Source organism: Argentina silus, assembly GCF_951799395.1.
Source record: "Argentina silus genome assembly, chromosome: X".
Lineage (NCBI taxonomy): Eukaryota > Metazoa > Chordata > Actinopteri > Argentiniformes > Argentinidae > Argentina > Argentina silus.
In genome coordinates this window covers 959,352-1,031,440 of record NC_139653.1, presented here as the reverse complement: position 1 = coordinate 1,031,440, position 72,089 = coordinate 959,352, and the positions used below count along the sequence as shown (strand labels likewise).

Here is a 72,089-nt window from a genome sequence, read left to right as displayed (position 1 = left end):
CTCGTCTGGTGTTCAATCTCCCCAAATTCTCCCATGTCACGCCCCTCCTCCACACCCTCCACTAGCTCCCAGTAGCAGCTCGCATCAAATTCAAGACCCTGGTGCTTGCCTACCGGGCGGCAAAGGGAACAGCCCCTCCCTACTTGCAAGCAATGGTTAGCCCCCAAACCCCTGCAAGATCACTCCGCTCGTCCACCTCGGCTGCCCACCTGGCACCGCCGCCTCTACGTGGATGCAGTGGCCGCGCCACTCGGTCACAGCTTTTCACTGTCCTGGAGCCCCGCTGGGGAATGAGCTTCCCACAACGCAGTCAGGACTGCAGAGTCACTTCAGATCTTCCGCCGTAGATTGAAAACCCATCTCTTCAAGCTACATCTTAACAGTCCCTCCTAAAGGCCGCTTCACCCTCACTATCCCCCCTATACTAACCGTAACCCCGAGACCTATTCTCCCCTGCTACCCCACCGTACAAGTTCTCTCCTGCTAATAAAATATATTAAAAAAATTAAATAATGCCTATGCCCCCTGGTGTGAGCATTGATTACTTTGTCTTATGATGACTGTTGGATAGATGATTCACTTACTTAAACAAATGTATTTGTTGCACGTCGCTTTGGATAAAGGCGTCTGCTAAATGCCATGAATGTAAATGTAAAAAGACTGAATAGGATGTGTAGCTTTGTTGCTTATTGTGACTGGCTATGAAAGATGGAGAGATGTAGTTGAAGCGCACGTTGTGGGATTTTCCTTTTGTGTGTTTTCTGACTGGAAGATCGCTCTCTCTGTCTCTGATATGACTTATTCATTGATAGCATTGTTTTCTGTTTCAGTTGATCAAAGTTTTCTCCCTGTGAGAGAGATACAGATGGATACGTTGGATACTGTCTCCCCAAATGGAATGAATGAATTATTGAATCTCATGTTACCTATGATATATATACATATATATGTGTCTTACACATCCTCTACCTTTTCATCCTCTACATTTTTGAGTCATTGCACCACACATTTGAATACCTATTGAACAAAGCTTGCATTCTATTTTTGGCCACTCCTTTTATTCAAAGTAGTATGTGAAATTCATATAGTATTTGAAATGATTTAGTTCTATTTGAGACAGGTCTCCTTCACCTCCTCCATTCGATCTACATTGATTCAGACAAGGAAATAAGGACAAAACTATATTTTCCTGAATGATTAAACTAAATTAAAATGATTGAGCTCCTCCATCTCTTATCGTTGAATATTCATTTTGTTTCACATTGAGAGAATAATTACACATTGATTACCCATGCCTTAACATCCCGATCGTTACTGTGGAGAGAGAAGGAAGGAAACACTGTGTGGTGTATGCTACTCAGAGGACAATTATACATCCCCAAGGGGAATAGGATGTAGAGTGTGTTAGACATTAGGGTGTGTTATACAAGTGTCATAATGGTAGTAATTGAAGGAAATTATAAAAGATATGCAGGTGGTTGTAGCAGTGTTGTACTGAACCTCAAAATGATTCAAGATTCAAGATTCTTTATTTGTCACGTGCAAGTATACAGTGAAATGCAAAAGTGACAGTGCCACAGAGTAGTGCAACAATAAGTTTTAAAATAGAATAAAATAAAATAAAATAGAAGTACTAAAAAATATAAACAGTATGAACAGTATAAACAATATAAACAGTATAAGCAGTATAAACAGCGGTGAAGCAATGTACGCAATGGAATGGCAATATACAATGGCAATGACAGGTTGACAGTACAGATAATTACAGTGGAGGATGAGTCTGCAATGGATGATTGTGTGTGCATATGTGTTATGATGTCAATGAGTGTGTGAGTGACTTGAGGGGGGCACTGGTGGGGTCATCGTTGATGATCCTGATGGCATGGGGGAAGAAACTCAGTCTCCTCCAATGGGAGTATTATTATATACTCTGCAACTACTATTATGTGCTCTTTCTACCTCTCTAACATCATACAATGGCTAGTACAAATCTCTCGGTAGGATCCGGGAGCACGGTCAGATTTTTATCATGGAATGTTGGGGGAATAAACGGGCCGGTTAAAAGGTCTAGGGTCTTCTCCAATATTAAAAAGTTGAAAGGTGATGTCATATTCCTCCAAGAAACACACCTACAGTTGTGTTCAAAATAATAGCAGTGTGATTAAAAAAGTGAGTAAAGCTCAAAATCCTTATAATAGCTTTTATTTCCATACACGCAAATGCATTGGGAACACTGCACATTCTATTCCAAATCAAAACATGAAGAAAAATTTATCAAATTAGTTATTACTTTACAGAAAGTGAAGAAAAAGGAATATTAGGCTGTTCAAAAAAATAGCAGTGTCTGCATTTTTCTTTACAAACTCAAACGTTTACTGTATAAACTGAAAACTGCTTGAAGATTTAGCTTTCCTGTGAATCACTGAACTAATATTTAGTTGTATAACCTCTGTTTCTGAGAACTGCTGCACATCTGTGTTGCATGGAGTCGACCAACTTCTGCCACCTGTGAACAGGTATTCCAGCCCAGGACGATTGGACTACATTCCACAATTCCTCTGCATTTCTTGGTTTGCCTCAGAAACAGCATTTTTGATGTCACCCCACAAGTTTTCTATTGAATTAAGGTCCGGGGATTGGGCTGGCCACTCCATAACGTTAATCTTGTTGGTCTGGAACCAAGATGCTGCTCGCTTGCTGGTGTGTTTGGGGTTGTTGTCTTGTTGAAACACCCATTTCAAGGGCATTTCCTCTTCGGCATAAGGCGACATGACCTCTTCAAATATTTTGATGTATTCAAACTGATCCATGATCCCTGGTATGCGATAAATAGGCCCGACACCATAGTATGAGAAACATCCCCATATCATGATGCTTGCGCCACCATGCTTCACTGTCTTCACAGTGTACTGTGGCTTGAATTCAGTGTTTGGGGGTTGTCTGACAAACTGTCTGCGGCCCGTAGACCCAAACAGAACAATCTTGCTTTCATCAGTCCACAAAATGTTTCGCCATTTCTCTTTAGGCCAGTCAATGTGTTCTTTGGCAAATTGTAACCTCTTTAGCACGTTGTTTTTTCAACAGTGGGACTTTGCGGGGGCTTCTTGCCGATAGCTTGGCTTTACATAGGCGTCTTCTAATTGTCACAGTACTCACAGGTAACTTTAGACCTTCTTTGATCATCCTGGAAGCTGATCATTGGCTGAGTCTTTGCCATTTTGGCTATTCTTCGATCCATTCGAATGGTAGTTTTCCGTTTCCTTCCACGTCTTTCTGGTTTTGGTTGCCTTTTTAAAGCATTTGAGATTTTTTCCAATCAACTTTTTAATCAAAGTACGCTGTTCTTCTGAACAATGTCTGGAACGACCCATTTTACTCAGATTTTCAGAGAGAAATGCACTATAACCAGCATGTACAACATTTGCTGCCTTCGTCCTTAAATAAGGGCCACCTGTGTGTGTTACGACTCAGTTGTGTCTAGGGTAAAAGTGAAGTGCGTAACAGATTTGACCAACTGAAGGCAGGAATCTTGAGCGCGTTGGTGTGAAATAAAGGAGACCAGACAAGGATGGAGTGAACTCAAATAGTGGTATATTGTAAATAATGGGGGGGGGGGGGGGGGGTGTACGGGCAGTGTACACACAACACAACGGACACACACAACACTAGCAGCCCACAGGCCAAGGGGACTGTTGCCAAAGAAAAGAAACTAACAAAAATCTAGGAGAGTTAGGAGAGGCTACTAACTGACCCTAACTAAAAATCCACAACTCAAAGTACTGACTACCTAAACTACTCTAACCAAGGACATCAAAATGTACATGGTTGGCAACCACCCCTTTCCTAGTGTATCTAGACAATAGTTCCACCTACGTGTGAGAGTATAGAGGCCTCTGTCTTACCTGCCCCAGGGCCTGGACCATGCACACAACTACTACTACCACACACACACACACACACACACACACACAATCAAGGTAGGGGGAAACAAGTGTCAGTGGGGCTAACAACATCAAAAATGTCACAAATAGCATGAGCTCATGAAGAGAGCGACTGGCATGAAACACACAGCTTAAATACTAAAATGAAGGGAGTTGATTGGGGCCGGACTGGGATGGCAGGTGATTAGGACGATTGGCAGCAGGTGCAGCATATGGGAGTGGTGATGTCGCCCTATAAAGGAAGAGGGAAAACAGAAAACAGACAAACCTATGTGGAACGTAACAGTGTGACACCTGTTTTTTCACAGAATGAATGTTGGGTCTGTTGGTTTTCTATTACTCTATTACACCTACTAGTAAATTATTTGCCATGTAGAAATATAATTTCTACCAAAAACAGTGATTGATCTGGTTAGTGATGTTGGACTGCTATTATTTTGAACACAACTGTATATGCACCTAATTGGGATGATGTTAAGTTTATGAAAAATCTTTTGTCTTCGCTTCCTGATTTGAATACCCACCACTTGATACTGGGAGGAGTTATTAATTGTGTTATAGACCCCTACCTAGATAGATCTAGCACTAGGACTGCTGTACCCTCAAAGATGTCTCAAACCCTGTCCACTTTTATGAACAATAATGGTTACATTGAGCCGTGGAGATTTTTGCACCCTACAGAAAAACAGTTCTCTTTCTTCTCTCGGGTCCATCACTCCTACACACGCATAGATTACTTTTTCTTTGATAAGGCTCTATTACCGTCTCTGTCCTCAGCCAATTACTCTGCTATAACCATTTCAGATCATGCCCCTGTAATCTTTGAACGTATTTTTAAATCTAAACCCAAAGAAGCTCGCATCTGGAGACTAGACCCTACTTTGCTCACGTCTGCTGAATATTGCAATGTTGTATCTCAAGCGATTGACCTCTTTATTGAGACCAACAAAAATGACGAAACCTCACCCTCATTGTTATGGGAGACACTAAAGGCGAATGTGAGGGGCACAATTATCTCATATACTGCTCATGTTAACAAACAACGCCTCAGAAGGCAACATGAATTAGTGGCTTTGATCGCAGATCTCGACCGTCGCTATGCCATAGCTCCCACTCCGGAACTCTACAAAGATAGACTTGGTCTTCAGACAGAACAAAATCTTCTATCCACCAAAGATGCAGAGCGACTCTTGCTTAGGTCATGGGGCACTTTATATGAGCATGGGGACAAGGCAGGACGTCTTCTAGCCCAACAGTTGAAGAGCAGATCAGCCTCACAATTAATACCACAGATTCGCGATAGCTCAGATTCACTAACAACGGATCCGAAACGAATAAATGATGCATTTATATCATTCTACTCCCAACTCTATACCTCTGAGTCACCCAAAGACACCTCTGTAATGTCTGACTTCTTTTCAAACCAAATAATTCCCAAAATTTCCCTAGATGATCGTCATGACTTAGATCAGTCATTGAGCCTGAGTGAGGTTACAGCTGCTATTAAACAGATGCAGAGTGGGAAGTCTCCAGGCCCAGATGGCTACCCTGTAGAATTCTTTAAGAAATCTTCTAACCAATTAACCTCTTTATTGCTAGAAATGTTCGAGGACTCACTTCAAAGGGGTGCTTTACCACCTACTCTCACACAGGCCTCTATTTCTTTACTCCTTAAGAAGGTTAAGACCCCACAAACTGCTCCTCTTATCGCCCTGTATCACTGTTGAATGTGGACATTAAAATATTGGCTACGGTGCTGGAGTGTAGACTAGAGACTGTTCTCCCCACAGTGATATCTGAAGACCAGACAGGCTTTATAAAGAACCGCCACTCCTTCACCAATATCCGTAGATTGTTAAACATCATTGGCTTGCCGAGCTCCCAAACAAGCCCTGAGGTGGTAGTTTCCTTAGATTATTCCTTAGATAATAATATTAATATGCGGAAAAGGCTTTTGATAGAGTGGAGTGGGACTATCTGTTCTTTACATTGGAACAATTTGGATTTGGGGAGAAAGTTCTATCTTGGATACGTTTGCTGTACACCTCTCCACAGGCTTGTGTATCAACCAACAACTCTCGCTCTAAGTTCTTCCCCCTTACACGTGGGACATGCCAGGGATGCCCTTTGTCCCCTCTGCTTTTCGCTGCCGCCATTGAACCCCTGTCTACTGCACTCAAAACTGATACTTTGTTCTCTGGGGTCAGGAGGGGGGGCACTGAGCACAGGGTGTCCCTTTATGTGGATGATCTACTGCTATACATATATATCAGATCCAGTGGCCACGCATTCTATCTCTTCTCAATGTATTTGGAAGCTTTTCTGGTTACAAATTAAATCTACAGAAAAGTGAGTGCTTCCCAATCAATGATCAAGCCCGAAATATCTCCCAGTCCCTTCAGCCCTTCCATTTAACAAGCAATGGTTTTAAGTTCCTGGGTATTAACATCACCCAGTCTCTCTGTTCTCTACGCGACCACAACTTTGGTACATTAACAACAAAGGTGAAGGCTGATTTGCAGAGATGGAGTGGTCCATCAAAATGAATATATTGCCCAGATATTTATACCTATTCCAATGTCTCCCCTTATTTCTCCCCAAATCGTTTTTCCTTAAACTGGATAGTATAATTTCCTCATTTATCTGGGAGGGCAAAACCCCCCGAATTAAATTGTCCTTACTGCAGAGGGGCAGGGCGCAGGGAGGACTGGGCCTACCAAATTTTAGGTTTTACTACTGGGCCGCCAACATTCATAAAATTGTCCTCTGGATGAGTGAACTGGATAGTAGCTGGTGTCAATTAGAGGCCAGTTCTTGTTTGTCATCCTCTCTCGAGGCTTTAGCCTGCAGTGATATTCCATTCTCTCCGTCAAAACATAGCACAAATCCAATTGTTATCTCAACACTAAAGATCTGGGCCCAGGGAGGACCTCACTCTCCATGTCGGCGCCTATTTGTAATAATCACCTTTTTTGCTCAACTGGATTCTGGGTTTGCTGCGTGTAGTAGAGAGGGTCTAAACAACTTACGCGGTTTATATATAGATGGTCAATTTGCAGAGTTTGGTGACCTGTGTGATACCTATAGTATATGCCACTCTGACTGATTTAGGTACCTTCAGATTCGGCACTTTGTAAAGACCCATTCCCCTATGTTTCCACAGTTGCCTCCTCCCTCGGGTATTGAACGTTTCCTCCCCCCAGCAAGGATGGATAAGGGCCATGTTTCATATCTCTATGAGGCTATTCCTTGTGAGGACACAGCAATAAGTAGAGCCAGGACAGGTTGGGAAAGTGAACTGGGGATTACTTTTTCAGATGATTGGTGGGAGCAGGCTCTGGAAGGAGTTAACACCTCCTCCTCTTGTGCTAGGCTTAGTCTCATTCAGTTCAAAGTGCTTCACAGAATTCTACAGTAAAGCCAGACTGTCCAAAATCTATCCCAATCTGACTGACAACTGTAACAGATGTTCCCATTCACCAGGGGACCTGTCCCATATGTTCTGGTCTTGCCCCAAGCTGGCAACATTTTGGAAGTCCTTCTTTAATGCCATCTCTGAGGTACTGGAGATAACTATTTTACCTTGCCCTCAAATCGCCATTTTTGGGATCCCTGAGGAGGACGTGGTCTTAACCAAAAAACAGGCTAATGTGATATCCTTGACCTCATTGATTGCCCGCAGGAGGATACTATTACAATAGAAGGCAGAGCCACTCCCATCACCCATGTCATGGCTGAGCGACGTGCTGTCCTTTCTAAATTTGGAAAAAAAGTAATTTTCGTGGATCCTCTGATAAATTGTACACACATTGGCAACCATTAATTTAATATGTAGAAAAACTAGAATCATTGCCCCCCGATTGAGGCCATGTGGTGCGGGAGGTTTGTAGGAGGGGGACAGGGAATGTCCTGTTGTGTGGTTTTGGAGGTATTTTCATTTGTATAGGGTCATGCAGCCTTAGTCTCGAAATATGGTGTTCAAGTGCATTTTTATTTGTTTATTTATTTTATATACTGTCTGGGTTTCTTTAAAGAATATTGTTATTATTTTATTTAGATTTGTATTTATTTAGATTTGTATTATTACTCTGAAGTTGTACTTACTTTTCTATTGTTATTTTCATTATCTTTAAATGTCCATAGGGAGAACAGGGTTGGTTGGTGGTGGGGGGGGGGGGGGAGGCGAGTGGTGTTTGTTGTTTCAGGGGCGTAAAAAAAAAAGCCAAAGAGTCATCTATGATATGGTGTATATCACTCTGTCTGTTATCCTGTATTTGTACTGTTGGAATAAAAACTTTGTTTAAAAAAAAAAACGAAACCAGTTTGAGATGATGTGAGCTTTGTGACATGCTTTGTGAACCTGCTGGAAGAAGATGGGTACACTGTGGTCATAAAGGGAAGGACATGGTCAGCAACAATACTCAGGTAGGCTGTGGCATTTAAACTATGCTTAATTGGTACTAAGGGGCCCAAAGTAAATATCCCTCACACCATTACACCACCACCACCAACCTTTGAGTTACTGTTGCCTTTCTATCATCTCGAACCAGTCTGGCCATTCTCCTCTGACCTCTGGCATCAACAAGGCATTTTCGCCCAGAGAACTGCTGCTTACTGGATATTTTCTCTTTTTCGGACCATTCTCTGTAAACCCTAGAGATGGTTGTGCGTGAAAATCCCAGTAAATCAGCAGTTTTTGAAATACTCAGACCAGCCCATCAGGCACCAACAACCATGCCACGTTCAAAGTCACTTAAATCATCTTTCTTACCCATTCTGATGCTTGGTTTGAACTTCTGCAGGTCGTCTTGACCATGTCTACATGCCTAAATGCATTGAGTTGCTGCCATGTGATTGGCTGATTAGATATTTGCGTTAATAAGCAGTTGAACAGGTATACCTAATAAAGTGGCCGGTGAGTGTATATGTCTGCCTCATATTAAAAATCACAAATGGCTAATGGGAAAGATTAGTATAAATAGATAATATACCAGTTTCAAAAACACTGATCACTGCGCCATACAGGATACAAGATTACTGAGAACAGATTTTTTATGGTCTTATCCCATGGCATCAGGTTTGACTCATCACCTTGCTTTTTTCAATTGAAATTGCTGTATAAAATTATTGTAACCAAAAAAATGCTCACCATATAAGGAATTGAACAAACTGAAGCAATAGATCATCTGTTTTGGTATTGCCCTCAGGTGTCTGACTTTTGGTCTAAGGTTCAGGAATGGCTGGCAAAAAACATATTCATATTCATGTAAAAAATAACCCTACAAAAAGCACTATTGGGTGACTTAGTATCTGATGGACAATCAGTAATTAATATAATTATACTCTTAGCAAAAACATTAATTATTAGCTCAAAATCTGTGCAAGCTGTACGGGTTGAACATGTCAGGAACTACATGAGACATCACAGAACAATGGAAAAATATATGACATCAGGAAACCAAGAGCTGGGATCAGCTGAGGGGTGGAATTAAAAAGAAATCTCAAGAACTAGACCAATTAAAATAAAAAATATATTTGTATGTACACAAGAAATAATACCAAATATACCAAATTACCATGTTTAAAAAAAAAAAAAAAAAGTACCTAGTAGCTAAAATGTTATTCAAGGTTTAATAATGGCAAAATTGCTCTGACACGCTGAAAGGGCTGCTTTCAATGACGGTGTATGGTTGCGTGATCAGTGAAGTTGTCCCAAATATTTCTGTAATCTAGCTACATGACATAATTGTGTCTGCGGGTCTCATACTCTGTGTAGTAAACAGTAAACAACAATGTTAAAAATCTAAATTCATCCTACACGCATCCATAAATAATCTGTAATCTATGTTTTTCAATGCTAAGTGCAGTACCTCCAACTGATAATTTGTTTGATTCTTTCAGCATTTAGCTGGGCATAGATACAATTCATGTTATGATAACCGCTTTGTCATATCAAAAACGCAAAAGGTGCCAACTGATGAGTGTTCTATTCTTAGAAACCAGTACAATAAGTCAAATAGATAAAAAGAAGGAAGACATGGATAATTGCATGTACTCATAGTAGGCATCCACACTCCATAGCGTTTACAGGCATCAATCAAATGATTGTGTCATGATGACCTGTCATATTATCAATAGATACAATTTCAATATAAAATAAAGTGTGTGACCTTTGGATGATGGCATTACAACTACCCAAACTTTAATGCATTTGGACAATGAATATCAATATCATTGCATTAAAAAAAAAAAATAATTACAACTAATTACATTCATTAGTTGCAGCCCTACTGAGCACATCTGTATTGAGAGTCAGTATGGAGGAGGTGTTGCTGCCTATCCTCACCACCTGGGGTCTACCTGTCAGAAAGTCCAATATCCAATTATAGCGTTACAGAGGGAGGTGTTCAGACCCAGTGCCCTGAGCTTGGTAACGAGCTTGGAGATGGTGTTGAATGCTGAATTGTCGTCAATGAACAGCATTCTCACATACTGTATGTAGTGAATATGCAACGTCAATAATCCAGACTGTTAATCTTTCAACTATTCAATTAATTATCCTGACTTTTATTTTAGTTATTTACGTAGAGCCATATCCTGCAGTGAAAATGATCGCCTTCATCCAGAGATAAAATGAAGTGGTGAAGGTCAAATGGAAGGTTTATTCAGGACAGGATTCCTGAATTACTCTTATGTACTCTTACTCTGACATGATGAAGGTCAAACAGAAGGTTTATTCAGGAAATGTCTGTCATGCAGGTGGAAAATATTTCCCTCCCAAAAGGTCTCCTGGGCCCTTGGAGGAGTGGACATACTGCATAGCATCTCATTGGCTTTGCAGACCATGTCTTTCTCCAGTGATATTTCCACTGAGCTAAAGTGCAGTGTCACTGCGTGTGATGATGAGTAGTGTAAATGTCTCCACCAAAAACTGGTTTGTGTCAGATCCTTTATTTGAGCTCTTGACTGGTTCTCTACTGTAAGCAGGCTATGTACGACAAATGACAAGTTTATGATTGCTAATCAAATACTGTGCATGTATGCATGGGCGTGTTTGTTGTTTGTGTTGATTCCGTGTTGATTCCCTGTTCAACAGTGACATTAACTGATTCAATACTGCCCTCATTTGACAGATGTTAAGGACTGCAGTTTCAGATCATTTTAAGTCTGATATTATCGCTGTGTGTGTGTGTGTGTGTGTGTGTGTGTGTGTGTGTGTGTGTGTGTGTGTCTGCACGCTTTTGTGTCCTGGATGAGCTGAAATTAAACCAAATATCCTAGAATCAACTCCTGGTCAGTTGGACACAGTCACTGATTTTACTGAGACCTGAGTTTTTTTACAGAGGAGCCCTGTAGATAAAAACATCACCCAGACAGACAAAATTCCACAATATTTCAACAAAATAAAAGCAGAGGAGAGAAAAATGGAAACCTACAAAATAATTAATGGGGAAAAAAGAATAACATATAAATATAACATATAAAAAATATATTTTATAAAGATATAAACCCTTAATGCACTGCCAAAGAATCCCCCTAGAGTGCCAAGTGTTTCATGTGGTATTTAGATCACTAGGACAGAAAAAGTAGGCAATTTTATGTCTCTAAAATTGGAAGCCACGCCCCTCTCAAAATGCTGTTTTCCATTGTTGCGTAGTAAAAGGGAGACAAGTTAAAAAATCGTTGTTGAAATTCATTTGTAGCACAGTGCTCGTCATGAAAGATTGTCAATTTGTGTATTTATGCTGCTTGCTTGCATAAGGTTCCTGTCTGTCTAACTCCTGTCTGTCTAGACCACATATGTCAATATCAAGGCCCATGGGCCAGACACGGCCCTCCATGACTTTTAATCAGGCCCACCAGTAAATTCTGACTATCAATTTAATATGGCCTGTGCGCTGGTGTTTAAATTTACGTCCGTGACAATACAACATTGTTGTATGCCCCAACAAGAACCAGGTATTTGCGAATATTAGTCTCTCCAGAAATACTGTGGCTAGTCGCGTGGATGAGCTAGCCTCCGACTTACAGATCGAGCTAAAAACTAAAGCCAAGGAATTTGTTTTGTACAGTGGGGGAAATAATTATTTGATCCCCTGCTTATTTTGTTAGTTTGCCTGATTACAAAGAAATGAGCTGTCTATAATTTTTATGGTACTTTTATTTTAACAAATAGACACAGAATATCAACAAAAAAAGTCCAGAAAAACATATTATATAAAGTTATAAATTAATTTGCATTTGATCGAAGAAAATAAGTATTTGATCCCCAAGCAAAACATGACTTAGTACTTGGTGGAGAAACCCTTGTTGGCAAGCACAGAAGTCAGACGTTTCTTGTAGTTGGTCACCAGGTTTGCACACATCTCAGGAGGGATTTTGGTCCACTCCTCTTTACAGATCCTCTCCAAATCCTGAAGGTTTCAAGGCTTTTGCTTGGCAACTCGAAGCTTCAGCTCCCTCCACACATTTTCTATAGGATTAAGGTCTGGAGACTAGCTAGGCCACTCCATGACCTTAGTGTGCTTATTCTTGAGCCACTCCTTTGTTGCCATGGCCGTATGTTTTGGGTCATTGTCATGCTGGAAGACCCATCCACGACCCATCCTCAGTGCTCTGGCTGAGGGAAGGAGGTTCTTGTCCAAGATCTTACGGTACATGGCCCCGTCCATTGGCCCCTCAATGCAGTGAAGTCGTCCTGTACCCTTAGCAGAGAAACAACCCCAAAGCATAATGTTTCCACCTCCGTGTTTGACGGTGGGGATGGTGTTCTTGGGATTGTAGCATTCAGCATTTCTCACCCTCCAAACGCGAAGAGTCGAATTTATGCCAAAGAGTTCAATTTTGGTCTCATCTGACCACATCACCTTCTCCCAAGCCTTCTCTGAATCATTTAAGTGTTCATTGGCAAACTTCAGATGGGCCTGTACATGTGCCTTCTTGAGCAGGGGGACCTTGCGGGCACTGCAGGATTTCAATCCGTTACGGTGTAGTGTGTTACCAATGGTTTTCTTGGTGACTGTGGTCCCAGCTGCCTTGAGATCATTACCAAGCTCCTCCCGTGTAGTTCTGGGCTGATCCCTCACCCTTCTCATGATCATCCTTACCCCACGAGGCGAGATCTTGCATGGAGCTCCAGGCTGAGGGCGATTGATGGTTATTTTGTATTTCTTCCATTTTCTAATAATTGCACCAACAGTTGTCTCCTTCTCACCAAGCTTCTTGCTGATGGTCTTGTAGCCCATTCCAGTCTTGTGCAGGTCTACAACTCTTACCCTGATGTCCTTTGAATGTTCTTTGGTCTTGCCCATGGTGGTGGAGAGGTTGGAATGGAAGAGATTGATTCTATTGACAGGTGTCTTTTATACCCATAACAAGCAGAGATTAGGAGTACTTTCTTAAAGTGACAGGAGTAATCTGTGTGCCTCATGGGCATATAACCGGTCTGTATGAGCCAGAATTCTTGCTGGTTTGTAGGGGATCAAATACTTATTTCCTTCGATCAAATGTAAATGAATTTATAACTTTATATAATGTGTTTTTTCTGGACTTCTTTGTTAATATTCTGTCTCTATTTGTTAAAATAAAAGTACCATAAAAATTATAGACCGCTCATTTCTTTGTAATCGGGCAAACTAACAAAATCAGCAGGGGATCAAATAATTATTTCCCCCACTGTATTTGTTGGCTGCAGATGAGAATACAGACAGGACAGACACTACCCAGCTTTCCATATTCATCCGGGGGGTGGATGCTTGGTTTTTCATCACTGAGGAACTTTTGGATTTAAAAGCGATTCACGGTCAATTACTGGACAGGACATTTTCACACAAGTGGAGCGGTGCATTAACGAAACGGAATTGCAGTGGAATAAACTTGTTGGGGCTGACAACGGATGGTGCACCTGCGATGCGCGGGGAGGTCCATGGTTTGGTCGGTTTGGTTCGATAGAAGATGGGGCACACGGGAGAAAACTTGACAGCCTACCACTTCATCATCCACCCATCTAGCCCTCTGTGGAAAGGTGTTGGGCATGGGACAGGTAATGACAGTTGTAACCAAAACGGTGAACTTTATTAGTTTACGGGCCTTGAATCACCGGCAATTCAGGGCACTTTTAGAGGAGGAACACTCTGTGCACGAGGATGTGCCATACCACATGGAGGTGCGCTGGTTGAGTCGGGGGGGAAAGTGTTGCGAAGATTTTATGATACCCGCGTTGAGATCGCTCGTTTCATGGAAAGCAAACAAAAGGTCATCCCCGTCTATAGGAGGACCAGATGCGCCATTTGCCAGTCAGTTAGTGACACAGTCACCATCCCATTCCCGACCAAAGTGTATGCTGACAAACTGAACACACTCAAAGCGGAATTGATCTTTATCTGTTCGAAAATCCATTTGCTATGGATGTTGGCACTGCCCCTGAGCACTTCAGTTGGAACTCATTGAATTGCAATTTAACAGTGCTCTGAAGACCCAGTACCAGTCAGTTGGGGCTGCTGAGTTTGCACCTCTACTCCCCGAATCAATGCCACAGATTCTCCTTCACGCTGCATCATTTCTATGTTCGGAAGCACCAACTCGTGCGAACAGATGTTCTCCGTAATGAAACTGAACAAGACATCCCACAGATCCCACCTCACAGACCAGCATCTGGTCTCAGTATTAAAAGTGGCCATAGCAAAGAACATTAAGCCTAGAATAGACAAGATCATTTCTAAGAATTGAGTGTAAGGGCGCTCAGTGGCGTAGCACACTAAGGGGCATACCATATCATGGCAAGGTCCCTCGTTCAATTCCGGCCATCGACATATCCTGCATGTCATCCCATCTCTCTCTCACGCATCCTTCCTGTCAATCTCTACTATCTCTATCCCAATAAAGCAGAAATACCCTAAAAATATATGAAAAAAAATAAAATAATTAAGTGTGTTCAGTTTGTCAGCATACCCTTTGGTCGGGAATGGGATGTTGACTATGTCACTGACTGACTGGCAAGTGGCGCATCTGGTCCTCCCATAGACACAGTTTCATTTGAAACGCCTTTACTGAGTCTCGCTGTGGGGGAACATGCAGCGTTCGGCCTGTAGAGGGAGCTACAGGACCGTGGCCAGGGTTATGTCGGCGAGGCTCCGTTGCACACCTGTTGCAAATGAAGCCTCGTTGACTAAAGGCTTAAGATGTGTGTGCCTCTGTTTGTTCAGTAGGTGGGCTGGGAACGGCGGAGCAGGAGGAAGCAGCAGAGAAGGACGACTGGAAAGTCGGAGCGTTATATTACGAGTTTTGAAATAACAAGAATTGTCTTAATAAACGGGTTATTCCCTCACCCACACACTGCGTCTGCCTCTGACCAACGAACATTGTTACACTCGCATTTCAGTGATCAGCTGCTTTCGACCCTGGAGTTTTACATTCAGGGAATTGAGGTGCTCTGTTACGTCACACATAAATGTGACGTAAAGCCGCTCAGCCACTTTTCATCCTCCAGCTGGGGATGACCTTTTGTTTGCTTTCCATGAAACGATCAATCTTATGGTAAATTTCTATGGAAAATAAAGATTCCTAATTCCACAGAGGAAAGGTTGAGGTAGAGAGGGAATAAGAATGCCGATGGCCAGAGGTTGATTTGTGAGGAGAAGTGAAGAGGTTCTTAGAGGTTACATGGGGGGAGCAAAGCTTGGAGAAAGCAGATGACCAGGGCATGAGAAAACAGGATATAGTAAATAAGAAGTGAAGGAAGATATAAATGTAACCAGTTGTGGACATTCCATGTAGACAGGACAAAGAAGCTAAGAGTGTTACGGTTCCCCCTCCCAACCAACCCTCTGGCACCACCTCGAGGCCACAGCAGTCATCACTGGAGCGTCTTCCCAGTTGACAGTGCACCTGGACCCGATCTCCCATCAACGCACCTGCAACCCATCCCCAATCTACGACCTACTTAAACCCTGCCTGATCTTCACTCCAGTGCCAGATCGTACTGTGTCTATGGTAACCTTCCCAGTAACCCGCATTACGCTTCGAGCCTTTGATATCCTCTCGTGTTCCTTGTGTTTGTTTGTGTTTCACCGCATTCTCTTGTGCCCATCCAGATACCTCGTCCTCCCTGGTTTTCCCCTCATCGACCCTTCCACGGACCTAGCTCCTTTATCTATTACTGGACCTCCCTGCCTCCCGACCATCTGCCTGTCCGACTACCCATCTGCCTGCCCGACCGCCTGCCTGTCCGACTACCCATCTACCTGCCCGACCCCCCTGCCTGTTTGACTGCCCGCTCTCCTGCCGACCCCTGGACCGAACCTCGACCACTCTCATTTGGATTATCCTTCTCTCCCCTACCCTTTTCCCTTTTATTATTAAATATGCCTTCGGGCTTCATCTACCTCCATGTGTGCCGTCGTTTGATTCCTCAGACCTTCTGTGTAACAAAGAGTAGGTTATGGAAACCAGATACACATATTCCGTAAGAAAACAGGATAAGGGAGAGAGGGAGTGAAAATGTATGAAAACTAACACTGCAGTTGGTAGGTGAAGAAAAGGTCACCAAAACCAGGCACGAGGATCACAGTAATAAAGACATGAGCTCATCACCAATGTGAAGTAACGCGAGAACTTTCTTTAGGAATGGGAGGGGAAACCAGGCCATGATTAGGTATAGGAACCAAATGATATTGGTGGATATAGCCAGGAAGTGTGAATGATTTGCATATGAGAGAGGTAACCTAGATTTGAATGCTATAAAATGGGGGATTGAAATGATAACGGGAACTCCTTTGCAAACTGGTTTGGCTTTTATTACTTGTGAATAAAAGTCTCTGAATAACCCATCAGCTCTTCTCTTTGGCATTTTATTTCAAAGTTTTTTACCTTGGAATTCCACCACAATCTGACTGACTGGCAAGTGGCGCATCTGGTCCTCCCATAGACGGGGATGACCTTTTGTTTGCTCCGTGTGGTATGGCACATCCTAGAGTTTTTCTCCTCTAAAAGTGCCCTGTGAATTGTTGGTGATTCAAGGGCCGTGAACGAATAAAGTTCACCGTTTTGGTTACAACTGTCATTACATGTCCCATGCCCAACACCTTTCCACAGAGGGCTAGATGGGTGGATGATGAAGTGGTAGGCTGTCAAGTTTTCTCCCGTGTGCCCCATCTTCTATCGAACCAAACCGACCAAACCACGGACCTTCCCGCACATCGCAGGTGAACCATCCGTTGTCAGCCCAACAAGTTTATTCCACTGCAATTCATTAATGCACCGCTCCACTTGTGTGAAAATGTCCTTTCCAGTAGTTGTTCCGTGAATCGCTTTTAAATCCAAAAGTTCCTCCGTGGTGGAAAACTGAGCATCCACCCCCCGGATGATTATGGAAAGCTGGGCAGTGTCCATCCTGTCTGTATTCTCATCTGCAGCCAACGAATACAAAACAAATTCCTTGGCTTTAGTTTTTAGCTGGATCTGTAAGTCGGAGGCTAGCTCATCCACACGACTAGCCACGGTATTTCGGGAGAGGCTGATATTCGCAAATGCCTGCTTCTTGTCGGGGCATACAACATCACATACCCTTTCAATGCAATTTTTAATAAACTCTCCCTCTGTGAACGGCTTGCATGCTCTTGCTATTTCCTCTGCGACTAAACGTTCAACTCCTGGCTGGCTCAGGAACATCTCGCTCCAGTCACACTGGATTTTAGGTTTTAGTCTATGAATAGAAACCCGCCAAGTGAGATTTGTTGACACAGGTCTTTTTGCACAGTTGTCATAGAGAACTACCAGTCGGCTAAATCTTGATTTTCGTTAAAACATGGAACAAATAAAATAATGTAATGTAATCTTGTTTTGTTTACACATTATTTATAATGCCATTCCCTATTTGGGAGCACCAGCATAGAAAAAAATGGTTTTGGACATGCTCTGCTGTACCCCCCTCCCGTTCTCTCTCTCCTGCTCTTTTGCTTGATCGTGACTGTGTGAGCGAGTCCCCTCTCCCTCCTCCTACCATTGTAACTATACCTCAACTGCTCTGCTTTGATTGTTAATCTGAAACGATCAAGTAAGCGATTGCAAAAGGCTATCTTATTATGATGAGTACAACCTTCAAAAAAAAGTATTTTACACACATCACACGTGTCCAATACAATGTATGCACGAATCAGAAAGTAATTTGAGTCAGCAGTAATTGCTGAAAAACGTCACTGGTGATATTGTCCTGTGACATCGTCACACCAGTGGGGACTTTCTAAATTCCTTCATACTGTATTCTGTAGGCTACAGCTTTAAACTGGCATATTCCACTTTGTATAAAAAAAATAAGAAAATACATTGCATCTTTATATTTTAGCATTACATCTGTGAATTTACCACACAAATTCCCTTCTATTTATATTTCTTGTCCTTTTTATATATCCTTTTGTAACAGGTTCCGTGACACAGAGGCGGAGTCGAGGTTCAGTGATCTGGGAAATCCCGTTTATTTTATACAATGTTCGTAAATCCACAACACTCGGCGACTTTCCAGTCGCCCTCCTTCCTCCTCCAACGCAGAGGCACACACATCTTAAACCATCTAGTCAACGAGGCTTCATTTGCAACAGGTGTGCAACGGAGCCTCGCCGACGTCACCCTGGCCAGGGTCCTGTAGCTCCCTCTACAGGCCGAACGCTGCATGTCCCCTCACATACCCCCACCGCCCGACACAGGCCGGGGACACGACGGCCGACAACTTACTCCCCCCCCTGCACGGGAGAGGAAGTCTGCCACGACCATCTGCGCCCCCGGTCTGTGCACGACCGAAAAGTTGAAGGGCTGCAACGCGAGATACCACCGGGTGATCCTCGCGTTCACATCCTTCATGCGGTGGAGCCACTGGAGGGGAGCATGGTCGGAGTAGAGGGTGAAAACGCGACCCAGCAGATAGTAGCGGAGGGCGCCGACTGCCCACTTGATGGCCAGGCACTCCTTCTCCACCGTGGTGTACCGGCCCTCCCTCTCCGAAAGTTTGCGGCTCAGGTACAGCACCGGCCGGTCAGCCCCCTCCACGCACTGGGTCAGCACTGCTCCCAGCCCTCTATCCGACGCGTTCGTCTGTAGGGAGAAAGGGAGGTTAAAATCAGGCGCATACAGGACCGTTTCTCCACAAAGAGCTCCCTTAAGGGCCTCGAACGACCCCTGGCACTGGCCCGACCATTGGACCGGATCCGGGGCACCCTTCCGGGTGAGGTCCATCAAGGGACTGGCCGGCTCTGAAAACCCCGGCACGAACTGCCGGTAATAGCCAGCCCCAGGAAGGCCCTCACCTCCTTCTTCGTCTTGGGCCGCGGAGAGGCACCTCCCCCCGACCCAAGTGGTAACCCAGATACCGGATCTCCCTCCGCCCGATCACGCACTTCTTCGGGTTGGCCGTCAGCCCCGCCTGCCTCAGGGACCGCAGAACAGCAGCCACACTCTGCACATGCTGCGCCCAGGTGTCACTGTGAATGACAATGTCATCCAGGTAGGCCGCAGCATAGGCAGAGTGTGGCCGCAGAATGCGTTCCATGAGGCGCTGAAAAGTGGCTGGGGCTCCGAACAACCCGAAAGGGAGCACCGTGAACTGGAATAGCCCGAGCGGAGTGGAGAATGCAGTTTTCTCCCGGGATACCGGCGAGAGTGGAATCTGCCAGTATCCCTTCGTGCAATCCAACGTCGTGAAATACTTGGCCGTGCCAAGCCGGTCCAAGAGCTCGTCAACCCGGGGCATCGGGTAGGCATCGAACTTGGAGACTGCATTAACCCGTCTATAATCCACACAGAACCGTATAGCCCCATCCGGCTTGTTGACAAGCACGATGGGGCTACACCAGTCACTGCGGGACTCCTCGACCACACCCAGCTCCAGCATGGCTTCCAATTCCCTGCACACAATGTCTCGTTTGTGTACCGGCAACCTATAGGGACACGTGCGCACCGTTAAACCCGGCTGCGTTTGTATGTGGTGGTCGATAAGCGTAGTCCGACCGGGCAGGGGAGAGAACACGTCCGCGAACTTAGCTTGCAAATCTGCAATGTCCGTGGCCTGGCTAGCAGAGAGATGGTTATCAATACCAACCGGAGTGCTAACTTTTGATTTTGGGACTTCCGGACCGAACTCATCTCTCTCTGGAATGATTGTAGCCAGAGCAACAGTGACCACGTCGTTCCATTTTTTTTAGGAGATTTACGTGATACACCTGCAAGCTATCCCCCCGGTCCGAGCGTACTACCTCGTAATCCACGTCCCCCATGCGACGTGTGACCACAAACGGCCCTTGCCACTTCGCTAGTAATTTCGTGCTGGAGGTGGGTAACAGTACGAGGACCTTATCTCCTGGTGTAAATTCTCGTAGGGTAGTTCCCCTGTCGTACAGTCGATTTTGACACTCCTGGGCTTGCAGCAAATGCTTGCGTGAGATAACCCCTAGGGCGTGGAGCTTTGTGCGCAAGTCCAGGACGTATTGAATCTCATTCTTACTGTCGCTAGACCCTTCCTCCCAATTTTCTTTAAGAAGGTCTAGGACACCCCGGGCTTACGCCTGTAGAGTAATTCAAACGGGGAAAACCCGGTGGAAGCTTGGGGGACTTCCCGTACCGCAAACAACAGGGGATCTAGCCATTTATGCCAATTCCGACTATCCTCGTGTACAAACTTCCGGATCATTGACTTCAAGGTCCGATTGAACCTCTCACAAAGGCCATCAGTGGCCGGGTGGTAGACACTGGTTCGAACCGCCTTGATGTTCAACAAGTCATACAGTTCTTTGAGGGTGCGTGACATAAAATTAGTGCCCTGATCGGTGAGAATCTCTTTCGGGATTCCCACGCGGGAAATTACTTGAAACAATGCCTGCGCTACACTCCTGGCAGAGATATTGCGCAGCGGTATTGCCTCGGGGTATCGGGTTGCGTAATCTATCAAGACCAACACAAATCGATATCCCTGTGTACACCGATCAAATGGCCCGATAATATCCATGGCTATGCGGTCGAATGGGTTCTCGACCAATGGTAAGGGCCGCAAGGGGGCCCGTGGAATGGCTGGGGGATTTACCAACTGACATTCGCGACAAGAAGCGCACCACCTACGCACCTCTGCCCGAATTCCCGGCCAATAAAATCGAGCCATTATACGGTTTAGTGTCTTATCGTACCCTAAATGGCCCGCCATGGGGTTGAAATGAGCCGCCTGGAAGACCATTTCCCAGCGGCTACGGGGAACCAACAACTGGGTTACTTCCTCCTGGCTATGTGAGTCACGACTTACTCGGTACAACCTGTCGCTGATAATCGCGAAATAGGGGTGGGTGCGTACTGTGTCCGGCCGTACCAAAGTACCATCAATCGCTATCACTTGGTCATAGGCCGATCGTAGGGTCTCGTCACGAGACTGCTCGAGGGGGAAGTCACCTAGCAGCGGATAGTTTGGCGTGGAAATCTCGGGTTGAGACCCCCCCCGCCGGCTCCGGCTCCTCGGCAGTGTCACGAGGCGCCGCCTCAGCACAGAGCACATTACACGCCTCACACCTCCCTCTCTGTCGTGCACGCACCCCGGTAGCCCTCTTTACCACTTGAGGAAACCCCTCCCAATCTACACCCAGAATAAGGGAATGCGTGAGGCGCGGGCTAACCGCCGCCTGTACACTATGCTTTTTCGCTTCAAAATGAATTTCGATAGCGACCACAGCGTATTCATGAATGTCCCCATGCACACACTTCACCAACACCCTCGATGCCTTTAATAATGCCCCCGGCCGAACCAGGCGCTCCTGGATCATGGACTGCATGCAGCCCGAATCCAAGAACGCCTGGTGCGTATCATGTTGTATCCTTACCGGAACACGATACGCCGCTCCTGGTCCGGGGGGAGGGCCCGGTATGTCGCAGATGCGGACGACCTGCCCCACCTCCCTCACTGGGCACTCCGCCTGTACATGGCCCGGCCGTCCGCATCGCCAACACACCCCCCCTGTCACTCGGGGTGCTTCTTGTGGGGCCAGGGCTCGTTCTCGACATGCCTGCCCCTGCCATCTCGTCCTCGGGGCGGGCGCCAGTCTCTCCTCCTCCGGCACCATGGCTCCTTCCGGGCGCCCGCCCCCTGGCGCGGGGCCGGGGTTGGTCACCAGGGCTCCTGCGGCGGGAGGGAGAGATGGTCCTCCACCAAGGTAACGGCGGCCGCGAGATCCTGGGGCCGGTGGTACTGGACCCAGGCGGCGGTCCGGGCCGGGAGCCCCGTGAGGAATTGCTTCAACACCACCCGGTCCCCGACCTCCTCCGCCGAGCTGTTCCCTGGGTCCAGCCACCGCCGCGCGCTGTCCCGCAGCCGCTGGGCGTAGGCAAAGGGCCGGCTCCCCTCCTCCATCGTCAGGGCCCGGAACCGGCGACGGTGTTCCTCCGGCGTGAGGCCTAGGTGGTCTCGAATTGCCCGGGCCAGGGACGGGTAGTCCCATTGGGCGGCCGCTGGCAGGCTGTGGGCAGCGAGCTGCGCCTTACCTGACAAGAGGGGCAGCAGATGGTGTGCCCACGCGCCGTCCGGCCACCCCGAGATCCTCTCCGTCCCCTCGAACACCGCCAGGAACGCCTCCGGGTCGTCCAGGTCCCCCATTTTCTGGAGGTGGACCTTGGGCCGACCCGGGCGCCGGCCCCGTCTTGATGGCGCCGACGAGCTCCAGGAGGAGGATACGGTCAGCCCTCAGCCCTTGCCGTCACCATCTCCGTCACCGCGGTCTGGTGCTCCTGCTGGAGGTGGGCCTGCTGCTCCAGTATAAGGGCCATCCTTCCGATAGCCGCGCTTAACGCCTCCATTCCCTTTTTCTCCGCCTTCGCTGTGCCCCATGTTGGGCGCCACTGTAACAGGTTCCGTGACACAGAGGCGGAGTCGAGGTTCAGTGATCTGGGAAATCCCGTTTATTTTATACAATGTTCGTAAATCCACAACACTCTGCGACTTTCCAGTCGCCCTCCTTCCTCCTCCAACGCAGAGGCACACACATCTTAAACCATCTAGTCAACGAGGCTTCATTTGCAACAGGTGTGCAACGGAGCCTCACCGACGTCACCCTGGCCACGGTCCTGTAGCTCCCTCTACAGGCCGAACGCTGCATGTCCCCCCACACCTTTTAACCTTTTTAATGCCTCTTCCTACATTTTGCAAATAGCCCATGAAGAACAACAAAACCATCTTTATGTGTACACCTACACATTTGACCATAAACCTCTATGAACTCATGAAAAATTACAAACGTCTATGAAACTTGCAGTTCCATATTAGTTATAAAACATCTTGTTCTCTAAACCTTGAATTACATTCACTTTGTCACATTGCATTCTACTCCCTTACAGTACCTAACTTTTCCGCTTACACACACGCTACATTTCTGTCACTCTGCTACCAACGGAGAGAGCCACAGCCCTTTCACGTGCTAGCCAAATGCTACTGGTGGCAAAACCCTCTGATCTATAACTTTTGCAATAAACTTGAACTATAACATTTCTTTCACTTACTTTCTACACAAATATTTTCCTTATCACTACAGTAACATATTCACTTGTAAATTTACTTTTACAAAGTTACACACCTAAAATGGGGAAGATATGAAAAGAGTTAAGTCACAGGATACGGAGCAGCTTCCATCAATTGTCAAGTGTAATGAATGAAGCACAATGTGCAGGAAAACCTTGCAAGACCAGTGCAATTGATCATTCATTTCTCTATTAGACCCAGATAGCTGATAGCAGATTGCTTCTTATTACACCTGAATGACACAATGTAAAGCTATGGCAGCATATTATTTCAAATCAACATTTTATATAAAAACCACATTACAGCCTACACAAATTGTCAATAATCCTGGACATGCGTCTGTTTTGCACCGGCTGAAAATAAAGCCCATTGTGTCTGAAAAGCACAAAGAAGCAATAAAAACTGAATCAGTTTCCAAAGCAAATACGAGGCTTGAAACATAATGAAAACAGCTCGAGTGATGTTTCACATGGGTTTGCATGTAGTACTTTGTTTTATTTGTGTTAATACATAGCCAAGTTATTGGAAGTGATTGTGAGTCTAATTCTGTTTGTCAGAGGCTGAAAAGCAATACAAATACAAACAATACAAACTCAATCAGATCCCAAAGCACATCATGAAACATTTTGAAAACAGAGTGATGTTTTACATTAGTTTGCATGTAGTATTATTGCGAAAGATTCTTACTACCATTCCAAAATTCAATCTCTGCCTCTGACCCAAGGAAACTGTTCTCTTCCCCCTCCTCCCTTCTCCCTGTCTGCAGATGACTTTGTCACCTACTTTGAAAAGAAGGTTGATGACATTTGCAGCTCCTTCTCTCTACCTCTCGCCAACACTGCTACCACTCCTCCCAAACCCACTGTGCTACACTCTGTCTCTGGTTTATCAGCTCTTTCCCCCCTCTCCCCTGATGATATTTTAAAACTGGTCACATCCAAGCAGGCAACCACCTGCCCTCTTAATCCTATTCCCTGCCCCTTTCTCCAATCCATTTCCAAAGATCCCCTTCCATTCCTTACCACTATAATCAATTCCTCTCTGTCCACAGGATCTGTCCCAGCTGCCTTTAAGATAGGCAGGTTCAAGCCTCTTCTCAAGAAACCAACTCTTGACCCATCTGCTGTCCATAACTACAGACCTGCCTTCTCCAAGACTTCTCCATTACAGTAGAGAACTCCACTGTGACCTCCTCCCAAGACAGCCAAGAATCTTAGGATGATCCTTGACAACCACTTATCCTATGCAGCGAACATCACAGCGACAGCACGCTCCTGTAGAATCCAGAATGCTGCTGCCCATCTGGTGTTCAATCTCCCCAAATTCTCCCATGTCACCCCCCTCCTTTGCACCCTTCATTGTCTCCCGGTAGCAGCTCGCATCAGAATCAGTTTCTCTACTGTAAATAAAACTTTTTTCTAGCATTGTGACTGCCAATGGCCCCTGGTCCTAGCATAGATTGTTTTTCTTATAATGACTGATATATAGTTGATTCACTTACTTTAAACAACTGTACTTGTTGTAAGTCGCTTTGAATAAAGGTGTCTGCTAAATGTCTAAAATGTAAATGTAAAATGTAGTACTACTTGTACTATGTAGCTCTGAATGCAGCTGACAGAGGCTGGCATGGACTTTAAAGGAGATAGACAGTGGCTTGGCTCTGAACGTGGCTAACATATGCTGGACTGAACATTGAAAGTAGACTGGACATTGAAGGAGGTAGACAGTGGCTTGGCTCTGCATGCAGCTGACAGGGACTGGAATGGACATTTCTAGGAGGCAGACAGTAGCTGGCCTCTGAAGGTGGATGACTGCACTGGACTTTGAGACAAGACCAGACTTTTCTAGGATGCAGACATTGGCTGGTCCAAAGACCCATTTGTTGGGCCAAAGATCCATTGGCTGGACCTAAGACTCAGCCACTGTCTGCCTGCTAGATCAGTCCAGTCCGATCTCTGTCAGCCACCTTCAGAGCCCAGCGACAGACTGACTCCTTCAAAGTCCAGTGCAGTCTCTGTCAACTGCCTTCAATACCCAGCAACTGTTTGCACTGTCTGCCTCCTTGAAATGTAGTTCAGTCCAGTCCAGCCTCTGTCAGCTGGATTTAGAGCCCTGCCAATGTTTGCCTCCTTCAAAAGTCTGGTCTCAAAGTCCAATCCAGCTTCTGTCAGCACCCTTTATAGCCGATCCACTGTCTGTCTCCTAGAAAAGTCCAATACAGTCTTTGTCAGACACCATCAGACACCAACTACTGTCTGCCTCCTTCAAAGTCCAGTCTTGTCTGTCAACTGCCTTCAATACCCAGCCACTGTCTGCCTCCTTGAAATATAGTTCAGTCCAGTCCAGCATCTGTCAGCTGTGTTCAGACCCCTGGCAATGTCTACCTCCTTTAAAGTCCATTCCAGCCTCTGTCAGCCATCTTTAGAGCCCAGCCACTGTCTGATTCCTAGAAAAGTCCAGCCCAGTTTCTGTCAGCTGCCTTTAAATCCAAGCCACTGTCTGCACCTGTCTGCCTACTTCAATGTTAGTTCAGTTCAGTCCTGTCTCTGTCAGCCATCTTCAGAAGCCAGCCACTGTCTGCCTCTTTCAAAGTCCAGTCTAGTCTGTCAACTGCCTTCAATGCCAGGCCACTGTCTGCACTGTCTGCCCCCTTGAAGTTCAGTCCAGTCCAGCATCTGTCAGCTGCATTCAGAGTCCATTCACTGTCTAACTCCTAGAAATGTCCAGCCCAGTCTCTCTCAGCTGGCTTCAAAGCCTCCTCCAGCCTCCTTCAAAGTTGGTTCAGTCCAGCTGCAATCAGAATCCTTCATAGTCTCATTCCTCAATGCCAGCCTCTGTCAGCTGCCTTCAAAGCCCAGAAACTGTCTGCACTGTCTGCCTCCTTCAAGGTGAGTTCAGTCCAGTCCAGTCTCTATCAGCTGCATTTAGAGCCCAGCCACTGGCGTCCTCCTTCAAAGTTATGTCAGTCAAATCCAGCCTCTATGAGCTGCATTCAGAGCCCTTAAAAGCTTGAAACATAATGAAAACAGCTTAGAGTGAAGTTTCACATGAGTTTTCATATAGGTTTACTTGTTTTATTGCAAGTTGATTCCATTTTATTGCTTTCTTTATGTTTCACACAATAAGGCAATCCCAAATGTATGTGTCTCAAATCTCTCACAATCTCTTCCAGTAGCGTGGCAATGTATTAAAACAAGTAGTAATACATGCAAACTCATGGAAAACATCACTCTAACCTGTTTTTATTATGTTTCAAGCCTCATATGCAAAACATTCTGCACCCCCTCCAATTGTAGCACACACAAAAGGCCTAGCAAAAAACAATCCAATAAGTCTATAGCCGAATATATCCCATTCTCCTAGGCTGAAATATCATCAAAGATCATTATCCCTGAGAGCCATATAGAACCAAACAACACATCTAAGCTGTTTTTTGTTTCAAGCCTCATATTAACTTTTGAAACTGATTCCGGTTTTAGTTCACTTTCAACAACTTAACCAACCAATCTATCTTAACCAACCAATCTATCTATCTATCTATCTATCTATCTATCTATCTATCTATCTATCTATCTATCTATCTATCTATCTATCCTCTCATCTGTCTGGCTATCTTTACCTATCTATCCATTCATGCATCCCATCATTCATCCAACCAACCAACAACTCTATCTGTCTATAGTCCATCTTTTAACTACCAAAATCAGACTTTACAAGCTCACAAAGTTTCTTCAAGATCTTATTTTTCTAGTTAAATAAGCAAGGTTTCAATAGCAGCTCAAATCAAAAGCATGAACAGGTTGGAACATAAGATCTCCACTGAGCATGTCCTCAGAATATCAGCTCCTGTCATCAAATAAGCGCTACAGAAAACCCCTATGCAAATGTACCGATCCATTATTCATTTATTATTAATTACTAATAATTTCACTTTATCAAACTTCTGAATCAGGGTGGCAGCAGAGGAAATGGTCTAGTCCAGACACTACAACATGCACTTTATCACTTTATTGTACACTACAACACTACATCGTATTGAATAGATAGATAGATAGATAGATAGATAGATAGATAGATAGATAGATAGATAGATAGATACGTACTTTATTGATCAACAATAACAAAATAAAATGACTAGAATAAAATGACTAGAATGAAATGAAATGAATAATAAAAAAAAATAGACATCGGAAACATTATATACAGTAAGAACAGTCCAGTGTGATTTAACATCCCCCAGCCTGACTCTGATCACCCGGATTAAGCCAGCCAGAGGAGTTGTACAGTCTTATTGCGGCAGGCAGAAAAGATCTCCTATAGCACTCCTTAGTGCAACGTGGTTGTAGTAATCTGTTGCTAAAGGAGCTTCTCTGTCATGTAGGGGATGGGAGGAATTGTCTATGATGGCCAGGAGTTTGGTCTTCATCCTCCTATTGGCCACCTCCTCCACAATGTCCAGGGTGACACTGAGGACAGAATCAGCTTTCCTAATAAGCTTGTTCAGCCTCTTGGTGTTACCTTCCTTGATGCTGCGCCCCCAGCATACCAACGTGTACAGCACTGCGCTGGCCACCACTGACTGGTAGAACATGTTCAGCAGCAAAATGTTGGTTTTATGTATATTTCTAGTTTGTTATATGTCCTGACATGAGTTGTAATGATGATGTAAACAAATTTCTGACAATAAAATCTTATCTTAGCCAAATGGTGGCCCACTACATAGGGTATGTGCTTACCAGCAGGTGGAAAACCTATGTTAATTAAAAGTGTCCTAAAAGTTCCTTGAATTCATAGCATGTGTTTTTGTCATTAATTCATTAAATTTACCTGAAATGATAGTAGGCTATATCTTACAGTACCAAGATTTTAAGAAAACAACAAATATTCTCTTAAAATGGACACATATTCTCCATGACAATTACAAGCTCACAATTGCATTATTATGTTTGTCACTTTTAATGTTTTCCACTGTAATTTTGTTGTCAGATCTAGTTCCAGTTCCTATACCTAACAATATTCATATTCAATATGAATAACAGTATTCATAAAATGTGTGCATATCCTAAGGAGAATTTTTCATATAATTATTTGAGTAAACATCTAGTATCATCAACTCAGTATCACCAATACAGGAATGTGGCGGATGCAATGTAATTTATCCGACGTGTTATTACATTTACACGCACACCTGGTAGGGACCCCACATAGATGATGTCAACAGAGGACTGGCGACCGAGCTTCAAGAGGAACCACATCCTTGGAGAATTACGGAATGGAAGATACATTATTTGTACTTATAAAATACAGGAATCTGATATCAATGAGTACTGACAGGACACATGATGACGGTGCCCTCAGACCCAGGAGAGCAAACCCACTTTACTGCTCCACTGTCTGCACGCACGCACGCACGCACGCACGCACGCACACACACACACACACACACACACAAACAGCGTACATTTTCACAGAAAAATTGCGGAGATCAATTGTGGTAAACACAGAAATTCTGCTCCTCTAAAAGTCTTGTACGCGGTCAGAAGGGTGTGCTTCTGCAAAATGTTCTTAAAGATGTCCAAAGATGCCAAGGTAGATTTTCTAAGAAAAAATATGCATTTTTGGTGAAGGTATACTCGCTTGAAATGTAAATATTGCATATAAGCAACATCGGGTGTTACGGACTGTAATCACACTTTCATGCTTTGCTTAGGCTTTCATGTCAAATCATATTTTTGTGTGTGAATGAAAATGTACATTCAGAGTCTGGATCTCTTTATCACACATGTATGAGAGTGTTAACTGGCTATATTAGACATTTTCTATTGAAATCTTTCCAGAAATGTGAGGGGGTCTGGGTATCTAAGGGTTAATGTGAGATAGAGTCATATTTAGGTATCAGAATCAGGTATAAGGTATTCAGAAAGAGCTTATAGAGTCCAAACAAATCAACGATTATTGATTAAGTGATTGATAATACAGTAAGGCCGGTGTAATAGTTTCTCACTTCAAGATTCAAGATTCAAAGTGTTTATTATCATATGCACAGCAGAAAACATGTTTCACTGTACAACGAAATTCTTGCTTTGCTGTCCGCAGAATGCCAACCAATGTAAAATATACAATACTAAAGAATATACAATATATACTAAACAAATGTACAAGACAGCAAAATTTAAGGCATAAAATAAAATAGCAGCAATAATAATAATAAAACAGTGCAAATGTAGCAGTGCAATTATGCAAACTGGAAAGTTCAGTTATTGAGGTAGTACGGTTATATTAATCTCCTATGGGTTGTTTAGGAGTCTGATGGCAGTGGGAAAGAAGGAGTTCTTCAGTCGGGTGGTCCTGCATTTAACACTTCTGTACCTCCGGCCTGAGGGTAGAAGTGTGAACAGTCCGAGCTGGGGGTGGGTGGGGTCCTTGAGGATGGAGGCGGCTCTCCTGTGGACTCTGCGGTGGTAGATGCTCTGCAGAGAGGGCAGTGGAGTCCTGGTGATTTTCTCAGCAGTCTTCACCACTCTCTGCAGGCGTCTGCGGTCCATAGCAGTAGTGCTGCCATACCACACAGTGATACAGCTAGTTAGGATGCTCTCAACAATGCAGCTGTAGAAGTTGCTGAGGATCTTGGGCGACATGCCAAACTTCCTCAGCCTCCTCAGAAAGTACAGCCGCTGTTGGGCCTTCTTAACCAGCTGAGTGGTGTTAAGTGTCCAGGTGAGGTCCTCGCTGATGTGGACGCCCAGGTATTTGAAACTGCTCACCCTCTCTACTTCAAGTTCCCGGATGTACAGTGGCCGATGAGGTCCCCTCTTCTTCCTCATGTCCACTATCATCTCCTTCGTCTTGTCCGTATTGAGGGTGAGGTTGTTGTCCTCGCACCATGTTACCAGACTGGCCACCTCCCTCCTGTAAGCTGCTTCGTCCCCGCCAGTGATGCATCCTATCACTGCGGTGTCGTCTGCAAACTTTAGGATGATGTTGTCCTTGTGGGAGGCGACACAGTCGTGGGTGAACAGGGTGTAGAGAATGGGGCTGAGGACGCATCCCTGTGGGGTGCCAACATTTGTAATAATGCTGGCTGAAGTCCTATTGCCAATCCTGACAGACTGGGGCCTGCCAGTCAAAAAGTCTAGGAGCCAGTCACAGAGGGTGGGGTGCAGGCCAAGTGTGGACATTTTGTGGATGAGTCTGTGGGGGATGACTGTATTAAAAGCAGAGCTGTAGTCTACAAAGAGCGTCCTGATGTAGGAGTCTTTGTTTTCCAGGTGGGAGAGGGAATAGTGGAGGACAGCAGCGATAGCGTCTGAGCGATCGCTTATGTGCTTATGAGCACTTATGAGTGCTGTCACACATTTGTCCACAGGAGGTCACTGTAGGACAGTTTACAATTGCCATAGTAGTTTGATATGGTGTGATCTAGGCTACAGCAAGTGTGTTATGCAGCTGAAATAAATGTGATTGTGTATGGACAAAATTATTCATTGATGAAAATCAACAGATATGCATATTATGAAAGTTTGTAGAGCATAGATGGATTATTTAAATAAAGAGTTACCAAATAATGGTGCGTTCACAGTGCACTCAGAACAATAGTAGGAAACTCTGACATTTACGACTTGGAAACTTGTTCAAAAATATTACCGGAGTTTCCTACTCTGAGAGTATCAGAAGCAACCAATAGGAAGCTCTTTGCAAATAACTTACGTGAGTTAAACAAACTCTGAAGTTCTGAGTTTCAGAGATGGTATGAACATGGTATGAACATTCAGACAGACACATTAAGACAATCAGGAGGGACAGGTGAATAATGTTGCTATTGAACACTGGTAGCGCAGTGTACAGCACAGCACAGGAAAGGAGACATTAGATTTTAGGCCTACAATGATCATTGGCTATTGCGCATCATATGTAGTTATTTTCATAGCCAAAATCATGACATAGAATTGCTTTTAAATCAGCAGATAATATTACAGTAACATGCAAGTCGCATTGCTTCCCTATCATACTAAATGAGGAGATAAAGGATATATGCCATAGCCTACTCTTGGAATTTGAATCTTTTTTTTAAAAACTTGAACTTAAAAAAAGAAAAACATTTTTTTTTTAAATGCACGCACACACACATGCACGCACGTAGGCACCCACTTTCATTCACAAAATGCCCATCCCTACTGTATAATAAGTTAAGTTCAGATTCCTCTGTTCCAATCAGTCACACGCCAAGCCAGTGTACTCACGTGGCCTCCTGTTCCAACAGCTGACAACACACACATACCCACTTATAACATTTGTACACACACACACAAAAAATTTACCCACAAAACTATTTTCATATAGTTGGAAGGTTAATTGCTGGGAGCTTTAGAAATGTAGTTGAAGAGAAAAAAAACTCAACTCAGGTGAGAATCAATTACATACTTTACTGTAGAAAACATTAATTTCACACTTCCCAAAATATTCACATACATTTCAAAAGACGTACAAACACATAATGGGTCTTGTTAGATTGTTAGATAGTGCGGCAAAAAGAATGGTATGTTTCATGGGAAAACAAGACAAAGAAAATAAAAACACAGGAGAATACTGTATTTGGCTTGCCCCTCTGGCTCTGCAAACAAAACCCCAATTGTTTTGGTAGGCTCACATCAAATATCCCCAAGCAGAGCTTCGGCCAAGGCTCCCTTGGAAAAGAGGTCTCGTCATTTCAATGGGACTCCCCAGGTAAAATAAAGGTTAAATAAATAAATAAAAAAGGGTTGAATAGGTTTGAGGCAGTTTGCCAAGACTTTAAAGGGGCAATCTGGAATTCAAACAAGAAAGCGTCACTCTGTCACTCCTTTGGTAAACAGCTGAGGGATGGGGCTGGAGAAATGTAACCACTCTCAAATTCATAGACGGAGCTATGGATGCAAGGACTGACCATCCATGAGATCAACATGATTTGTGTTGATCATGTTTAGAAGCTATACAGTGTTTGTTTACAATTTCATTAGAATTGATTTTAAGATTATTTTATTAGTTTGTAAATCACTCCTGCACCCCACTATGGGCTCTATTTTCAGCTGGCACAAAGCGGACGCAAGTCCAAACGCAGGTATATTGGCAATTTGTGTCTGCGGTAACAGGTGAAAATACCACTGCACTGTAGCACTGTCTCGCTTGTGCTCACGTGGGTGGAGTAGTGGTAAATAGAAGGGTGTTCATGACAATAAGCAGGTCAAGTGCGCTAAAAAATCTGGCCTTGATAATAACACCCTTTTTTTAGTTTTTATTTACCATGTATTAGTCTCTACAGTCCTCACTTGTTCTCTGCTTTAACTGTTTTAAAGTCCCATGACTGTTGTACTTGTTATTGTCCCCCACCAATGAAATCGGAGAGGAGACTATGAAACGGTCTCTGTCCGTACGTATGTAAGCTTTTTCTCTGACACCTCTGGGACAATTTTGATGAAACTTGGGTGTATGATGGGTGAATGATGGGATGTATGAAATTACACTGATTGGCCCAATTTTGACGAAACTACAGTGAAAGATGCGTCATGCCATAGAGATTGTTTATGAGTTTCGAGGTGACGTCATTAAACACGTCATAATATGACGCAAAGGGGAGAGCTAGGAGTGTAGAAAGGGCGTGTCCATAGCAAGCTTTTTTTGTTAAAGCAACGCTGGGCTTTATTGTTGCTTGGCTACCCGATACAGTGCTTTAGCTGGCAAGGTAGCTAGCAATGATTAACAGAGTAGCTTGCTAGCAATAGGGGGTAAAATACATGTAGAGAGTGTTAGTTTCATACAAAAAGAAGGTATATCCTCATTTTCAACTGAAGTAGCTGGCATCATGTTGTGAATTTGTGTTTGTCCCGCCTCTCCCTTAACCTGATTGGTCGGCTGGTGTAAAAGTGACATTGATGCGCCCATCAGCTTTTTATCAAAACTTTGACCTTTTTCAACTCCTCCTAGCTCTGAAAAAACCTGGTGTTCAGGATCTCGGCACAAAAACAGTTTTACAGCGCTGAGAAAGCGACCAGTTCCATTGAGAAAAACAGCCAGTTTAAAATTAAAGCTTGCTGTGATCATGGCACCTTAAATGCATTAGGCATTTAGCCTAATGAATTTGGGAATAATATTTTGAGAAAGCAACGGAAAGCTGTAAGAAGCAAGACTGATAATTAATTAAATAAGCACTACAGGTTCTGGTAACTTTTCAATCTGGCTACGAATGCAACTGTAGGCATATAGCCTAATGAATTTGGGAATCATATTTTGTGAGTTAGTCTGTTATGTAGCATAATGTAAAACCGGAACTTGGCCTATATATAAGTGTTGGAAATAGTGGACTGATGGAAATATTGGCTGTGCAAATATTTTCTCTTAGCCTATTTGTGAAATTTGTGTTTGAAGTAAAGGTGTCATATCAATAGAGTTAGTACAGTAGTAGCCTCATTGCGGCCACATTCTTTTTCTATTTGGTAACAGAAGTTGATTGCACCAAGAGAAATACCCTCCCTGTGCATAACCCAGCACTGTAAAACACAGGCAACCATAGTGTCATAGTAAAACGTTTATGAATAAACATTTCAGGTTTCTCCATCACTCTCCTTTTATAGAGGGAGGCGCTACATCATTTGTGGGGGACAACATGTTTACTGTACACTTGTTTTCTACACAGCTTAGCTACACTTGCATCAATCACCACCAAAACCTGTTGTGCTCCAGAGTTTCCATTTGAGCCATCCTTTTGAATACACAGAGATCCTACAGAGTGCAAAGAAACACAATAAAGAACACTAAGAAAATGTTCTCTTAAAGGGGCAATCTGGGATTCAAACAATAACAAAAATGTAACCACTCTCAAATACATAGACGGAGCTATGGATGCAAGGACCAACCATGAAATCAAAATTATTGATTTAACTATGTGTTGAAGCTATACAGTGTTGGTTTACAATTACATTGTTTACAACAATGGAGTAAAACAAGCTTAGGGTTAGGGTATTTATTAAGTTACATTCTTCAAGAATCAATGGCTATATATCAATCTTTTAAAAGTCCAAAAATGGATGTACCAATCCCAGACTGTCCCTTTAAGACACATTCAACAGCCTTGAAGTAGATCATACCCAGAGCAACACAGCTAATACTGTCCAGGTTGAAATTGTCTAGGCTCAGACACCAAGTGAGAATAAGGAGGAAGAAGGGATGGAGGAAGGGTTGGGAGGAGGGGACTGTATGGTTGTGTGTGTGTGGGTAGGGTTCATCTTTCCGTCTCCTGGAGACTACATGGTCGTCTGAATTCCTGCCCTCTTTCATGGATCCATTTGTTTGATACTAGGAGTGAAGAGGAGACATAGAAACAGACAGAGAACAACTTGGGTATAATAATACATCCAAGTGATTTTTAACAGAAGAAAATTATGCTATACAGTAGTTAGTGTTGACTTTACACTTAAAAGAGTGGCATTCACAGCAGTGATTTTTGACATTCATTAAACAGCTTTACGTTGAAAAGACAGTGAGAGACTCACCCCACTTGTTGCCCACCAGTACTGGGCAGGCTGCGTGCCGTGTCCTATAGTCCCCTTCTCCACTGGGAAACAGGTTGTACCAGAACACTGCAGAGCCCTGCAATACACACAGCACACACAGTGGTTAGGAGGGACAACCTAAATTGAACCGAGTTGAAGTGGTAAGCTCACCCCTCAAATACTCCAACCCGTACCATCGAATTGCTAGTGTTTCAGGGTGGTCACGTGTGTTGGCAATACAAGATCGAGTCTCATGTGAACTCGTGAGCGAGGAAGCAATTACTTCCTGTTCCATAAACACAAGCGCACACACACACACTAACACCTTATTGCATTATTTTTCTAATTACCTTTTTCGGCCATACTGCGGCACCTACGTCTGGAAACACAGTAGCGCCCCCTGCTACCACATCACTCATCTACAACAGAGAAGAAGAGACACACCAACAATGACAGGTCACTTCGATTAGAAAACAATCAGGGATAGAACAGTTCTCTATGGTTAAGACACTCACATAGAAGAGCCAGGTAGCAATGCGGTTTCCAGTCCCCAGCTCTTTAAAGGCATCAGGCTCATCTTTCTGTGGACAGATCATGATGGCATCACATACTGTAACCTATTTTCAGTGTGTGTGCTGGGTTGTGTGTGTGTGTGTGTGTGTGTGTGTGTGTGTGTGTGATAAATGCCCTTTAACACAATGCCCTACGGGCATTACTTACCCGTCCGAAGTCAAAGTGAGGCTCGTACTGACCTCCAACACCATAATTTGCAACCTACAAAAAGCAAGAGGATGACATGGTAAATAAGTCACTGTCAAGACACAGACACCCGTACACACACACACATACACACACACACACACACACATGCACACTTAACCTGCAGCTCTTCTGCAGTGTCCATCTCCAGTCCGGTGAGGTCCTCAATCCGCTGGTTTATCGTTTCAATCATTGGATGCTCATATCCAGTTAGCCAAGCACTAGGATGAGGGAGGGACATGAATGAGGAGGAGGAGGAGGAGGAGGAGGAGGAGGAGGAGAGGATAAAAACCATATGGTCAGAAGGGGGCAGTAGAGTCATTATAGGACAGTTGGGCTGTAAACGAACATTCATAGTGCAACCTATTTTTTAGGCATTTTCAGTATGTAGGATTAGAACGTTTTGTAAATTTAGGATGTCTAAGATGTCAGGGTGTCAGACTACTCGCTTTCCATGTAGTATGATAACCCAGCACACTAATCAGGAATTACATTTTAGTCCCACAATTCACTGGAGCAGGTAAGGTGGGCAGGCAGTAACGAAATGTGAATTACCATGAATAACAGGGTTGAATTACAGATGACAATTTATTTTTTTAAAGATCTGTCCAGTCGTTTTCAATAAAAGAGATTTTGAGCATTTTTTGGCAGTCAAATAACCAAAGACATACAACTCTGTTTACAACGAGAGCTCACTAGAAAATGTGGTACTTACATGAAGCAGTGCAGCCGTATGTCTATAATATTGAATGTGTGGCAGTTTTCATTAAAATCTATCTCTTGCGATTTCACCTTTCCATGTTATGTCAATAGTCAAATTGTCAATGCCATGGGACCGAATGGACTGTTAAATCAACAGTACCAGCTGTGTGTTTCTATGACAACTGCCGCCAGTCAGCTGCACTCTTTTATGATAACATGATGGTAAACTCTTTTGTAGTCATCCCATGAGGAGAGATGTTGGGGTCACAAGGACTCACTTGACGCTTGCAGGGGCACCAGAAGGGGGTATTTTTTAAAATGATTTTACCAAGTGGTAGTCTTGACAGCATGCCCAGAAGGTGTGCACGTTTTAAGACATCACAATATCTATGTCATATTTTAATACTCTACATCATATTATTTGTCAGACATTTTTCAAGGTCATGTACAGTTAAATACAAAAAAAAAACTATGTTTTAACTTAGATATTTAGAGTTGTCAAAAGCCAAAAATTACAGGAAATGTTATTGAGAACCATCACTCTAAATCTGACCTATGCAACAACAGAGTTTTCCAGCATACTCAATTTTGACTCCTGTCAGAATAGCTTTGTTGGGCTACTGTACTTGAGTCGACATTCCTAGCAGTGTTCATAATATTTGTTAACATGGTTGATTTAATACACAACTCGCATAAGGTTATCACAGTGATTGATATATAAATGAAAGCCTGAGTTTTTCCAAAGTTTACTTTACAGGTTTGAAACATGAGTAGAATATGGTCACAATGAAAAAACTCAATGAATGAAATTCATGCAAGAAAGCTTCTCTCAGAGCAGCTGTTGTGTGACCTCAACCTACAAGTGAACATCTTTACTTTGCAATACAAAATGTAATGTTACCATTAGAGTACATAACCTATATTATCCAAATGCAAACCTGGCTATTCTTCTGAAAACAGTCCTCTATAAGGTATATTACCTCTCTGAAGAGTAAGTATTAGGCTGTTTGAGATAAAGGGTCCGGGAAAAGTGGTCATAGGTCAACTTAAGAGTTTGGTGCTCCCGCAGCCATTGAAAGTAAATAAAGGCCTAGAATATAGAAGTGGGGCTTTAATGATTCTGACTTTGGTGTATTTGAATATTATTGCTCTGTTCGACATATTTGTAGCTAACTTTTGATAACAGAACACAGCCTGTGAGTGTGAAGTCATATGCAGGTGTCCAGCATGAAATAGAGAAGTGTTGTTATCTCGTGGGACCCGGAGAGTTTGTGGTCCGCAAGGGAAGTAAGACGGGGAGAAGAAGCAGCTCTTTATTTGGTCAAGGTCTCACATCTGCTCACTGCTGATTTGAAACCCAAACCCTTTTACAGTGGTTTAATATGACAGGATGATATTGATTCCTCCCATAAGAAAAGACCAATCAGTGCAACGCTAAATCTGACTTTCTCCCAGGCACCTGTCTTGTCTGCCGCTTTGGTGCCTGTTTTGTCTGTGTCTGTCTTGTCAATAAAAACATCATCTTGTACTCTGAAGATCCACCATTTGATTCTTCATTATTGATCACTTCAAGTCCTTCAGAGAGAAGCAAACAACATGCCCAGTGCTGAGTGTACTAACCGTGTCAGTGCATAGGTCATGATTGAGCTATGGTGCTCAATCGAATTTCCTGTCTTTTTCGGCTTTTGACAACTCTAAATATCTAAAACGTAGGTTTTTGTATTTAATTTCCATGGTTTTTAAACAGGAAGGTCTAATATTTGACACCTAACCTATCAGAATAGTGCGCTCACAGCAACAGCACTTGCAGCTCTAATGACTAACAACCCCAATTCCACTCCTCTAACATGAACAGGGCCTATGTTTTATATCACAATCTAAATGAACCATGAAAATATGTTAGCCATTTTTCTTAAGCAGAATGCTATAGGGACCGAAAATCTATCACAGCATTTGTTAATTTGGTATCGCAAATGGTATATTTTTTTTTAGATCTTGCGGCGTAAAACATTTGCTGTATGTAAAACAAAAAAGCTACATTTTTAATGAAAATGGCTGAACAGACCTTTCTGAAAATTGGCCTATATTTAGTTTGCCACCACTTGAGTCGATGTGCCAAATCGTTTTGAGAAATATTCAGGAATGGTGAGATGATCATAGGAAAAACAGCCTTTTTCAATGCAATGTCCAAGCAACTCATAAATATGCGACAACACGGCCACGTGTTTCATAATAAAGTATAGCATGTGAATAAAAAGTGTCAAACCACACAAAATAACATTGAAATAGCGAATTCTAAAGCTAAATGGAGTTGCCAATGACAGTTGTAGCAGTTGTGGCTGCAATGATGTCGAGGCCAGAAGATTGGAGTTCAGTTTATGGCCTTCAGGATGGGGTCCAGGCTGAAGGCAAAGGTTCAGACATCTACTCTCTACACAGCATCCATTTTTATTGGATGCATTCTTGATTTTAAGACATCTCTTGAGCCAATGAGATGACTCCTCTTTCTCACTGCTATGTGTACACTGTGTTTCTGTGCGCTGAGTGAAGGGGATGTATTTGGTTATGTTATGGGGGAGTGTTGATACACCGTTCCACTTGTCCATTCTTTTCCTGCTGCTCTCCCACTGACTTTGCCCCTGGTATGAGTTCAAATGAAGTTTAACTGTTACTCCATGTTTCACATCCACATGCACTCTCTCTCACACACACACACACACACACACATACACACATACACATACACATACATACACACATACACATACACATACACATACACATACACAGTGATAAGCAGAGGGAGTAAAACCAGAGTGATGTGGGGTGTGGTATGAGGGAGGGAGAGAGAGAGAGAAAGAGACAGACAGACAGACAGACAGAGAGAGTGAGACAGACAGACAGACAGACAGAGAGAGCTGATATGGAGCATGAGGTGGCATTGACTCTGTCAGTGCAGAAACACAGTACAAGAAGCCAGAATGAGATCATATCAGGAGTGCTGCCGCACAGATTCCCCAGCATTTCTTACTCAAAGTGGGTCGTGTGCACAGACAATGTGGGTCGCGAGTTCGGAGAATGCATTTATGCGCATACTAGAGTTGACGCACAGGCACTTGTGGCTGCTCAGCAGATACCAGAGAGCAGCGGACCACCGGTAGACATGACAATGTAATGTGTGACCCACGCTAATCTAATCCAGAACACAGATGGCCCTGTGCCACTCAAGTTCTGCTGTAAAACAGAGATGTGTCTGTTAAATGTGGTGACCATCCCCTTTTACCCCCCCTGAGAAGCACAAATGGCTATTGAAACACAGCTCTGACATGCTCCCATCTGCAATACAGAGCCCCCCCTTTGCAATATACAGTATGTAATCTTAATTTAGAAATAGCCCCCTGTATCTATGGTCATCTGAAAAGTTGGATAACGTAGAATGTGTCTAATGTAAGACGCAGCGGTAAACCACAACTGGGTTTTTTTACCAACACGCAATTACAAAATTAATAAATTTACTCCACGACATGAGTGACGGTATTGCGGTTAAACTAGGCCTATACAGTACAGTCACCCTAACTTCCTGATGTTTGGTAAACACATCATAGCTGTGGTAACTGTGTAACTGTAGGCACTGGCAGTTTCTATACTGTAGGAAACGGCACTATACCATGGCTAGCCCCCCCCCCCCCCCCGTGTCGTGGCTCAAAGGTGCTTAAAAATGTTGGTGAAAACTATGTAGAATAGCATGAAATGCGCTTACAGAAGACCAAAGACTCCCAGACCCTCCACACAAATTAATTAATGTCTCCCCACATATACAATCAAACCTAAACCTAACCTCTATTGAAAATATTATTATATAAATGGTTGAGTTTGAAATTTCAATTCACTGTATATATTAATGACAAAAAAAACTAGATTTTAAGTAAGAAGATGCATTGATAGCACAATGTAATTTACTAACATAAAAAAAATATTGGACTTGAAAAAACAAAACTCCTAATTGGGGTCTCTGTACAGGGTGTTTTGGGATTGCAGGGCAGGTCTTGGTGAAGTGTGTAGAGAACAGTAGGGGTCTCTGGAGCCCCTATGGTATGACCTATGACCCCTTACCTCTTGGAGACTTTGTACTGGGCCGTGGTGTTTTTCCCAGTTATGGGGTCATGCACTGTGGCACGTCTTAGCTAGTTCCCCCAGGGGCATAAGGACAAAGAGAGAAAGAGAAAAGAGAAAAGAGAGAGAGAGAGAGAGAGAGAGAGAGAGAGAGAGAGAGAGAGAGAAAGTGAAACACAAACAACCTGAGACACAATGAGGGAATAGAGGTAAATAGAGGAAGTGAATTAAGAGAAGAAGACCACAAGCGGTCAATGCTCCTATGCCCACAGTCCATGGGGTATGTTATGTTTTACTTTCTAGTTTCCAGCAGAACTGGGTTCAAATAGTATTTAATTGTTTTCAAGCTATGCTTGATTGTGTTTGTCTGGTTAAATGAAACCAAAAGTGCAAAACCCACCCATCTGGCTCTCCAGATAGGCTCAAGCAAACGCTCAAAGTATTTCAAATACTCCAGCTTCAGAGGACATCCATCCTCTCACATTCACTAAGCCATTGATAGTAAATCATGGACTGTAGACTACATGGACTGTAGACTTGAAAAGGACTGCCCCTGACACACCCATACTGCATTTGGCCTTAAGCAACTATGTTAATACAACAAAATATATATGTCTTTAGAAAAAGTAAAGGGATGGATAAAGAGGCATAGTCCAGGGGTAGATGAGACGAGGGGCTTGAGGTGAGAGAGGAAAGGAGAGGAGAAGAGAGGAGAGCCCCCCCCTTCCCACCCCCACCCCACCCCATCTCTCTCATGTCATCCCCCTCTTCTTTCCCATTCCAGCCAGACCTGGCTGTGACTTACCTCTTGCTGATCCTGTAGGGGGCAGTCTCCAGAACACCAGTAATGGGGTTGGAGATGGTGGCCCTTCGTAGCTATGGAGGAAGGAAAAAGAGGGAGGATGTTGTTACTTTAATTCGTCCCACAAAATGTTTTTGTATCCAGGGAGAACCTCAGCATCAAGCACTGGGCTAGCTGTGTACAACTACTCCATTGGTGTTTGTTTAAGCATCAAGGTGAGCGAATACAAAAGGAGTTGTTGTAAACAGCTGGCACTGGGCTTGCTATTTTCTCCTCTTTAACTATAGCCAACCATTAAGGTAATTATGCTAGAACTCCTACTTTATAGCCATCATAAAATAGCTTGAATTTCAACTGATACATACATGCACTATTTTATATTTTATTCATGTGTCTGTGTGTCTCCATGTTTAACATTAGCATCCTTTCTATCTACCAGTGGCCTTAGAGGGGCAATCCGGGATTGGTACAGTAGATAAATGTTTAGACTTGTAACCCTTTAATGTCAGATGTTGCATAAAGGCAACAATGTCTAAACACCAACAATATCTGTACGTGATCAATTTGCAAAAGGAAACTACTGCCTTGAACTAGAGATCCTAATAAACACTTAACACCTCATGGTGAAGCCTACTGTTGTAATTACAGCAGTGTGTCTCATCTGAAATATTCTGCTCCTCCGAAAGAATACGTGGTCAAAAGGGTGAGTTTCTGAAAATCAATAACCATGCATGTACAGCTTTTCATCAGATAAATACCCTCCCACAGCAGAGACTCACCCTGGGCTTGGCCAGCTCTTTGACCTTCTCTATTTCGCTGTGGGAGATGATGTCAATGTAACGAACGATATAGGGGCGGTCCCACTCATCCTCCTGCTTCACAGGGCCCAGCAGGTACCAGGGGTGGCGGTGGTTGTTGAAGTAACGGCAGAACAGGCGGCTCTGTCTGCGGGGGGTCTTCAAAGCAGAGATGAATAGATTGAAAATAGAGAAGTTCAAAATTAGATCTCACTAATGCAACACTGCCATCACTACTACTTGTCCAAAAATGATCTAACAACACATTGTGCACACCAGTGTAAACAAACACACACTTCAACAAACACAAACTAATTCATTGACCTCAGTCTCTGTGCAAGTGTGTGTGTGTGCATGTGTGTGTGTGTGTGTGTGTGTGTGTGTGTGTGTGTGTGCATGTGTGCGTGTGTGCGCGTGTGCGCGTGTGCGTGTGTAACTCCTCACCAGTTTGATGCCCTCCCCTCGACAGAGCATCTCGTACATCTTCCTCTCGGGGATGGGCTCCCTGAATTGCTTCTTCTTGGGGGCTTCACTCTGTCTCTTCCCTCGTTCCTTGCCCTCCTTCTGGACCCCAGCTTCCACCTCTGCCTTCCTCCGCTTTTCCAGCTGAAACTCAAAGTACTTGAGGTTGCCGTTGGCACGCTGGTGCTCAGGGTCTGAAGTACCAATAGGGCACAGAAACAAAACAAGATGTCATCTCATTTTCAACATTCGTCATAATTCATTAATTTTTTGGCCTTATGTTGTGTTGATGTGTTTCAGATGTGTGTGGAGTTGGTGTTTTGCTGCCACTGTGCTTCACTAACTTTGGACCCATGAATGCCACCTGGCCCCATTCCATGAGTAATCCAAGTTTATCAGTACAGTACAACATGTACTGTACTGTTCAATAATTGACCCAAATGGCTTTCATAAATGTTTTTTGTAACAATCCCCTCAGTAGTCAGGACACATTATTGCTTTGTGCTGTCAACCTTTTTTTCATTGAACTTCCACAATGTTTACCCAGCAGTCTCTAGGTTTTAACCCCAATAACATCTAGTGCCATGGCAATCAAGGCACATAGCTGTGTTACTGTTAGTCTATTTTTCAATATCCACACTTGCATAACCTTTAGAATGAAGCAAAGCACTGATCATGGATAGCACTTCTATCGTAGTCAATGTAAACTGCTCCATCGGCCGCATGAAAATACAGTCTACCTAGTTCATATTCGGCGGCAAGATGTTGTAGACAAACCACCATTCAAAGACATTCGGATATAGAAATATAAAAAGCCCTGTGTAAGTAATGGGACAGTGTGTAAGTAATGGGACAGTGTGTAAGTAATGGGACAGTGAAGCATTTGTTCTTTTTTATGGCTCTACACTCCAAAAGTTTGGATGTAAAATTGAACAAGTACTAAGAAGAGAATCTCAGCTTTAATTTGAGGGTTTTCGTGTACATATGGATTTCACTATTCAGAAATTACAACACTTTTTAGACATATTTAGGACATGTTAGGACACCAAATGTTATGGGACATATTTATAAAATGTCCAATTTAAGTACTCATGTTTAGTATTTGGTCGACAATCCTTGCATGCATATTGCAATAACTGCCTGAAGTCTGCAACCCAATGATCCCACCTTATGCTGGGTGTCTTCTCTGGTGATGCTCTGCCAGGCCTGTACTGCAGCCATCTTCAGTTGTTGTTTGTTTTGAGGACATTTTGCCTTAAGGTCCTCTTCAGCAAATTAAATGCATGTTCAATTTGATCTGAAGATTAACTTGGCCAGTCAACAACTTTCCACTTTTTGGCCCTGAAATCTCTCTAGTTGCTATAGCAGTATTTGTGGGGTTTGTCTCTCTATGATAAAGCGCTGTCCAATGAGTTTGTAGGCATTTGCTTGTACTTGGGCTGACAAGATGTTTCTGTGCACTTCAGAATTCATCCCGCTGCTGCCGTCAGCAGTTACATTATCAATAAAGACATGTGAGCCAGTTACAGTGAAAGCCATACATGCCCAAGCCATAAAACCCCTTCACAGATGAGGTGATATGCTGTGGATATTGGACAGTTATTTTTTTCCACACTTGGATAATCACTTGCCATCACTCTGGTACATGTTAATATTTGTCTCATCTATCCACAATACTTTTTTCAAGAACTCTGCAGGCTCTTTTAGGTACTTTTTAGCAAACCGTAACCTGACCATCTTGATGAGTGATTTGCACCTTGCAGTGTAGCCTCTGTAGTTCTGCTGGTATAGTCTCTCACACAATTACCTCCTGGAGAGTGTTCCTGATCTGTGGGCCAGTTGTTTTCGGGTTTTTCCTAATCATGATGAGCATTCTTTGGTCATCCACTGTAGAAGTCTTCCGTGGTATACCAGGCAGTTTGCAATGTCTGAGCTCACCAGTGCTTTCTTTCCCTTTAATGATGTTCCAAACTGTTGATTTTGGTAGGTTTAAAGTTTTGGCTATGTCAATGGCCAAGACAATATAGCTATGGCTATTCAGCCTCATAATGGCTTCCCTGACTTTCGTTGACGTCTCTTTGGTCCTCATGTTGACAGACAACAATAGCAAACTCCAAAGGCAAACGCAAAGTCTAGAATCAATATTAGACATTGAGAGCTCTCATGACTGCACAAATTATGTGATAGAACACACCTGACTAACTACCTGTCTACCCAAATGTCCCATGACTATGCATAAAAAGTGTTGTAATTTCTGAATGGTGAAACGAATATGTACAAATACCATCAAATAAAAGCTGATAATCTCCACTTTAACCTTCTCGTAATTGTTTGTTTGAATCCAAACTTGTAGTGTGTACAGCTTGTAGAGTGTAGAGCTAAAAGAAGAAAAAATGCTTTAATGTCCCATTACTTACGCAGGACACTGTACATAAAAAACAAGTTTAACATCAGGAATGGATACATCTGAAGTTCCTGAGCTATTCATTTTGCATCCACGCATGCAATTGTTCATGCTTCTGGTGTAGCAGGTGAAATTATTGTGCTGACGTAAGTATACAGTTTTACATCTCCATGTAGCAGCTCTGTAATGACTCACCCAGTTTAAGCAGCCTCTTGGTGAGTTCCAGGGCTTGGTCTAGCTGCCCCTGCTGGTAGATGGAGTAACAGAGGTAGTCCAGCACAGTGACTTTGTCCACAGTGGACTCCTCTCCCTGGTCCAGCTGTCTCAGGGCCTGGGCCATCCACAGCTCAGTGTGGTAGTAGTCCACATCTGAGTAAGCGATTTTCCCTAGCTCGAAGCAGTCCTCCACCGTCATTGAGCTCTTATAGGTCACGCCTGAGGAGGACAAATAAATAAATAATAAAAAATGAATAAAAATGTTCTGATGAAGGTGTTATTGGGAGCTGTAACCCAAGGTTGACCCAATATGTAAATAATACAGCCAGCACTCCTGGGAACAAGAAAATCATGGTGACAGCCAGGTAACAGTCATGTCACATATGTCAGGTAACTCAAGTCATGCTTCACTAATGGTTCTAACAAAGGACCTAGTACAGTAGCCCCTTAACCTTCACCATGATATATACGCCCCACCCTCACCCCACCCTCACCAGGCAGGTCTCCAGTGGAGATGGTGTTGGCGTCAAGCCTGTAGGTGTCCTGCAGTCTGAGGAGAGCCTTGGCTGCTCCTGTCTGGTCCTCATCTGTAGGGAAGTGCTGCCTTTGGAGAGTCAGGTTGGAGATGAAGCCTGAGAGAGAGAGAGAGAGAGAGAAAGAGATAGTCAGACAAACATTCTTTGTTTACAACTATTTGTCATTGCCATTTTGACTACTTTTCAACTTCTCTTCAGTCTTTAACCATTCTAAGGACACTCATAAAGTACTGTGATCATCTCTCACCCGCTGTGGTATCCCTCAGGACCAGGCTCTCCAGGTCTCCCCACTCCGTGTTCAGCCTCTTCATCAGTTTGAAGGCGTTTACTGGGTGTCCCAGGAATTCCTCTGGGTCCTGCATGGCTGTTGCCGTCAGTGAGTCAAGCTTCTCTGCCCACCTAAGAAGAAAGGATGAATAATTACTGTAATCTGACATAGCAAGGCAGAAGTTAATGGGATTTAGCAATTGTATGTGCGTGTATGTGCGTGTGTGTGTGTAGACACTCACTGTTTGACCTGCCCCAGCTTATTCTCCTCTGCGCTGATATAATCTTTCAGTGAGCTGACAAGGTCATTCTCGGTGTACAGGAGATCAGTCATCTGACCTGAGATAGACAGACAGACAGACAGAAAGAGAGAGGTACGTTGATGGTTAAGGGACATCTCTGAGTGACATGATAAAAACAAGTTGTAAAAACAAGTAGGAAAGGATGGAATAGGATGAGGATGGATGTAGAAGTTGTGGAGTCTCACCAATGGATGTGAAGAAGTCTTTGTCAGCTGAGAGTATCTGGAGGAGGCAACTTAGCACCAGAAAACACCACAAACACCGCAACTCCATCCTGGACATGCTGAGAGAGAGAGAGAAGGGAGGGAAAGATAGAGAGGTAGAGAAAGAGAGAGAAAGACAGAGAGAGAGAGATAGAGAGAGAGATAAGGGAGGGAGAGACAGAGAGGTAGAGAGAGAGAAAGAAAGACAGAGAGAGAGAGATAAGGGAGGGAGAGACAGAGAGGTAGAGAGAGAGAGGGGAGGGAGAGAGGGAGAGATAGAGGTAGAGAGAGAGAGAAGGGAGGGAGAGACAGAGAGGTAGAGAGAGAGAGAGAAGACAGAGAGAGAGAGAGAGAGAGAGAGAGAGAAGGAAGGGAGAGACACAGAGGTAGAGAGAGAGAAAGAGAAAGAGAGAGAGAGAGAGAGAGAGAGAGAGAGACAGAGAGAGAGACAGAGAAAACCCAAAGGGCATTTTAGAAAAAAGAATGTTGCATTAACATTGTTTTTTGGTTGTATCGTTCAGTATAGTACAGTATATTGGTTATGACGGAAAATGGTATGGTGCAGCAATGTCTCAATCTAAACATTGTATAAACGTATGTAAAAGGATGTTGATTCACTGTCTTGTGCCAACTAGCCAAAGGGAAGTAAAAAATAACATTTCATTACATTAATACAACTTGAATGTTTTACTTAACACTGACTTGAGCTATAAGAGTCCTTTTTCCATGCACTACGATTGAATAAACACTGTTCTTTATGACACTGCTTGGGATTCCAAACCACAGCTTTTTGGTTTGTAGTACATTGTTCTGTCCACAATGCCACTAGTCCACTGCTGCAACACAAGATTAATAATGAAGTTCATATTGTGCATCCGAGAAATGAGAAACGTGGGAAAATACTTTCCTTGAGGTTGTAAAGACATTCTGTAACAGAGAATATTTTGAACATTTGGTTTTGTTGTTGTAATAGCCTTTATAACATTGTGTGAACTTTATTCTCTTTTACTACTATCTCTTTTTAAATAAATATTCATTATTTTTTTTACATTTTTATTATAAAACATAACATTTTGGCTGATGCAGAGGCAGTCGTCTGGAACTCCCTCCCGCCCATGGAGGCGTCATTGGCTGAGTACCTCCACCCCAGGCAACGACTGCTATCTCCTCCATGATGGTGGCACTGAAGCCTGAGCGCTTTAACTCAGCCATCTATGACAAGATCTACAAAGCCTCCGGGCAGGCAGCATGCTACATCAACCTAGCGGAGCAGATTAAGGAGCTGTTTGAATCCCTGGCCGATGGGTCCATGGTCGAGTGTGAACAAATCATGAAGCTCAGCCTCCTTGTTGACCATGGGACCAGGACCCTCAAGTGTTCTGCTGAGGCTACTGGCAGAGTGATGGGGCTGGCTGTCCTCGCCAGAGGGCTCTCTGTCTTGACAAAGCTAAACTGTCAGATAAGGAGAGGAAGCCTATTCTTGACAGACCCATCGACCCTCATGGCTGTTCGTGGCAGTAGCAGTGGCAGCCCTTCTGGTGTTGGTGTTGCACCGGGGGCTTTACTATGAGCGTCATTTAGTGATTTCCATGTCAGTCTGACTTTAGGCTAAGTCACTAGGTTTTCTTGAGAATACTGCGAAGGGCTTGATGCAAATGTGAGTGAAGAGGTGAAGAATGAGCGGGAGTGGACTAAGCAGGGTCTTTTAATCGGGGATAAGGCAGAGCATTTTCCTGCGAAAGTCTTCTCCAGCCTGTGATTGAACAGGGCTTCAGCGAAAGAATCGCATGAGGGCGTGTCCCATAGTGAGATGTTGAACCAAGATGACTGAAAGAGAATTCAGCTATCCTGCTGCATCTGGTGCCACTGCTTTAAAGGTTAATGCTAACTGGGATGCTTGGGACTGCCGACTCTGATGTCATCCCATTGAAGTTGAGATTTTAAATGGTCACGGTTAGGGTTAAGGGTAGGGCTAGGTAAATATTATAATTAAGGTTACCGATGGGTCCAGAGTAAGAGTTAAGGTTATAGGATTAGGTTTTAGGGTACGGTCATCCCAAGGACCCACTTAGCATCTACCCTGCTTTAAATAGCCATGGGAATGGACACTCCTTAAGGGAGAGACTGCCGCCCTGCCTCCCTATCTGCTGTCTGACTGACACAGTGACATCATCATACCACAATATTAGACCTTGGGAACCACTCAACCCTGAAGAGACACTACTTTGGTCAGAGAGAAGCAGAGAAACTATACCTACCAAACACACACTGTATAAAAAAGAGAGGAGAAAGAGAAAGTGAGAGGCAAAAGTAAACAGAAAGAGAGGCAGTGGGGCACTGGAACTGGCAGGGACATGACTGCTGCTAGGCGGCCCCTCTGCCAAACATGCCTCTGCCCAGCGGGAGTAGCACTGTGCTTTTCCTAGACCCACAGTGAATCTCCACTCGCCCTCCAGAGTGTGTGTGTGTGTGTGTGTGTGTGTGTGTGTGTGTGTGTGTGTGTGTGTGTGTGTGCGTGTGTGTGTGTATGACAGAGAAGCAGCGTGGCTCTTCTTTGAACAAACATGACTACCTAATTTACCCCAGGGTGGAGGAGAACTCTACTCACACATCAAAATTACCCCAACTCCAAAAACACACAACCATAGGGGCTTTAAAACAAACAGCCTTGGCAAACGTAATTTAGCCGCATGTCTCTAAAACCTAAATGTAAGGCAATTCCACTGTGGGAGACTAATCAGGACAAGTATATGACAAGTATGCACAATCCTACTCCATGGGCATTTTACATTGTGTCACAGTTATGCAACATTCAAAAACTAAGCAAACTGATGTTTTGAGAGTTTTGTTTTTGGACGTTTTTTAAATGTCAAAATGTGAACGCTTGGTTGGAATTAACAGTTTATTAGACATTGTTATGTGATGGTTATTTTTAAACATTGACTAGAGTTCCAACAATCCAGCAACTGTAGAGTTCCAATGTGTAAGACAACACTCGCTCAGTCAACCTTCTCTGTGAAAGGAATACATCTCTGGAACTTGCTTCCAGATGATTTCAACAATTTGCTAAATCTTAATGAATTCAAAAACTATTTCAATGTCAATGTTATTGCATCTCTCCCTACTCAAATAAACACATAAATAAATAAACATTGTTACAATATTGTGGGATGACTGTCAAATGCAGATTATGGCACTATTGCTACTGGGCAACGTTAGCTTTTAACATTGTCCCACAGTTATTTTCCATCATCTCTCTATGGTTGGCACAAGTGAATCAACATCCTCTTCAATACGTTTATACAATGTTTGGATTTATACATTAATGCTGGAATAGAATGGAGTAGTGTTAGCAATCTTTCTGCATGCCAACAGATATAAAGGCTGGTGGTATCAGCATCCTATTGCACAAGGATGAGAGAGGTTGTGGGAAGAGTAGGGACACAAAAAAGGGCAAGAGTGGAATTGTAGTATTTGGGACATCATGTAAATGGAATCTGTGTTAGAGCTAGACGTAATTCGCGGGGTATGAAATACAGTAAGCAGGTCACAAAAACATAAAAACCAGTCCCATGTTTGAGATCTAAAGTACTACAAATACCAACCCACTGGCAATGTAAAGGTTATACTGTAGCACATACTGTACAGGATTCTGGTATCACTCATTCAACTAAAGCTTTATATACCATGGCTGAAATCACAAACAGGTTTAAGCAAGTCCTCATTCGCCACAAGTCAAGGTGGTATAATGCAAATGATGGAAATACTGTACATGAGAACTTTGCATTTAGGCCAGAGGGAGTGGAGAGAAACTGGAGCCATCAGAACACAGCAGAGTGGTCTGCTCAGTACTGATGTTCATGTGTTTTGGCAGTGACTTACAGTTTTTCTCGATCGCTTAAACAATTTGAGTTCACATGCTCACCACAATAACATGAATGGTGGAATACATTTGACAATGGTGGAATACATGACAAACTATACTGTTTTGATGTACTGATTTTGATGTACATGTGACATGTATTCTAAGTTTTGAGAGTTGTAGTGCATTTTGCAAAAGAAATGTTATGTTTTGGCAAAAGTGTTAACAGTTATGGGGAACATGCTAATTATTTTGAAATGTTGAATACTGTTTCAAGAAATGTGCTCAAGCAATCGAGAAAAACTGTTATACTGCATATCAGCCATAAAACTGTTATAAGAATGACAACCCTGACATAACGTAAAATGACAGTAATGACAGTGTGATCTGTGACATGTCACTCTTAAGATAATGTCATGACAGTAGTACTACGTCAGGAGCCTCTCAATACAGTGTTACTCTTAAGTGAGGCTTGTGTGCACAAACCTCAAATGGCTAGCCTGCAGACATGGTTAAAACATCCTCAGCACAAACCAGTTCATCACTGTATGGAAAACAAATGAGAACTTCCCAAAATGTGATTTCCATATTCTGGAGCACTGGACTACTAATCCTTTTGGGCTCGTTACGTGCCTGCGAGCCTGTCGCTTGGGGTTACTGGTGGTATACACTGCTGCTGTAGGGTTAAGCCCTTATGACAACCCTCTCATTACCCTCTTACCTAGGAAACAATAACACATCAATCAGGTTCAAATCGCTCAACCAAGATTTGAGGTCAATGGTCTCTCTCTCCCAGTCCCTGCACTTACACTAGTCTGTGATTATCTTTAGTTACCAATTCATGATCATGAGAGGGCAACAGTCAATGAGAGAGTCAGCGACAAAGAAGCGAGGCTGTGTAGGGAGTTCTTGCATTGGGAGACAGAGGTATCTTGCCACAGACATGGGAAGAGAAAACCCTAGTCTTGTAATACCACATTTTAAGTATCACACCATTTAGTTCTTTCAAATAATGTGTGCCTTATAACTCAATGATACACTTTACTGGATCACTGGCAATAATGAGAGGTAGAGCTTGGTAATGGTGGTGGGAATTGGGCGCACAGATATGGTTTCCCTTCCCTTCATTGAATCGTTTGTTTTGCATACTGAGCTTTGATATGTACTGAACTAAGAACTCACTCAAGCACATCACCTGATATGATGGATGCTAACATGATTTCACACTTCAAATCTAGATTAAACTATTATGGAATTTGACATCAAGTGACCATCACTGTGGTAGCTCCAACCACGTTTTTGTAGTCTATGTTTGCAGTATATTTCGGATTGCTGCTATAGGCCTAAAACTTTAAGAAAAAGAAAAAAATGACCCCTAGAATGTTAAACTAACTGAACTGTTATTTTTCTCTATGAGAATAAAGACTTCGTTATGACTCAAAGTTCTAGACTCTGGGGAAACGGAGTGGACTGCCACGTCTTCGCCCCTCCCCCGCAAGGAAACTTCTTGGATGTGAGTGAATGCTCTACCTGCACTCGACTTCAGATTTATGAAAAATTAGCTCAACCTGTTACCAGGGAGAAGGGAGTTTTTAGGCTATTTCCCTGGGGATTTTGACCGCTTGTTAAATTTCACTAGGTGAGCTCATATACAGCAATTAACATGAGTGCGCTGCAAGTCTACTTTGGAACATGTGCATGGTTAGAACAAAACAATTATGTTACAGATATTTTGTTATTTTGTTTTGTTGTAATAGCCTTTATGAGTGTCGGGTTTTATCTAGCCTGCTACTTGTATATATACTATACATTTTCAAGACATATTCATTCGTAAAGCATTAAACAAATAAGCAATAACTGAAATAGCATAAATAAAACCAGCCTATAGCCAAAAAAACAGTCATTTGCAGGCTAAATGACAAGCAACCAAGCACCCTCGATACATCAGAATTTTGCGCAGCAGAGGCTGCCTAGATTATAGTCTATAAATCTATTTTATGACAGTAAAAAATAGTTCAAGTTAAATAAGAAATTACTTTGAATGGTGAAAACTGCTGATCATATCAATAATATATAGATTACTTATGCAGAGTTGTTCAGGTGTCAACTCTGATGCGGAGAGTAACACAAATATCCAATTTAGACCAACTAAATTGTCAAGATACAAAGAATCTTGAATTGTAACGTAGCATTTAAATTGCCTACCGAAATGATAAGTGAAATGTGTCCTGGAAACTTGGCACAATAGCAGTCCCTTGGTCAAAATCTATCCTGCGATGAGTCCCGCTCGGAGCCTCTCGAAAGCTCCCTGCTCGGTGCCTGATATCGTTTATGGCAGCCGAAACTTCCAGTCGAGCTTTATTGTTGTCGGTATTTGGCTCGCCATCTGGCGGTGGTCCTTTCCCTAGAATGCTACGTGCAGAGGATCACATACGCACTCTACCGGTGTATGGTACCGGGGGAAACCCGTGGAGCATTTTTGAGCATACGTTTACAAATTCGCATCACTGCTGCCGGAAATCTTCCCTTACAGCCTGTGACATCATGATACTTTAAACGACTCTGCTTAAAACTCACTAAAGGTTCATGCACGTGATGAAAATGTACAATTTTAAAAGTTACATTTACTGATCTACATAAAGATTGCCTGTTTGACATTGTGACAGACAGTGCGTTTCAGCACACTAATGCAACCGTTTATATGTGGCTTGCTACCAGCTGCTGTTTGGTTTGGTTTACCTTATCTGAACAATTTTCATGCAGTTATGTCTTGTGATAACAAATTCAGACTGACTAATTTACTGATTCTGTTTCCTACTTTTGGGCTGCTGACCCAAGTACATAGGAAATACTAAGATAAAGGTTTGAGCAATAACAGTTTCATATCTGTACCTTAAAATAGAGACAGCTACCAGCATATTTACAGTCTGCATTATGTGATACCACTGGCATCTAAACCAACCAACCCCAATTTGACCCCAGCAGGCAAGGATTTGGGTTAGTTTATCATGGTCCTTCCACATTCCAGAAGCTTCTCTGCTTCCCAGTGTTACTGGAGGGAGGAAATTCCTGGCTGCTGGAGAAAGCTGCAGGGGAGGAGCTTTGTGTGTGTGTGTGTGTGTGCGTGCGTGCGTGCTTGTGTGTCTTACAGTCTGCAGTTGGCTAAACAGTTGTAAATCTTAACGTGAATGTGCAACTTACTTATGAATGGAATGATCCCTGTTGTAGGCCTAAGCACTGAGCATTTTCTGGACTTTCATTATTATGCTATTTTATTGCTATAGTATGATTTTGCTATTTGTGTATGTCATTTGTGGTATGTTTGCTGTCATGTTTTTGTTGTTTTTGTTTGTTGTTTGTTGCTGACAATGTCCCCAAAGTAATTGTCCCTCTGGGATGATTTTTTTTTATTTTTTAATTAAATTCAATTGAATTAAGCAGCAGGAGCTCTACATTAAATTCAGAAATAGTACAATATATCTATGGATGCAAAGCACAACAAAAATGATATTCTTCAAGTTTATTGTTCTTGCTCATCCTTATTATTATTATTATTATTATTATTATTATTATTATTATTATTATTATTGTTTTGTTTTTTTCCCCAATTCTTCTGCATGCTCCTCCTACAACTTTAAAATGTGCAGAGACCTCTTAACTTGTTGTGCTTACATTTATGTCTTTCAAACTCATTCTACTTTTTAAATTATTCAAACTTGAAAGTGTAGATTTTAACATGGAAGTTTATGAAAACCAAAAGATGACATTTTTGAACCAACAATACTCTTACACCTTTCAAGCTATTCACACCAATTCAACTGTAAAATGTGCAGAAAACAAACAATTATCAACCAAAATAAAAGCTCTCTCATACCTATTAAACCTAGGCCAACATTCTGTAAGCTGCTTTGTTATTGCAACAGCCATGGAACTTTCAAGACTCTTAAATAAAAACAGCATGAGACCTGTAGAACTCATTCTTAGAATAATTATACAACAATGCACTCTCCTTGCAACCAGTTCTACCCCAATAAAACCACCTTGAACTCTCTTTCTCTATCTATCTTGCCTTAACAAGCCTCTAACCTTCTCTCATCTCTCTGGCTATCCAACCATCTGACCATCATACTCTCTTTTCTTCTACCTACCTGTCAACTGGCCGGCCGGCCGACCAACCGACCTATTTCTAACCTTTCCTCTATCCTACCCTCTAACTGTCTTTTATCCATCTGTCCATCTTACAGTACTATCTCACTTTCTATCAACTACCCAGCTAATCTATCCATCTATTGTCCACAGTTAACCATCTTTAAACTTTTCTCACTACCAAAATAAGACTGCAAAGTTTCTTTTAGAACTTCTTTTTCGAGTTAGTGGGCTTGCTTCAGAGTCCAACTATTGTTATTGCTCATACTTTGCTCAAGACTTTGCAAGCCCACAAACTTTTTCTAGTTCTTATTATTCCAATTCTTCAGATTTTTCAGTATGCTACTCCTCCTACAGCTTTTAAGCTATTTACATTTACATTTATATTTTTCAAACTCATTATACTTTTTAAACTATTCTAACTTGAAAGTGCACATTTTAACATGGAGGTCTATGGAAACCAATAGATGCAATTTTCAGAACACCACTACTGGTTTCACACCAATCCAACAGTAACATTTTATCAACATTGATAAAAGCTCTCTGATACCTATTAAACTGTTTAATCTATTAAGCTTTTTGTAACTCCACACCTGGTTAACATGTTGGAGTGTTGATTTTGGCCAATATTCTGTGAGCTCCTTCACCCATGACTGCGTGCCTGTGCATGGCTCTAACACCATCATCAAGTTCACAGACGACACCACGGTGGTAGGCCTGATCAGCAACAACAATGAGTTGGCCTACAGGGAGGAGGTCCAGCACCTGGCGGTGTGGTGTGCCGACAACAACCTGGCCCTCAACCCCAAGAAGACCAAGGAGCTCATTGCCCCCCCCCGCAGCCGACCCCCTCCACCCTCCAACAAGAGGAACATTGACTCCCAATATCAGGGTACCCTCCCCCCATACCTCTACTGGCTGCACACTCAGGACTTCAATTTAGCTTTTGCACTACTGCTTGTTTGCACATACCATATTTATTATATTGGTCTCTAATTATACATATTACATATATGTAACATACCTCAAGACCTATTGCCCTTGTAGAACTGTACATCATATTGATATTCATGTTATGTACAGTATATTCACTGATTATATTCAATTATTTATACTCACTGTAATACCTCATACTGTAAAACCATGCACTGTCTACAATTTCATGTCTTTTGCACTGGAAAGATGGTTAGATGCCAAACTGCGTTTCATTGTCTCAGTACTTGTACTCAATGACAATAAAGTTGAATCTAATCGAATCTAAAACCAGTCGGCCAACCGGTCTGTCCATCATACAGTACTGTTTCACTTTCTATCAATTTCCCAGCTAATCTATCTATCTAGGCTTGTGTTAGCTCCCCAAGCTAAAGGCTATAGGCCTGCCCAAGCTTGTGTTAGCTCCCCAAGCTAAAGGCTATAGGCCTGCCCAAGCTTGTGTTAGCTCCCCAAGCTAAAGCCTATAGGTTTGTTTTAGCTCCCCAAGCTAAAGGCTATAAGTTTGTGTTAGGCCCCCAAGCTAAAGGCTATAGGCCTGCCCAGGCTTGTGATAGCTGAGTGAGCTAAGGCCGGTTGCATCAGCAGTGTGCTCTGGGTAGTTGTCAGAGGCCTCCTCCTTATGTAAATTAAGGCATTAGGTAAACTGAATTAAACCAAATCTTTTGCGACACTCAGAAAACACAGTTAAAATATGTATTTTTATTTGTAGCAAAACCAAGTCCCAGACAAATTATTGGGTGTGGGTATTCCAAAAGCTCTTGCAATGCAATGCAAATAACTTTTATATGGTAAAAAAAAAAAGGAGCTTGCAAATTGGAATTGCAATACCATGTAATTGAAAATATACATTTAGAAATGCCACAACCCTCACCCCATATTGTTAGGGTGGGTGGACCCAAGAGCGGAGAGATACTCAGACAACAGCGTAAAGTGTTCTTAAGCGGGGGTTTTAATATCAAAGGTAGGGAGTCGGGAACAAACAAACACGGGGACCAAACGGTAAAACAAAGGTGGAGAAAACAAGCTCCGTAAATAAAGTACTCACTTAACAAGTGGAATGATAATACAAACGGGAATCACTGGGACTGGCGATACAAGCAGACAGACAGGGTACTCAACGATGACATGGGGAACACACAGGCTATTTATACAAACGGGACAGAACACACAGGTGGTATGATTTAAGGTAGATTGGGAGGCACTGACCCGTATAGCCAGAGGGGGGCGCCAGAGTCACCAGAAAGTAACCTCAGGCGTGACAGTACCCCCCCCCCCCCCCCCCCGACGAATGGCACCAGCCGTTACTTAGGTGCCCCAGGATGCAGGCGGCGGAAGTCAGTAATAAGAGCAGGGTCCAGTATACTCCGCCGGGGCACCCAAGTCCGTTCCTCCGGGCCAGCCCCCTCCCCACCCGTCTACACCCCAAAATCCGGTCCACCGTGTAGGCGGGCTGTCCTCCGATGAGACGAGGATAAATGGCTAGATCCTCTGCTGTTTGCAGTACGGGAAGTCCCCCAAGCTTCCACCGGGTTTTCCCCGTTTGAATTACTCTACGGCCGTAAGCCCCGGGGTGTCCTAGACCTTCTTAAAGAAAATTGGGAGGAAGGGTCTTGCGACAGTAAAAGTGAGATTCAATACGTCCTGGACACGCCCTAGGGGTTATCTCACGCGAGCATTTGCTGCAAGCCCAGGAGCGTCAAAAGCGCCTATATGACAGGGGAACTAACCTGCGAGAATTTACACCGGGAGACAAGGTGCTCGTACTGTTACCCACCTCCAGCACGAAATTACTCGCAAAGTGGCAAGGGCCGTTTGTGGTCACATGTCGCATGGGGGACGTGGATTATGAGGTAGTACGCTCGGACCGGGGGAATAGCTTGCAGGTGTATCACGTAAATCTAAAAAAATGGAACGACGTGGTCACTGTTGCTCTGGCTACAATCATTCCAGAGAGAGATGAGTTCGGTCCGGAAGTCCCAAAATCAAAAGTTAGCACTCCGGTTGGTATTGATAACCATCTCTCTGCTATCCAGGCCACGGACATTGCAGATTTGCAAGCTAAGTTCGCGGACGTGTTCTCTCCCCTGCCCGGTCGGACTACACTTATCGACCACCACATAGAAACGCAGCCGGGTTTAACTGTGCGCACGTGTCCCTATAGGTTGCCGGTACACAAACGAGACATTGTGTGCAGGGAATTGGAAGCCATGCTGGAGCTGGGTGTAGTCGAGGAGTCCCGCAGTGACTGGTGTAGCCCCATCATGCTTGTCAACAAGCCGGATGGGGCTATACGGTTCTGTGTGGATTATAGACGGGTTAATGCGGTCTCCAAGTTCGATGCCTACCCGATGCCCCGGGTTGACGAGCTCTTGGACCAGTTTGGCACGGCCAAATATTTCACGACGTTGGATTGCACGAAGGGATACTGGCAGATTCCACTCTCGCCGGTATCCCGGGAGAAAACTGCATTCTCCACTCCGCTCGGGCTATTCCAGTTCACGGTGCTCCCTTTCGGGTTGTTCGGAGCCCCAGCCACTTTTCAGCGCCTCATGGACCGCATTCTGCGGCCGCACTCTGCCTATGCTGCGGCCTACCTGGATGACATTGTCATTCACAGTGACACCTGGGCGCAGCATGTGCAGAGTGTGGCTGCTATTCTGCGGTCCCTGAGGCAGGCGGGGCTGACGGCCAACCCGAAGAAGTGCGTGATCGGGCGGAGGGAGATCTGGTATCTGGGGTACCATTTGGGTCGAGGGGAGGTGCGGCCGCAGATTGAAAAGACTGCGGCCATCGCCGCCTCTCCGCAGCCCAAGACGAAGAAGGAGGTGAGGGCCTTCCTGGGGCTGGCTGGCTATTACCGGCAGTTCGTGCCAGGATTTTCAGAGCTGGCCAGTCCCTTGACAGACCTCACCCGGAAGGGTGCCCCGGATCCCGTCCAATGGTCGGGCCAGTGCCAGGGGTCGTTCGAGGCCCTTAAGGGAGCTCTTTGTGGAGAAACGGTCCTGTATGCACCTGATTTTAACCTCCCTTTCTCCCTACAGACGGACGCGTCGGATAGAGGCCTGGGAGCAGTGCTGACCCAGCGGGTGGAGGGGGCTGACCGGCCGGTGCTGTACCTGAGCTGCAAGCTATCGGAGAGGGAGGGCCGGTACAGCACGGTGGAGAAGGAGTGCCTGGCCATCAAGTGGGCGGTCGGCGCCCTCCGCTACTACCTGCTGGGTCGCGCTTTCACCCTCTACTCTGACCATGCTCTCCTCCAGTGGCTCCACCGCATGAAGGATGTGAACGCGAGGATCACCCGGTGGTATCTCGCGTTGCAGCCCTTCAACTTTTCGGTCGTGCACAGACCGGGGGCGCAGATATTCGTGGCAGACTTCCTCTCCCGTGCAGGGGGGGGGGAGTAGGTTGTCGGCCGTCGTGTCCCCGGCCTGTGTCGGGCGGTGGGGGTATGTGGGGGGACATGCAGCGTTCGGCCTGTAGAGGGAGCTACAGGACCGTGGCCAGGGTTATGTCGGCGAGGCTCCGTTGCACACCTGTTGCAAATGAAGCCTCGTTGACTAAATGGTTTAAGATGTGTGTGCCTCTGTTTGGCAGGAGAAAGGAGGGCGAGTGTTTTGGTTTTGGAGGGCTGAAAAGCCAAAGTATTACGAACTTGATAAATAAACGGGACATTCCCTCACCAACACGCTGCGTCTGCCTCTCTGTGTACAACGGACATTGTTACAGTACCCAAACCGCAAGTCACAGTCAAAGGAGGACACGTGGCAGGCCCGTAACGTTGCTTGGGATCGTGGAGACCTTAAACAAAATGGTCGCTTCGCGCCGTTGCGCAGCAAACTCACTGCCATAGTGCTGGTCGTTGTCGTTGTCGTCATCCACGCCGCGGCAACGCGGTTCTGGCGATGCTGGTTGTTGAAGACGTCGTCCGACAGCAAAGCAGATATGGTTCTGGAGATAAGTGCTTCCTCAGACGATGCACAAAAGGGCAACCGAGCAGGCTTAGCTAAATCGCGCTGACTAGCCGTCCGCTCTTTCTCCTTGGTGAAGACTCTAACCGAGTTCTTCAAAACCGTCAACTATTACACTGTAAACTTCAAGTAAAATGTCTATAAACTCACTCTTCGTGCAGTCTTAAAGCACATTTACTATACCACGCATTAACTTGGTGTTTTACCAACTTCTAACATGGCAGTCCACAGCACAGTTCTCACTCATGTCTCTCCCTTTCTCCATCCGGTCTCGTTCTCCTCGCGTCCTCCCAACGTTCGTCTTCCTGCCACTTCCTGAACTTCCCCCCCACACTCCTGATTGGTCCTCACTCCAGGTAAGTGCATTTTAACTAATACATATTTTTAATGCATGTAAACATTATTTAAACATTTTTAACATTCTGGAAAACATGTTTGAAAAGAAAATAAACAAAATAAAAATACAATGAGTTTAGGAAATACCCAAAATTCCCATAGGGCTACATTTCTTTACCCTGGACTGAATTCATTTTGCTCCAAGAGGCTGCACATTTAAAATCTGGTTATACTATATATTTTAGACAGGAAATATCAAACACTTGCTTTTAAACCAAATGAGTAGAAATACTATGTCTGTAGACAACAATGTGAGACAAAAGTAAATCGATCAGAATTAGGAAAAATACAAAAAAAAATTACAAAATATTAACAAAGATAGGGATCACTGATAACAATTTTATACAAGGAAATGTGAAATTAATTGTGTTTAAACTACCACAAGTTTTTATTGCTGGTGCTGTCCAAATCCTAAACCTTATATTATCTCTTTCTGCTAGTAATGCATGTTTGTTCTTGTCATCTAGGAGTCCTAAGCTTCAGCTCCTGAGCTCCATGTTGTGCAACAGAACAGTGTTCATAGTCTCCAAATAATAGTCTACAACCTCCAGTTTCAGAATGCAATCTGAGAAAAATATGTATACCAGTCCTTGGTAGGCTGTGGTAGGCTTGGTAGGCTGTAGATTCTCTTTCAGAGATTCCATTTTGTGTAACAGTAGTGTTCCACAGGGTCCCGCTGAGCAGGTTCAATTTTCCCAATATTCTGCGAATATTCGCTTGAATGTATGTCTCCTTGGACACTGTTGTGGTGACAAGTGCCTTGTTGTATCACCATGGGCTGTTATAAGTGGTTGCCTTGTGCACTGGGGCTACTGGGAACCTTACTGTATCAACAGATAATATATCCCCCTGCCTTTGAGTGTCTGGCTATGTTGGTCTATCCCCAAAAGGTTCAGACCTCTTATTGCATGTTTCCAACAAGTAATCATAAGCTGTCTGCACTTTCACTAAAGCTGCAGATGTGTCTTCTAAGGCTGTTTGTGTGGCAGCAATGATTTCCTTTTGCCCAGAAACTTCCTTTTGCCATTCCTTAGCTGTAACTGAACTTCTGCACTAAGTCTAAGTCTGTTTTGATTGCAGAGGCTTGCTTGCTTGATTCTTGTTTTCTAGTGCAGATATTCTTGTCTTGAACTGTGGCCACCTTTTCCTTCTTATTCTTTAACATCTTTGGGTTACTGTTGAGCTCAGACATAGCCCACTCATAGGGCTCATCTAGGCTCTCTCACCGCTGTAGCATATCAGGTAGCCCATGCTTATCAATATACTCCCCGATTAACATTGTGAAACCAATGGCACACTCAAATCTAATGAAAAACAAAAACATTAAAACTGTCTCCCTTTCTCAAAAAACAAAACAAAACGACAAATGTGTTTCCAACGGCTGTCTATCAAATTAGTTTAGGAAACCAAACCAGCAATATTAGCATCCCCTTGTTACAGTATTCCAATTACTTTAGGAACAATACATACATCTATTGCCCCTGACCTTGGGCTCAAAAGTCCTGACCTAAATACTTTAGGTCTGTTACCTTAAAAAGGATTTTTATCCAGTTACACTTTAGGATGTATAGTACAACTACAGACTCTAATACTTCAGAATCAATCCAGTTACTTTAGGATTTATACTGTCTCTCTTATCCCAACTACTTTAAGGTAAAACAAGAAAATATCCATTTACTTTAGGATTGGAAACTATTTGGCATAACAGTTCAAATCTCAGAATACCATGTACTATTAAGGCAGCTGCTTCAAACCTCCTTGTGTTCCTGTTGCTTTAGAAATAGATAATATAATATATATAATAACCAAATGTGTCTACTATTGTGGGCCTAGCTGGCACTCCACTGAAGTGGAGAGGGCCAGTAGCTTTAAGTTCCTCAGTGTAAACATCATTGTGGACTATTATTTTATATTGATGTGGTCCCCTCACACCAGCACAGTGGTCAAAACATGTTCTTCCTTACTGCACTGCACTGTTGCACTCAGGCTCAGCGCCACAAGGGGGCTTGAAGGGGAAATTAATTTTTGTGTCCCCTCAGTTTTGTGCCACAATGATTTTGATAAAACTGAAACATCTTGCCCGGTCATTTTATCCACTCTACAAAGGGTTAACTGTCCAGAGATCCTCTTGTTGCTCCATCCGCCTCCATCCACTAATTTAAGTGGTTTAAATTAGACACCGGAAAGACGCTGATCTGATGTTGCCGCTTGCCAGTCAGTCTGATATGAGTATGAGTTGAGCCAGCCACTGACTGAATGAAAGCCAGGTGCCTGGGCTGAAGGTATTGTCAGGTCCTCGCCAACATAGTTGAATAAATAAACCTACCTACCTAAAGAACAACCAGTTAACTATAACCTACAGTGCCCGCCATAAGTATTGGAAAGAGGAAGCATTTTGTCTCTCCTCTAGCTCTATACTCAAACAGTTTGGATTTGAAATCAAACAATTACTGTCCTATGAGGTTAAAGTAGAGATTCTCAGCTTTAATTCAATGTTTTCTTTTTTCAGATTGTTTTCACCATTAGAAATGACAACTTTTTTAATACATATTTCAGGGCACCATAAGTATTGTGAAATTGGCTTGACAGGTGCTTTTGGTTAGTCATGTATGCTCTGTCACATAATTTGTGCATAAGAGGGCTATCAACATCTAGTATTGATTCTAGGCTTTGCATTTGCCTTTGAAGTCTGCTATTGGTGTCTGTCAAAATGAGGACCAAAGAGATGTCAATGAAAGTCAACAAAGCCATTATGAGACAGAAAAATCCGAAAAATCAATCAGAAACATAGGCAAAACCTAGACTTACCAACATCATAAACATAAGACTTTGCAAGCCCACAAAGTTTCTTCTGGAACTTTTTCTAGTTAGTACTTACATTCTCATTATTATTACTGTCTCATAACTCAGTCAGAATGGACTTCCATAGTTACCATTTCCATATGTACCAATTACAATATGTTCTTGATTAAAATGTGCTCTTTCAAAATGTGTTCATGATTCATCTTCTTTATTCATTTTGAACTGTTTTCAAAACTGAAATGAAAAGTTGTTAAACCTGTTTGCCACCTGTTGACAGAATTGTCTGGGTTGATCTTTGCAGTGACATACGTTCATTTCTGGGAGTCTTAGTCCCATTTTTTATTTGGGATTTATAACCCAAAATCAAATGAATGGATGATACACAGATCTACACGGACCCAGTTAGGAGTCATTTCCGATGTTTTTCTGCTAAATGCCAAATAGTTAGTAATGAGGTGAGATATAAGTGGACCAAATTTCTTTGGCGGACTGGAATGAATGAATTCATTCATTGTATAGCCTGACATTTGACCAGTGAAATTATTTGTGACAGTATTATAGGTGAGTTTAAGATTAAGTTTGAGAAATTACATCATATACCTACCGCCAGGTGACCCCTCCCCAGTGGCCAGATGAAGAATCTGGAGGTAACGAGGGGACATGGAGCTGGAACACACCAACAACAATGACAACAACAACAGTGATAGGTTGATCAACAGTGATCGTTGACAACAACAGTGATAGGTTGATCAACAGTGATCGTTGACAACAACAGTGATAGGTTGATCAACAGTGATCGTTGACAACAACAGTGATAGGTTGATCAACAGTGATCGTTGACAACAACAGTGATAGGTTGATCAACAGTGATCGTTGACAACAACAGTGATAGGTTGATCAACAGTGATCGTTGACAACAACAGTGATAGGAGATGGCTAATAGCACAAAGAGATCTTGGGGTGACAACCAGGCTGGAAATATTAAACTTTTCATTCAACCACTAGAGGGAGCTGTCCACCCACACTTCCACCCACATTGTCCACCCACACATCCATCACTCTCTCTGTATTCTGTTGTGGCAACATGGTATGAAGATAGATCATGCATGATGGTGACGTGTGGTACTCTAGCGCTGCTCGGCCCGTGTAGCGCTGACCCATTTCTTTGACGCTATCCAAGATCACTGCTAGCCAGGTCTTCATCCTCGTTGTCACCATGGTGACACTGTTGTCTCCTTGGTGATTGATGACCCAGGTGTTTGTGTGTGTGTATGTGTGTGTGGTGCACCAGGCTGGGGTAGAGCAGGGGGGTGGGCCATACCACCATGGGCACACAGTGGGCATAGGGGGTCAGAGGGGCTGGAGGGGAGGAGGGACAGGCAAGGTTGCTGGTCTCTAAGATCACCAGGCACTGATGCAGCAGGGGGCTTTGGAAAAGAGGTGATGATGGTGATGATGATAATGATGATGATGATGAAGATGAAGATGAAGATGATGAAGGCTGGAGTGACGTCCTAGAGTGGTTGGTGGACAGGTCCACAGGCTCCATCTGGGGGTGGTGAGGGTGGGGAGGATGAGGGGCAGGACTGTCTTCCTGGGGGGCTAAACCTCCTCAAGACTGTCTTCATCTGGAGGGGGGGGGGGGCACACACAAGCAGAGACTGTAGGAGGGGGAAGAAGGGCTGAATAAGAATATAGAGTGGTATTTTCAGTCCATCTGTAGAATGGAAATGTGTGTTCTATTCTGTCTGAACTTTATTCACTATTATTTTATCTCAAACTGGTTTTGCTTGATTCTGTGTCCCTCTGGTTTCTACAGCCCCATTCTCCCCCTGGTCTCCAACCAGGCATTTACAGGGACGAGCTACACAGAGGAGGGGTCAGGAGGGGGTCAGGAGGAGACAGGAGGGGGTCATCGTGGCAGACGCCTAGTCCTAACAGAGGCTTATCCAGTCCATCAGAAGCTTATCCATCATCATCCAAGTGTCCCACCACTTTTTGGCACCCTGAAATAGGGGGACTGCATAAAATGTTTTGTAATTTCTGAATGGTGAAATCAATATGTACACCAATACCATCAAACACAAGCTGAGAATCTCTACTTTAACCTCATCATTTAGATTTCAAATCCAAACTGTTGGAGTGTAGTGCCAAAAGAAGAAAAAATCCTTCACTGTCCCGTTACTTACACAGGGCACTGTATATCTTTTTCAGTTAACTATTCAGTAAATTATTTATCCAGGTTAGTCTCATTGAGATAAACTCTACTTTTCAAGAGAGACCAGCATGGGGGAACTTAATGAAGTTTAAACAAGCAATTCATAGTTTGTAATAGAGTGTATTATGAAATGAAATGGCAGAGGGGTGATCTACTGTGTTGAAATAATTAGAGACATAAAGGAATCAAACATATGAAACAGTAGAATACATTGTCATGAACGGATAACATCCATTCCTACAGAATCACTGACTGTGTATGTTAACAAAGTCTTTATTTCATCATCACTGCTAATTATAAACTTGAACTTGAACTTATTAATTTTAGTTCTGGATATCATTCATGCATTTCACTGTGTTCTGTAGTAGTAATGACCAGTCACAAATTATGGCACTGGTATGGTAAATGGCAAGCCAAGAACCTCTTAAATATACTGTATTATCTAATAATTCTGCACCAACCTGTTATTTTGAGCAACACCAACAAGTGAATGTGTAATGTTAACAGTAACATCTTTCTTTGGAAAGTTGTGACTTTCTAAAGCTTAAACCATTTAGCCCTAACCCTAACACATAATATTAAAGGGAATATTTGGTGGTATAGGTACATTAAATCAACTGTAAAAAGGCATGTCTCTTTAAGAAAATATGTGTGTTGATAAGAGCAGGACTTTGAACTTCAACTACTATGAAATAGAGGGGAACCAACCACACAGACTCAGTTTGTGTGGTTGGTTCCCACAGACATCAGCGGCTGTTCAAACATTGTCGGATTCACCTGTGAGTAAACCTGATCATGCATTTTATTTATTTACTGTAAAAAGAGCAGTCAATCTAAGTGGTTAGCCTACTCAAGGTGATACATAGGTCAGATGTTAACACTAATGTCTTTTATTTTTCATAATCTCCCAGCACCAAACAATGCATGTTGTAACATTTGAAATGAATCAGTTAACAATCAATTGGAATATTGTGAACACCCTCCTTTCAGACTTTTTACGCAGCAGGAATTGTAGAGGGAGACATAATCAATAATCAATATCCAAGCACAATAGACATGCTTACATGTTCTATGGGAGGCCCTGGCATAAACAAGGGAACTTTAACTTGCTGCACAACAAATTTAGAAACATGTATGAAAATGCTTACCTATGTAAATCATGGGACGATTTTTCCTCTTTTCCAGCACTGTAGATGAAGGATGGCAGACCATCTTTGGAGCATATTCATGTCAAGTCTTCTACTGACATGTGTCATGGTTTCTTGGCCAGCCTGCGATGGTGGGAAGGTTCTGGTCTTTCCTGTCGAGGGAAGTCATTGGGTGAACATGGACATCGTCATCAAGATGCTTCACTCTCATGGACATGCAATTACTGTGATACGGACAACCAAAAGCTGGTACATTAAAGAGGAATCAACATATTACACATCAATTACAATACCTGTTATGGAGGGCTTTGATTATGACTTTTTGAAGCCAATGTTTTTGAAAATAATTGACATAGAGAGAGGTAATAGCTCTCTATTTGCATTTTTCAGTCTGCAGATGGAGTTCTTCAACTTCCTCTCTAAATTATCTGAAATGGTGTGTGAAATGCCCAAAAATATGTTTAAAAACAAGGATTTGATGAACCGTCTGAAGGAGAGTCACTATGACCTGGTGCTAGCTGACCCAGCGTGGGGAACAGGTATTTTGGTGGCTCACTATCTTCAGCTACCTCTAGTCTATAATGTACGTTGGGTAACCAGTGGAGAGGGACATTTTGCCATTGCACCTTCCCCTGTATCTTACATTCCAATGACTGGATCAGGACTCTCAGACAAAATGACCTTCGTAGAGAGAGTAAAGAACATGCTTTTCTACACGATTATGAGAACTCAGAACAGGTTCTTAGTCCGACCACATTACCAGGCTGTTTGTGATGAGTTTTTTCCAGGTGTCAATTTCTATGAGTTATTACAAGGGGCTGACCTTTGGCTGATGAGAGTTGACTTTGTGTTTGAGTTCCCTCGCCCCACCATGCCCAATGTTATCTATATGGGAGGGTTTCAATGCAAACCTGCCAAGCCTCTTCCCCAAGACCTGGAAGATTTTGTTCAGAGTTCAGAAGAACATGGAATCATTATCATGTCTTTGGGGACTTTTATCAGTGAACTTCCAAATGACATAACAAATGAGATCGCTGCTGCTTTTGCCCAACTGCCTCAGAAGGTCATCTGGAGGCACACAGGAGACAAGCCTGCTACTCTGGGCAACAACACCTTACTAGTCGACTGGATGCCACAGAATGATCTATTAGGACATCCTAAGATTAGGCTGTTTGTAGCTCATGGAGGAACAAATGGACTTCAAGAGGCCATTTATCATGGAGTCCCGGTTGTGGGCCTACCTCTGCTTTTTGACCAATTTGACAACCTCATTCGTCTGAAAGAGAGAGGAGCAGCAAAGATGCTATCGTTGGCCACAGTAGACAAAGACAATAACTTCCTTGAGGCCATAAAGGAAGTACTAGATCAACCGTCCTACAGGATGAACATGCAAAGACTCTCCAGGTTACACAGGGACACACCAATAAAACCACTAGACAGTGCCCTCTTCTGGATTGAGTTTGTCATGAGACACAAAGGTGCTGCTCACCTGCGCACAGAGTCCTACAAAATGCCTTGGTACTCCTACCACTCTGTTGATGTAGTTGTGTTCTTAACAACTGTGACGCTACTTCCTCTGCTGACTACTGTTGCTGTTATCAGATTCTTATGCAGCAGTTCTAGAAAGAAAATTAAACGTGAGTAAAGCATGAGCACACACGTTTACGGTGAAATCGTCAAATGTGAAAGCCACATATGTTGTATGGACATTTTTCTTCAGTTATCTGATCATAACATTTCTAAAATGGTGTAGTGTTCATCCAGCTTAACTGTGACATTGTATTGCATTGTAGATGATCATGTGCCAGCATGGCAAGAAAGATCAGATTGACTGTACTTGCACTGTAATTGTTGAGAAAGCTGCTTACCTGACAGAAATGACAAATTATTGTTTCTGTAAATCTCATTTTACCTCTGGAGACGCCTGTATTCTTTTAAAATCTTTTTAGTCTTTTTACGTATAGTAATCATGCATGTATAAAAAAGATGTTTTTAAGTTTCATATACAGCTGTAAACACTGTATCATTGCATAATGAGCTTTATATAAAATAAATAATTCCTTAATTGAAAAATATTTGTCATTTTGTATGCTAAAACCTGTTTTATAATAAAGATAAGGCCAGAAGTAACATACCTTTTCTTTAAAAAATGGCTCCATTTCACTTGCACAAAACAGTGAGTAATTGCCCAGAATAAAAATAGACGGGGTGGGACATAATCCAATGGGATTTTATAAACTGCAGCTAGCCAACTACTGGCATGTAATACATTCTTACACTGAATAATCATTTGTTTCCCAAAAACATTGTTAACAACAAGGCACCATAAAAACATGCTGTAGAGCATTATGTGTTTTTGGTGTGTTTGTTGCACAGGTCAATGCTGTTATGCTCTGCTCTAGTCTCAACCCCCCACACAATACCCAAGCACACACATTTGAGAGCAGCAGAGGGTAGTAGCTGGTCGATCCTGGTGGGCCAGTCGATCTGTGGGCTGCGGGACCAATGAGCAACGTGATCTGTCGCCACCCCCCTCTCGGCCAGGTGAGAGTCTGGAGCCATTTTGTTATCCCAGTCCGTCCCTGGCAGAGAGTCAGTCACAGTGCAGCAACCCTACACCTGTCTGGAACAGGATCACTGACTGTGTGTGATAACAAAGTCTTGTTTGAGGTACATGACATCATCATTGCTAATTATTAATTTTAGTTCTGGATATCATTCATGCATTTCACTGTGTTCTGTAGTAGTAATGACCAGTCACAAATGATGGCACTGGTATGGTAAATGGCAAGCCAAGAACCTCTTAAATATCCTGTATTATCTAATAATTCTGCACCAGCCTGTTATTTTGTGCAAAACCAACAAGCAAATGTGTAATTTGAACAGATTTGTAACCATCAGTTAGAGTAAGATAACTGACAAATATGAAGTTGTGAACATTCTGGCAAATATAAAGTTGTGACTTCCCAAAGCTTTAACCTAGAGTAGGAATAATAATAGGGATATATTTGGTGGTATAGGTACTTTAAATCAACTTCATGAATCATAAATGCTTCTTGACTAAGTGTATTATGAAATGACAGAGGGGTGATCTATTGTATTGAAATAATAAGAAATTAGATATATGAAATAGTAGGATACTCTGTCATGAACGGATAACATTGGCATCAGCCAACACTCAAATGATCAGTTATTAGTGCTAAAGGGACAAGCTGACAACGTCATAATCATACATGTTGAGATGACATTTTATGTCACATAAATGGCACATATGCGACCCCCGGATTACTGAGACCACAGTGACTGGAAGAAGAGTGCAGCAAATGTCAAGAGAAACGCAAGCATCAACAACTACTCAATGACTATCATAAGGTAAACGCTTACGGATGTTAGCATACACTGAGGCCGAAGTTAACTACTACCCTAGTTAGGAGATGCAGCATCACATGTGTGTGTACAGAGAGCACTGCAGGGCCGATATCCACCTGGGTCTAGTGCGTAAATAACGCAGTAATTAAATTAGAGATTTGTGCCAAGTCTGCCGTGACCTGTAAAAGTCTTTGGCTTTAACGGCCCGTGTGTATTAATTATTAATAGGATACTGCTTTTTGGCACATTACACCTGTTGTCATGACAACTGATGATTCAATCACTACATCAGTCACTTTTGGAGCAGGCAGAAACAGCCCTAACCTCATCAGTGAACTCATATGGGAACTCAAGTTATTTAACATTCTCTTTCTGGTTTTAATTTTGTAGCCATGAATCGAAAGCATCGCAGGAAGCAGGAGAAGGTATGACAATTTAATTCCATTTCATTGCTGATGAATATGTTATTTAAAAAAAAAGATTCGGATTTTTTTTATTTTTTTTATCAATTTCTAAAATATACCTTGGAGAAACTATACTGATGTAAACCTTGACATATTATTTGGCATGGGTAGAAGGTTGGGGAGAAGGCCTATTTCTATATCTCTGCAGTTATACTAGTGTTGTGTAACCATGAATGTTACGGCTCCTGCAGGTCCATTGGGTTGACAAGGCCTCTGTGGTCATGGCAGCCCCCCAGGACAACAACCAGGCCCAGAGGCCACCCAATAGCAGGGCGGAGAGGCCAGCGCCCCAGGCCAACAGGCCAGCCCCCCAGGCACTGAAGGGAGCCCCCCTGGAGGTTCAGGCTGTCCCCCTGGAGGCTAAAGCCAAAGCTTCATAAGCCTCTGTGGCCATGGCAAAGGTGAGAGAGGCTCCCCAGGTCAGAAACCAGGCCCAGAGGTCAGCCAATAGTGAAGGCAGCCATCCAGGGAGTTAAGGCAGCCCCAGGGGGGAGGGAAGCCAGCCCCCCAGGGAGTGAAGACAGCCCCCCAGAGTAAGAAGCCAGCCCTCCACTCTGATACGGAGGAAGAGCAGCCGGCCAGGAAGTCCCATCTTGCCTGGATGCATGAGTGTCTGGAGGAGCAGTGGGCGGCTGACAATGAGAAGTGGAGGACGCTGCTGGAGGCTAAAGATACTAATCTGGAGGCTGAGAAGGCCAAGAGAGAGAGATGGAGAGGGAGGAGGTAAAGGAGGGCAGAGGGAGAGTGAGAGGCCTCCAGAGAAATCTCAACATGACGGAGCAGGAGAGGAGTAGCCTCCCCAGCAACAACTGGAGAAGTGTCAGGCCCTCGCTGCCCATAGGGAGGGGAACGCCAACATGAAGGCAGAGGACCAAATAAGGGCTCTGCTAGTCAAGGCTACAGCTGAGGTCCTTACCAGAGCTACTCTGCTGGACCTGGAGCACAGCACGAAAGAGGCCCCAGAAAAGCTCCAGGAGGAAAGACACCAGTGGGAGAAGGAGAGAGCCTTCCTAACAACTTCCACCTGCTGACCCTGGCCATGGCTAATCTGCTGGAACTGAAGCAGACGACCAGAGAGGCTTCAGAGAAGTTCCAGGAAGTAACACAGCAGTAGGAGAAGGAGAGAGCCTCCCTGACAAACTCCTACGTGTTGGCCCTAGCAGGCTAAGCCCAGACAAGGAGGGAGCTCACCCTGGCCCTGGCTAGCCTGCTGGAGGTGGAGGTGGATTTGCACAAACTGAAAAAGGAAAGGGCTCTCATAAATGTAGCGTTAGTATGGCTCCCAGGTGTGGTGTTCTCTGATGTTTGGTGTTCAGTAGTTGAATGTTCGGTACAGGTTTACACAGTGGTAGTTGTTGCCCCACTCTCTTGAATATAATATATATATATACATGATTGTTCGGGACATGCAGTAGTAATTCCTATGTCCGCTAATAACTTGAATCAAGTTGCTGGAGGTGGAGTAGCGAAGTGCTGAGGCTGAGGAGAGAAGCAGGGCGGAGGTGGACTGAAGAGAAACAAGGACATCATTCAACATCAACAGTGGCTCTCTGAGAACAAGTGGCATCAGCTGCAGTTTGAGTGGAAGGAGCAGTTGGACAGCCTGAAGTGGCAGATGGAGGTTGAGAGGAAGGAGAAGACAAAATCTACATTTTACTTCAACACTACACTTTGAAAAAAAAGTGTGTGACTGACACACACACACACACACACACACACACACACACACACACACACACACACACACACACACACACACACACACACACACCACAACCCTTCCCAGACATGCTCCCCACCCCCTCACCCCCAACATCTGCACACACTGTAACCCTCCCACACACACACACACACACACACACACGGCCATGGATGTAGACCTCATCCCTGCCAATTATGACAGACACACTACTTCATAAGTCCATAGAATAAATCATAAGTCCACAGAAAGAAAATAAGCCACTTTAAGATATGATTTTAGGCAGCTCTGAGATGTACTTTCCTCTTTTCATACATGCTGTGCCCTCCTTTTGAAACTCCCCTTTAAAGACTTGTCCAGCTGTGTTTTGGTATGATTCTACACACTGATGTTATTGGGTTAGAACTGATATTGTGCCTCTGGCTTGGCACATATCAGAAGCGTGAAAACACAGAGGAAAA

The 72,089-nt window shown here is 43.5% G+C and overlaps 2 protein-coding genes across 2 annotated transcripts; one reads left to right on the top strand and one right to left on the bottom strand.

The window, feature by feature from the left end:
* Positions 1-31,878: 31,878 nt before the first annotated feature.
* p4ha1b (prolyl 4-hydroxylase, alpha polypeptide I b) lies at positions 31,879-46,642 on the bottom strand (the record flags this gene model as incomplete). The annotated part of the gene is made up of 14 exons (XM_083695287.1): positions 31,879-34,803; positions 35,001-35,097; positions 35,351-35,419; positions 35,516-35,581; positions 35,721-35,774; positions 35,881-35,980; positions 41,380-41,450; positions 42,156-42,332; positions 42,618-42,829; positions 45,235-45,474; positions 45,750-45,887; positions 46,039-46,190; positions 46,301-46,397; positions 46,546-46,642. The coding sequence occupies 14 exons, from the start codon at positions 46,640-46,642 to the stop codon at positions 34,730-34,732; spliced, it is 1,644 nt and encodes a 547-aa protein (XP_083551413.1). The 3' UTR covers positions 31,879-34,729.
* A 19,911-nt stretch (positions 46,643-66,553) lies between these two features.
* Positions 66,554-67,741, top strand: LOC310822149 (UDP-glucuronosyltransferase 2C1-like; the record flags this gene model as incomplete). Its single annotated transcript, XM_083694487.1, has 1 exon — positions 66,554-67,741. The coding sequence occupies one exon, from the start codon at positions 66,554-66,556 to the stop codon at positions 67,739-67,741; it is 1,188 nt and encodes a 395-aa protein (XP_083550613.1).
* Between the last annotated feature and the right edge of the window lie 4,348 nt (positions 67,742-72,089).